The following is a 69229-nucleotide window of genomic DNA, read 5'->3' on the forward strand; positions in this document are numbered from 1 at the left end:
CAGGTTCGATCCTCAGCACCACATTAAATAAATAAATAAATAAAGGCATTGTGTTGTGTCCATCTACACCTAAAAAATAAATATTAAAAAAAAAAGGATAAAAAGGGCTGGAGTCTTAGCTCAGTGTACATTACACCTGGGTTCAATCCCCAGTACCAAAAAATAAAAATAAAAGAATTGTACAGGAGGATCCCCTCTCTTTAAACCAAAGCTGCCCTGGGGAGGGGGGAGCAAGGTCTTGTGGGGTGCCGGGTGGGTGCAATAGGCAGGACTGGGGGTCTTTCCTCCTCTATCTGTTGGGCCAAGGCCTTCTCCATCCCACTCATCCTGCTTTGGTGAGAAAAGAACACTGGGCGCCCCCTTCATTCCACAGCAGGGGATCAGGAGGTAGCCCGGGCCCAGCCCTTTGCACCACCAGCATCCCAGGAACCTTCCAGGTGCTGCCAGGGGCCCTAGAGGGAAGCTGCCCCCCCACTCCTGCTGTCCGGGAGCCCCTGAGGAGACCAGGCCCAGCCAGTGTCCACACGACTAGTTCCAGGGTCTTAAACAGGCTTCTCTGCTCACCCAGGGGCCCTGGCAGGTAGGGTGTGGGGGGTGTCCCAGGATCTTCCCACATAGAGCTTGACCAGAGGTCCCCCAGACTCAGGCATGAGTGGGGATACAGCCACTACCAAGTGTAGAGGGGGACCAAGAGGCTGGAGGGGGAGAAGGCCCCAGCCAGCCATGCCAGCAAGAGTGGGGCTCAAGGAGCCCGGGGAGACGGAGCTGCCCAGAGCCCTCTGCAGCCCACAGCCCGCCCTGGGTCTCTCGGTGACCTCTGCACTTCACCTCCAATGGCACAGGCAGGAGGCCCACAGGAGAGAAAAGTCAATTCTTTGGGGCAACAGGGTAGAAGGGCCCCTTTTTTCCCCCCTAATATTTATTTTTTAGTTTTACATGGACACAATATGTTTACTTTACTTTTATGTGGTGCTGAGGATTGAACCCAGTGCCTCATGCATGCTAGACAAGCGCTCTACCTCTGAGCCACCACCCCAGCCCCTGGTGGGTCTTTGAGATGAACTCAGGCACCATGAGTCTGAACTCCACAGCCAGCTCTGGGCAGTGCAGTGAGCCCAGCCCCCATGGGTCAGGGACTGTGACCCTGGTTAGGAGATCCTGGGAGGAGGAGTAGAGGCTGTCCCTGGGTTGGGCAGCATGCAACAGGCCCTGGGCAAGGAGGCTGGGCTGCTCAATTTTCGGTCTTAGAGGTGTCAATATGGCTGTGTCCCTTAGAGTGCAAATGCCTGACCTCCCCCAGGTGCTGGTCCCAGCAGGAAGTAGTCAACAGCTATGTGCACAGATGAGTGGGTTCCAGGCTCCTTGCCTGGGGCCACCTGGGCCACCTGGGCCGTGTGCCTCTCAGACTTGGGGATGCAGCAGAATCACATGGAAGCCAGGGATATGCAGGTCCCCAGGACCCTGTGGGTCAGGTAAAGCCCAGGAATCTGGGATACATCAGCCTGCAGGGTACTGACCACATTTGGGGATCCCTGCCCTGTGTCCAGCCCATGTGACTTGGTCGCCGTCCTTTCTGGCTCACGGTCTCCCCTGTCCCCTCTGCAGGCACACACTCAGCTCTCCCCAGGCTGAGATCCCCACGGTTCCTAGATCTGGCTCCCTCACTCTCAGGGCGGCCACACTGCCCTCCCAGACTCATCTGCCCAGAGCTCTGGATCTCCTCCCAGTGGAGAGTCTTGCCATATTGGTCCCTACCTGGGCCATCTCAAGCCTGGGCAGGGGGGCCCTCTTGGGCAGTGTCGTCCTCATCAGCTATGTTCATGAGGACTGTCCCTTCAGCAGGGTCCATGGTGGCCAGGGGAGTTCAGGAGCAGCTGTGAGTGACTACATGCTGTGAGTGGCCCAGCGTCCAGAAAGCTATCCATTCAGCGACTCTGGGTGGGTCCTCCAGTCCCCTGCTCCTGTTCCCAAGGCCCTATATCCCTCCCACTAGATGGTCCACTGGTGTAGGGGTCCGGATTTGCCCTGCCAGGGGGCATGAGCATCCCCTGTCATTCAGCACTTTGCAGGGAGCAGCCTGGGCCTGCTTCACCCCACAAGGCTGGGAATCTGGCAGCGCTCAAAGGCACCCGGGGAGTCAGTCACACACACACTCCACCTCAGTTTCCTCGTCTGTAAAGCTAAGGATTCTCAGGCAATCATGGCCTAGAACCCCGCAGGCACTCAAAAGCCCTGTTCATCACAAAACAATGGTTTATCTTTTTCCTTCCAAAATTGGTAGGTCATGAAGTTGCATGGGAAGGTGACAGAGTTCTGCGTCTCACACAGGTGCAAGTCTGCGTGCCCTCACCACCGGGATCAGGACGGGAGACCAGTGGGACCCAGCTTCCCTCTGCCTTCTGATGCCAGACCCTCCCCTCCCAGCCCAGGCAGGGATCTGCCCTGCACCTGGCCCAGGCCATCTTTTTCTGGTTGACATGTGAGTGGAGTTAGCACGCAAGCCTTGAGGTTCCCCAGCGCTGTGGCGAGTCTCAGAGAGAGTTTGTTCACTGCTGGGTCGAGTTCCACTGCATGGAGACCACACAGGGCCTGACCCTTTTACTCCTTCTGGGTGATGGTGAATAGGCATGCTGCACACATTTCCAAAGAGGTGTTTTGTTTTTTCATCCCCGGCTCTTGCCTTTGGTGTTGGGGATCAAACCTGGGGACCCAGGGAGGGATGGGAGAGGAGGGGGCATGGGGCAGGAAAGATGGTGGAAGGAGATGGACATCATTACCCTAGGTCCATGTATGACTACTCATATGGTGCAATGCTACATCGTGTACAACGAGAGAATTGAAAAGTTGTGCTGCAATCGTGTACCAGGGATATATCGAAATGCATTCTGCTCTCATATATACCTAATTAGAACAAATTAAAAAAAAAAAAACCTAGGGACCCTTTACCACTGAGCCATATCCCCAGCCCTTTTTATTCTTTTTTTTTTTTTTTTTTTTTTTGAGTGGGGAACGAGGATTAATAGAGACAGGGTCTCACTGAATTGCTTAGCTCCTCACTGTTGCTGAAGCTGGCTTTGAACTCACAATCCTCCTGCCTCAGCCTCCCAAGTAACTGGGATTGAGGCATGACCAACAATTTTTATTGTGGTAAAATACATAAAGTCTGCCTCAGTTTTAACCATGTCCAAGTGTGTAATTTTGTAATATCACCAAATTGGGTGACATAAGCACATTCAAACCTTCCTACAGCCATTGCCATCACCCACCTCCAGAACTTTCCATCATCTCAAACAAACTGTCCCTTTAAGCAGTAGCCACCTGTTGTCCCCACCCCTAGGGCCCTGGATCTCTGTTGTATGTTCTCTCTATGCATTTGCCCGTCCTGGGCACTTTATATAAGTGGGCTCACACATGCGTGTCCTCTCTGTACCTGCCTTGTTTCGCACAGCGGACATCACGGAGGGCTGACGTCTGTCCGAGAACAGCGTGGATCACATTCTCATGGCTTTTTGTGGTTGAATGACATCACATTGTACTCATGGGACCCTTCATTTTTTGGTCCATTCCTCTACAGATGGACAGACAGTCGTTCCTGCCTTTGGTCACTGGGATGCAAGTGCAGGTTAATGGTGCCTGGTGGAGCCCTGTTCCCAGTTCTCTGGGGCATCTCACAGTGACTTGAAATTGCGTTTCTCTACTGATGGATGATGTTCTCCTGTTTCCAGTTCTGTTTCCTCGTTGGTAAAGTGTCTGCTTAATTTTTTTTTTAAATTTAAATTTGATTTTTTTTTTTTTTTTTTAGTGCTGGGGATTGAACCCAGGGCTTCAGGCATGCAAGGTGAGCTCTACCCCTGAGCCACATCCCCAGTCCTTAATTTTTCAATGGATACATTGAAAACATAAAAATCATACATGTCAATTTGGGTGCCGCGTGATGTTTCGATACATGCAAGTGCTGCATGATGTTTGAGTGGGGTTAATATACCTGTTTCCTCAAACTTCCGCTGTTTCTTTATGGCGAAACATTCAGATTTCTTTCTTCCAGTTTTTAAATGCACAGTGCATCATGCTGACCCAGGGTCGCCCCTGTGCAAACGGCTCACGGGGCTTCTTCCTGCTGCCTGACTGCAGCTCAGGCCCATGGCCTCCAGTACCGGCTCCGACTCTCAGCCTCTGTGGACTCAGCGCTCCACACACAGTGAGATCACGCGACACCCATCCTGTGTGCTGTGGTGACCCTGCCCTGGAGCTCTCCACCCTCACCCCACCCACAGGGGTCTGCGTCTGTTGCTCCTCCTCTCCTTCTGCCTTGGTTTTACCCTGCGCTCCCTTTCCCAGCTTCTTTAGAGGAACCAGGACAACTGAACTTGGACCATCCTTCAGCTCCCACGGAAGCCCCTTGAAGCCAGGCATTAGCTGCACTACACAAAGCTTGACGTGCTGAGTCTTCATTTTTTGAATTGCTTTGGTTCTGTTACATTTAGGGTGTCCTGAGTTCCTCTGCGACTTCCCCTTCGATTCACAGTTCAAGGGTGTGTTTGTCTTCCAAGATTTGGGGGTCCCCTGGTTCGGATGAGCAGCCCCGAGGACCTGTGTAGTACAGCTGGTTCCCTAGGGGGTGCTCTTGGGAAGTGCTGGAAGCTTTGACAGGTGGGGCCTGTGGCTTCAAAGGGGTGGGGGACCCCAGCCCTGTCCTCTGTTCCTGGTTTGAAATGTAAGCAGGCTATTCCTCCACGCACTCCTGCCACCGCCACCAGAGCCCCACAGTGAAGGGGCCACCTGGTCTTGGACGGAGGGAGGCCTGCAGCATTGTGAGTGGAACAGACCTCTCTTTACTTATACGTTTTGTTATACCAACACAGAGCTGGCTGGTGCAGGGCTTTGGCCCTTCTGCTGTGTGTGTGTTCAGCGCTGGGCATGTCCCTGACCTGTAATTCCATATTGCTGTGGTCAGAGAACATGCGTTGTGTGATTTCAAGTTTTAATAATGTTTCAAGGTCTGGTTATTGCAGGGTATAATCTACACTAGGGGATGTTCTGTGAGCACTTAGAAGAATGTGTCTCCAGCTCTCGGATGGAATGTTCTAGAAACGCCAACCGGGTCAGATTGAACAAGTTACTTTGAGTTTGCCTCTTTCTCTTCTCATGTAAATAGGGCTGTTGAAGAAGCCAGCTCTGATTAGGTTTTCACGTTTTCCCTCTGGTGCACGATGCTTTGCTTTGTGTGGTCCAAAGCTCAGTCATTAAGTGCGCAGACACTCGAGACTGCTGTGTCCTCTGGTTGAATCTCATCACTGTGCGGTGTCCTGCGGCCCCTGGGCCTTTTCTGAAGTCTGCTCGTCCCTTAACAACTTACCACTCCAGAGTCCCCTTGATAAGCTCTATGCTTGGGATCTGAAATGTTCCTCAGAGGCCACATGTTGAAGACTTGGTCCCCAGTCCCTGCCCCTTCTGCTACTGGGAGGTAGGTGAGCCTACAGGAGTTGGGGCCCAGTGAGAGGAAGTGAAGTCACTGGGGGTGCCCTTGCAGGGGATGCTGGGACCCGCCCCTCCCCTCCTGGCTGGCTTCCAGGCCTCCTCTGCCCCATGACAAACTGTGCCACCACAGGCCCAGAGCAATAAGGCCAAGTGGCCATGACTGCACCCTCTGAAGCCATGAGACAGATTAATCTTTTCTCTTTTTAAGTTGATTATCTCAGGTCTTTTGTCACAGTAAGGGAAGCCAGCTATCACATATAGTGTATCATTTTCTATCCTTTTCCTTTTCCTCCCCCTCCCCATCCTTTTAATCTACCTTGTTATCATCAGGTTATAGACTTTACTCCATTTTGACAATATATCTTTGTTGTGTGTGTGTGGGGGGGCAATGGGGATTAAACTGGGGACATTTGCCACTCAGCTGCATCTCCAATCTTTTTATTTTTTTTATTTTGAGAGAGGGTCTCACTAACTTGCCCAGGCTAGGCACTAACTTGCACCCCTCCTGCCTCAGCCTCCCAGTACAGCTGGGATTACACTGTGTATCTTTTTTTTTTTTTTTTTTTTTTTTTGGTGTATTTAGGCTTACCTTTGAAAGGCTGCACAATTTCAAAGAGTGCCCTGCCTCCAGGGAACAACCCCTTACCTCATGGCCTTTGGGGGACACTTACCCAAAGCACAGCAATCCTCAAATACTCAGAATATAAGCACCTCGTGTGTGTGGTGCTGGGGAAGGACCCAGGCAAGTACTCTGAACTGCACCCCAGCCCCCAAATGAACACACCTCTAAACTTATGGATCAAAGAAAGTCTCAAAGGAAATCAGGACATATTTAAAATGTAACAAAATTAAAATAAAACATCAAACTTTGTGAGATGCAGCAAAAGCATGGCTCAGAGGGAATGTTGTGGCACAGAGGGTCTCTTTTTCCCTAATATCTGTTTTTTAGTTTTCAGTGGACACAGCATCTTTGTTTTATTTTTATGTGGTGCTGAGAATCGAACCCCGTGCCTCCCGCATGCCAGGCGAGCACGCTACCACTTGAGCCACATCCCCAGGCCGCAGAGTGTTCCTAATAGGTGTGCAGAATGGTCTCCATCAACAATATGAGTTCCTCCCGAAGGAGGCAGAAAAAGAGGGTAGGGCAACACCAAAGCACACAGGCCAAGCACAGCGGCTCCCACCCGCCTTCCCAGCTCTCCTGAGGCTGGGGCAGGAGGATCTCAAGCTCAGCCCCAGCAACTCAGTGAGACCGGTGTCAAAATGAAAATCGTAAAAAGGGCTGAGGATGTGGTCAGTGCTTGCCCAGCACGCATGGGCCCTGGGTTCAAAACCTATAAGGCAGGAAGGAAGGAAAAGAAAGAGAGAAAGAGAGACATGACTGTGTCAAAGTGACAGTGAGAACACAGCTCATTGACATGGGGATGAAGGAGACAGCACTGCAGACCACAGGCGGGCGACGACGGGAGGGAGCACCCAACAACGTGGAGGGAATGAGTGATTTTCTTAAAAAGCACACATTTTGGGCTGGGGTTGTGGCTCAGCAGTAGGGCAGGCGCTAGCCTAGCACGGGCGAAGTGCTGGGTCCGATCCTCAGCACCACATAAAAATAAATAAATAAAACAAAGGTATTGTGTTCAACTACAACTAAAAAATAAGTATGTTTTTTTAAAAAAGCACACACATTGCCCAAATTAACCTGAGAGGAAAGAGAACCTAGAAGTTCTTGTATTTATTAAATCAGTTGAATTTTTAGTTTGAAAAATGATGAAAAAGAAGAATTTAGGCCAGAAAGAGTCATGGAAACATTGAGGAGCAGGTGCGCCAGAGAGAAAGCCGCTACCTCAGAAGCTGTCCTTTGTCGACAGCAACACTTGTCTCTTCTTGCCTCAAGTTGGAAAGTGAGCACGGACCACCTTACCTTATTCCTGACCTCCAGGGAGAAGCCTCCGGGCTTTGTCCATGCAGTGTTGACTCATCCACGTGTTACAGAAGTGTGACATCCACAAAAAAAAAAAAGGCACTTTAAAATGGTATCGTGATATAGGGGCTGGGGATGTGGCTCAAGCGGTAGCGCGCTCGCCTGGCATGCGTGCGGCCCGGGTTCGATCCTCAGCACCACATACCAACAGAGATGTTGTATCCACCGAGAACTAAAAAATAAATATTAAAAATTCTCTCTCTCTCTCCACCTCTCTCACTCTCTCTTAAAAAAAAAAAAAAACATTTAAAAAAATAAAATAAAATGGGTGATATAAAGAGAGAAACTTTTCGGGACGCAGCAACACACACCCATGATCCCAGAGGCTCGGGAGGCTGAGGCAGGAGGATCCTGAGTTCAAAGCTAGTCTCAGCAAAATGCAAGGTGCTGAGCAACTCAGCAAGACCTTGTCTCTAAATAAAATACAAAATAGGACTGGGGATGTGGCTCAGAGGTTAAACGCCCCTGAGCTCAATCCCCAATACCTCCCCCCGCAAAAAAGAAAGAAACTTCCTTGATGTTGAAGCCAGATTTAAAGTTAGGTTGACAGTGTAGTTAGGTAAATCGGGTCTAATATCATATTGAGTGAAATCTAAAATGGAGGCCATGCTGAGAATGATTCCGGAAGGCAGGACGACTCATGGAATGTTAATGAAGTCCCAAAAGGCCCTAGGCCAAAGTCCACCCCAAAGAAATGTTAATGGACCCCAGGAAACAGCCCCCAACAGATTTGGAGGTAGCCCATCCCAAGAAGTGATAATGAAGTCCTTCCTGCCCAGATTACTTCTTTGGCCCACCTGTGTCCCACCCCTCGGGCCTGCCCACCTACATTCCATCCCCAAAACTACAAAAAGGGGAGGCAACCGCACTTCCACGGATTCCACCTCTTGGGTCCCCTTCTTCCTCCGGGAGAAGTCTTTTCTGCTGTCCTTTAGTAAACTTCTAATTTCTCCTCTGACCTTGCCTCGGCGCGCTTCTCTGGTGTTATTCTTCAACATTGGGGAAGCAAGGACTCGTCACCGGTCAACAGCGGTAACAATGTCACATTCCTCGCGATAAAAACACTCAGGGTCACTCCAGAGGAACTGGGCTGTGCGAAATAACCACACAAGAGACAGACCTTTTTTGGGGGGGGGTCCTGTGACAGCTCCTCTGACCTTAAGGGTTTGCAAAAAGAACGAGCGAGAGAGAGCACACGCGCTGACCCCTTTTTTTGAGGAGAAGCTATTCAAATGAGGCCAGGGGTCAGGTTCAGGGGGCTGAGTCTACCTCATGATGTCCACTGTCAGCAGGTTGACTGACACCTGGGTAGGCCACACCCAAGGGCACAGTAAGAGAAGGGGACACACACAAGGCACTTCCATGGAAGATTCTGTCCTAAACAGGGCAAGGGGTTATATCACAAAGGAACAGGTTAGTGTAGCTTGACCCATTGGTTGCAGGAAGGCGCACCTACGCGTGAAGACACATTCTGCTACTTCGAGGATTAGGGCAGCCATCTAGGGCCACTGCGAAAGTGACCAACAGAGTCTCTACCAATCCCAGGAAGGAGAACGCTGGTCACTCAGCACAAAGACCCCCATTCCTTGACTTAATTAGGGGCCTTATAAGGAGCCTGTAGCCGGGGCGGGGTGTAGCTCAGTGGCAGAGGCCCTGTCTAGCGTGGCAAGGCCCTGTGCTGGATGCCAACACTGCCAAAGAAGAGAGGGCCCGTGGCTGCTTCATAGTGCATGAAATCCAAACACTAATAAAACTGGATTATAGCTGGCCGTGGTGCGTGCCCGTAATCCCAGAGGCACAGGTGCCTGAGACAGGAGGATCTCGAGTTCAAAGCCAGCCTCAGCAAAAGTGAGGTGCTAAGCAACTCAGTGAGACCCTGTCTCTAAATAAAATATAAAATAGGGCTGGGGTGTGGCTCAGTGGCTGAGTGCCCCTGACTTCAATGCCTGATACCCTCCCCACAAAACTGGATTATTAATGCCTTAAGTGGCTGGTGGGTAGATGGAAGCAGGTAGCTAGTGGATGGGTGGGCAGATGAGTGGATGTGGGTGGATGGAGCAGCAGGGGACTGACCCCAGACCTGCAGTGGCTGTGACACAGGCAGCAGCTACTGAGCCCTTCCCGTCTGCAGACGCTGGGGCAATATTCCACCACAAGATCAGGGTCAACCCTCCAACAAGGCATCATTCCCCAGGGGAGGAGGAAGCTGAGGGACAGAGAGACACACTGCCCAGGGGATCCAAGCCCAGAGCCCTCGGAGTGGACCAAAGGTGGCCTCACAGCTCTCTGTCACTCAGCCACCCGGTAGTGCGGTGGAAGCTGGGAGCCAGTGGCCAAAGGAGAGCACCCTGGGCACTCGTCCAACGAGCACACGCTGGATCAATGCACCCGACAAGTGCTACTCGAGGGCTTGCTTTTTGCAGAGCCTCATGCCAGGTGCCAGGGGTCAGTCTTGAGCAGCAGGACAGACAGACACCAAGGGGCGTGAATCTCCCTCCCTACCCTGGCCTCAGGGAGGACACAGAGTCGGCTTCTGTTGTCCTCCTGATGTTCCACCCTACAACCCACCCTACACTCAGCCCTTGGTCCTCAAGATTCAGTCAGTAGTGACAGATAGCAGAGTGGACACTGGCCACAGGAGGGGAGGAAGTGGGGGAGACGCCCAGGGTCTGGGGGTGTCAGCTCTGGTCACAGTCTCAGGCCAGCAGGGAGGAAGGGCCCTCCCACGTGGCCCGCCTGCCTATGTGCTTGCAGGGTACACTCATGTCCCCAGCAGGCTCAGCTGCCACCAGGCCGGCATTCAGCTCTTCTGCGGGTCCTCAGGCTGCCTGAGTCCCCAGCTCTCAGTAAAGATGTATGCTCACTCCTTCGCATTCCCCACCTCCCCCGCCCCCTGGCATGGTGCAGACGAAGGCCACATTGCTTCTGTGGCCTGAGGCCCCAGAGTCCTCCATCTGTTGGGGTGGGGAGACGGGCGAACCTGTCCTGCCCCATGTGACCCAGACTCCCCATGCGTGGACACCGGGAGCCCAGGCACTGCACTGCCTGGCACAGATACTAGCCTCCCTCATTGCTGGCTCTGCTGACCTGTCCCTGCTGCCACTCAGGCGCTGGAGGTTGGGCCACTCGCAGCCCAGGGCTGTCGAGGATGCTGGTTGCCATGGTTACACCCATCTGGCTGCCGAGCCAGCCTGTGCCTGGGAAGTTGACTGCAGCAGATGCACACACAGGCTCTCTCTACCTCAGTGTGCATGGGGCCACACAGAGAGCACCCACTGAGCGCCTACTGTGTGCCAGAGCCCAGGGCGCCCTGCACCAAGCCCACCATCTATCTGGCCGGTCTCCAAGTCAGCCTGAGAGTCTGACTGCACTGGCTCAGGGACGCTGGCCAGCTCATGTCAACTGGAGGTGTGTCTGGGGTCGGGAATGACACCTGCTCTGACCCCCATGGTCATCGCCATTCCCTGCGCCAGGGCTGCTGACCCCACTGCCTTTCTGCCTGGAAACCTGGACCCAGGCCCCCCCAGAAGACGGCCAAGGGCACTGAGGTCCTGGACACAGCCTCTGTGTCCCCAGGGGTGTGATGTGGGGAGAGATGCCCTGCTCCCACCCTGGCCGCTGCAGAATGAGAGAACTTTCTGGGCAGGTGGTCTGCACACCATCAAGAGCCTTGCAGCCACCCAGAAGACGCCAACAGCAGCTCCCTCCAAAGGTCCAGGCACAGCTGAAGTTTCCTGGCTCTGTCTACCTCAAAAGGCTCAGAGCCCCTGACTCCCTCCTGGTAGGCCTCCTCGGGACACTGATCACACAGCTCTTCAGTTCAGGTCTTCTGGTTCGGCTCCCTTGGGCGTGCCTTATGTGGAGGCCAGTGATTGTCCTTCACGTTCTCAGAATTCCAAGCCTGGTATGATCCTGGGGACACAGGAGCACTTAGGGAACTGTTGGGGGTTTTGTTTCTGTTTTTTTTGTTTTTGAAGAGATGGCTCTCACTATGCTGCCCAGGATGGGCAATCCTGGGTTCCAGCAATCCTCCTGCCTCAGCCTCCTGAGGAGCTGGGACCACAGCTGTGCACTGCACCCCCCACCCCCGGCCTTGGCTGGACGGAGAACGGTGGCGGCTTGCCTGAGAATCGCTGGCTGTGTGCCCAGTGGCATTACGGGACGGAGCTCGCTGCTGTGGCCGGGTGTGGCTCGTCCCCTCTGCAGCTCTGTTGAAATCTGGTCCTTAGTGTACTTGTGCTGAAAGGCAGTGGGACCTTGAAGGGAACAGGTATTAAGAGGGATTCATGCCGCTTGCACGCAGCTGAGCAGTTGCTGCCTGTCAGAGCAGGTTGCTAGGAGGCAGGGCTGCCCCTGGTGTTCCTCCTGCATGCCGCCTCTTGCCCTCTCTCTTTCCACTGAGAGCTGAAGTGGCAGGAGCCCCCGGCCAGGTGTGACCACCTGACCCTGGACGTCCAGCCTCCAGAACCATGAGCCAGATGAACTTCAGTCCTCTCCACCTCTGTAACTAGGTGGGCACAATGCCTTTATTTTTATTTATTTATTTTTCTGTGGTGCTGAGGATCGAACCCAGTGCCTCACCCATGCTAGGTAAGTGCTCCACCACTGAGCCACAGCCCTAGCCCCTAATTTTTTTTAACTGGGGATTGAACCCAGGGGTACTCTCTCACTGGGCTACACACTCAGCCCTTTATATTTTTCTTTATTTTGAGACAGGGTCTCAGTTGCTGAAACTGGCCTGGAACTTGTGACCCCCTGCCTCAGCCCCCAGGGTCGCTGGGGTCACAGGCTTATGCCCAGTGCCCAGATTTACATTTCCTTTTATAGATACAGCAAACTGACTAGTACGCCGCCCCACGGGGATGCTCGGCAGAGATCACCACAGAACAACGTGAATTGGCAGGGGAGTTGGTGTGACAGCGATCGATGCAGCCTGGAGCATCACGTAGTGAAGCAGGGAATCCTCGGAATCCACGGAGGAGAGCAAGTCGCAGGGACCCCGGAGCCAGCCTCAAGAGCACCCAGCAGCCAAGGCTGGACCCGTCTAAGCAAAGATGAAATAAATAACAGAATTGGGTTACGACCCTAAGTAACAAAGAGATTAGTCCCTACTGAAGGAAACAGAAATGTTTCAACATGTGAGGGAGGAAGGACAAATCTCCCTCGGAGAGGGTCCCAGAGAGCGTGTGTGGTCACTGTCCCCCCTCCAGGAGGTGGCCCAAGCCCTCTCCCCTGGGGTGGAGTGGGAAGAGTTCTGCCAACCCCGGTCTCCAGAATGCCTCGGCAGCACCTCTCAAAGCTGACAGTCTGGATGACAAGACGGGCGAGCAGCACTGATGGGGTTGTGACCAGGGAGGCCGCCCAGGGACAGTGGTGCAGTCCTGATGCACTTCAAGCTTAGTTAGTGGCAACGTACCGATGCCAGTCTCTTTTTAAAAATGATTGAACACATGCTGTATAATATATACCTAATACCTACTATTTAAGGTGTATAACTCTATTTTTAGAAATATTTTTTAGAACGTTAAATGATGCATAGTAATTGTACATATCAATGAGACATGGTGTGACATTTCAATACAAGTACACAGTGACCAGAACAGGGGACTGGGGTGTCCGCCACCTCAAGCATGGATTATCTCTAAGCCTTGGGAGCCTTCAAACCCCCTGCACTGCCTGTTTGAAGTGTAGATAAACTGCTGCGGACCCTGGCTGCTCCACCAGGCTACAAACGTTACAAGTAGCCCCTCTGGCCCGCTGGGCAGTGCACACCTGTGATCCCCGGCTGGGGAGGTGGAGGCCGAAGGATTGCAAGTTCAGCAATTTAGGAAAACTGGGGACATGGCTCAGTGGTTAAGCGCCCCTGGGTTCAATCCCTGGTACAAGAAAAAAAGGAGTTGCCCCTGCTGTCCAGCTGCGTCCGTGCCTGCAGCCATTGCCCCTCGGCTGCCACGTGCGATGTTCGGGGCCAGTGAGATGGACGCTAGCCAAGCACACTGGCCATCATCACGCAGCTGCCCCCTTCCTCACGTGGCAGGGCCTCAAGTGGTTCCTGGTGGTTTCCAGCAGGTGACATGCCCTTGTTAGCTGCGGTCCTCATGCTGCTCCTAGCCCTAGACTCCCTCAGCTGCTCACCTACAGCTCTGTCCCCTGGGCCTGCATCCCCCCCGTGTCCCTGCCCCTGGCCATGTGGTCCTACATCTGCTCCTGGGTGTGCTTCTGATTTTTCTTTTTAGGATGCCACACACAAGTGGCCATCCAGTGTCTTTCTGTGCCTCTCAAAGCTGACAGTCTGGATGACAAGACGGGTGATACTCCCCCAGGCTCACCCATGCTGTCACAAGAGGCGGGATTGAGTGATACTCCAGGACCTACTCACACACTCCTGAGTCTCATCACCGCAGGTGGACGCCGGGGACTCCAGGAGTAGCCGTGCCCTAGCGGGAGTGCAGGTGTCTCTCCAGGAGCTGGCCCCAGTCCACCTGGATGTGTCCCAAGAGGTGGCTGCTGGATGGTAGTGCACGTCTATTTCTTTCTTTTTTCCTTTTTTAGTTGTTGATGGACCTTGATTTATTTGTTTATATGTGGTGCCGAGAACTGAACCCAGTGCCTCCCACAAACTAAGCAAGCTCTCCACCACGGAGCCCCAGCCCCAGCCCCACTCCGGGCAGGTCTATTTCTAGGTGGGCTTTTTTTTTAATATTTATTTTTCAGTTGGACACAATATCTTTATTTATTTATTTTTATGTGGTGCTGAGGATCGAACCCAGGGCCTCGAATGTGCTAGGCGAGAGCTCTACCGCTGAGCCACAACCCCAGCCCTCACTCTAGGTGGGTATTTTTGGTTTGTTTGTTTCACTTTTTGTGCTGGGGACGGAACCAGGGTGCTCTACCACTGAGCCTCACCCCAGCTCTTTTTATTTTATTTTTAGATAGGGCCTCCTAAGTAACCTAGGCTGGCCTCAGACTTGCTATCCTCCTTCCTCAGCCTCCCAAGCCTCTGGGGTCACAGGCTTGGCCCCAGTGACAGATTCCCTCAAACCTGTACATGGCCACAAATCTCTCTGGGGAGAATGGCTCTCACGACTTAATCAACCCCATTTCTGGCAACCCCATTTCTAATTCTGTCACCCAGGGCACCAGGTTAGTGATGGGGTCACCTCTCAACACCTGTTGGCCATTTTTTTTTTAAAGAGAGAGAGAGAGAGAGAATTTTTTAATATTTATTTTTCAGTTTTTGGCGGACACAACATGGTTGTTTGTATGTGGTGCTGAGGATCGAACCCGGGCCGCACGCATGCCAGGCGAGCGCGCTACCGCTTAAGCCACATCCCCAGCCCCTGTTGGCCATTTTGTAAAAAATATTTTTTGGTTGTAGTTGGACACACCACATTCATTTATTTATTTATTTATTTATTTATTTATTTATTTATTTATTTATTTATTTATTTTTGTGGTGCTGAGGATGGATCCCAGTGCCTCACCCGTGCTAGGTGAGTGCTCTACCGCTGAGCCCCAGCCCCAGCCCCTGTTGGCCATTCTTACATCTTCTCTGGAGAAATGTCCATTCAGGTCTTTTGCTCACTTTTTAATTCGATTTTTTTTTGTAAGTTTGTACTTATTTTTTATTTTTTGTGGTGCTGGGGAAGATTCTTTGGTTTTATTTGATATCGAGTTAGGTGAGTTCTTTCTGTATTTTGGGTATCACTCTTTTGCCAACTATGGTGTTTTCGAATATTCCCTCCAGTCTGCAGGTGGCTCTCGGTCTTGTTGACGGTCTTCTCTGGTGGGCAGCAGCCTTTGAGTCTGACCTCTCGCTTGCTTACTTTTGTCTTTGTGGGCTGAGCATTTTGTCCTTGCTGGGACTGAACCTGGCCTCAGCCAGGCAGCAGCCCTGCCACCACCACCACCTTGGCTCTTGGGGCCTGAGCTCTTGGGGTAACATCCACAAGATCATTGCCAAGGCCAATGTCAGGAGGTTTTCTTCCTTTCTAGGATTTTAATAGTTTCAAGTCTTACATTTGAGTCGAGTTTGTGTATGTGTTAGATGACAGTCCAATTTCATTCATCGGGATGTAGAAACTACCTTTCCCATCATTTGTTGATACCCCTGTTGAAAATCAGTGGACTGTACAGGTTTGGGCTTATTTCTCAGTTTGCTATTCTGTTCCCTTGGTCTGTGTGTCTCTTATTATGCCAGGACCACACTGCTCTGATTACAATAGTTTTATAATATATTTTGAAATCAGGTCACACATCATGGCCAAGGGAGATTTATCCCTGAGATGCAAGGTTGGTCCAAATATCTACAGACCAATCACTGTTATATATGACACTAACGTGATGAAAGATAAAACCACATGATTACCCCATAAGTGCAGAAGAAGTGTTTGACAGAGTTTAACCATTCTTTCTTGTTAAAAAGTGTCAACAACTCAGGTATAGAACACAGTCTCCTAAACATGATAAAGCCCATAGTCAGCAAGGAGAAAAACAGAAAGCTTTTTCACTAAAACAGGAATAAGAAAAGGATGTCCTCTCTCATCACTTCCATCCACTATAGTCAGCTCTAGAAGGGTTAGCAAAAGCAATCATCTAAGAAAAAGAAACAGAGAGCATTTAATTGAAAATAAAATTTTTCTGGGCTGGGGTTGTGGCTCAGCGGTAGAGCACTTGCCTAGCACATGTGAGGCCCTGGGTTCGATCCTCAGCACCACATTTTTTTTTTTTTGAGAGAGTGAGAGAGGAGAGAGAGAGAGAGAGAGAGAGAGAGAGAGAGAGAGAGAGAGAGAATTTTTTAATATTTATTTTTTAGTTCTCGGCCGACACAACATCTTTGTTGGTATGTGGTGCTGAGGATCGAACCCGGGCCGCACGCATGCCAGGCGAGCGCACTACCACTTGAGCCACATCCCCAGCCCATCAGCACCACATTAAAATAAAGATATTGTATCCAACTACAACTAAAAAGTAAATTTAAAAAAAAAGAAAGAAAATAAAATTTTTCTTTCATTGTGTGTGTGTGTGTGTGTGTGTGTGTGTGTAGTGCACACACACCAGACAAATGCACTACCACCGAGCCACATCCCCAGCCCAAGCCATCCAAATTGGAAAGGAAGACGTCAAGTTATTCTGTTGCATATAATATGATCCTATATGTAGAAAACCTTAACTCCAGAAAAAAAAAAAAAAACTATTAGAACCGGTAAGTGAATTCAATAAGTTTGCAGGATACAAAATAAACATACAAAAAATCAGTTGCATTTCTTTACAATAATGAAAAACCAAAAAAGGAATAAAGAAAATCTCATTTACAAAAAAGCATCAAAACCAATAAAATTCTTAGGAGTAAATTTAACTGAGGACATGAAAGACCTATACACTGAGGGGCTGGGGATGTGGCTCAAGCGGTAGCGCGCTCGCCTGGCATGCGTGCAGCCCGGGTTCGATCCTCAGCACCACATGCAAACAAAGATGTTGTGCCCGCCGATAACCAAAAAATAAATATTAAAAAATTCTCTCTCTCTCTCTCTCACTCTCTCTTAAAAAAAAAAAGACCTATACACTGAAAACTAGAAAACATGGAAGAAAAAGAAAAGATGTACAAATAAATAAAAAGTATTCCTTGTTCATGGACTAAAAGATTTAATATTGTTTAAATGCCTGTCCTACCCAGGGTGATCTACCGATTGAACACCATCCCTATCAAATGGCATTTTCCACAGAAACAAAAAAGCTCTAAAATTCATACGAAGCACAAAGGACTCAGACTAGGCAGAGCCGTCCTGTGAAGGCAGAGCAGGTGGAGACCCCACCCACCCCGGGTCCAGCACAGGGGCTCGTTGGGCCCAGGTCTGAGCTGTCACTAGGGAGGAGGCTGGGTGAAGAGGGTCTACGGGAACTTCCCTAATACCTTTGTAACTTTCCTGTAAATATAAAATCATTTCTAAATAAAAAAAGAATTGGGAGCATGACCCGTGTGTGGCCAGGAGAGATCTTGAAGGACTTTTGCTCATCGAAAGACAGAGGCACATCCACCCTCCGTCCTCTGTCACAGCTGACATCACTGCCTGGCTGGCTCTGGGCACAGGTGGGGACTGAGGGGGCCAGGCTCCCAGGAAGACCAGCAGGGCTGCAGCCCCCTCTGCTACGTGGCCCGGCCTGTGAAGTTATAGGATCCCCATGGCTATGCCTGGTCTCCACTGTGATCTGTTCCTGAACCCAGGGGTCTAAGCACCTTCCTGCCGTGTGGGCCCAAAGCAGGGGAACCTAACGGCAACCCCACAGATGTTGGTGTCAGCCTGCGGTCGATCCCGGCTCTGACGCTGACTGCCATAAGTCTCCTCTCAGCTCCCTTCCTCGTGTAAGGGTGGGACTGTGACACTGCCACCATGTTGAAGGCACACGTCCAGGTGGCCAGGCCAGCAGGCCAGGGCATGGTGCTCTGGGCCTGTGTGCAAGGTGGGAATAGGAATGAGGGCCCTGGGAAGGGGAGCCAGATATGAGGCCTCACCCCTTCACCCTCCCTCCCCGCACGTCTGCACTGTGTTCTATCCCAGGGCTGCAAGAAGCAGCACCCGGGCGCATCTCTCTCTCTTTGCACACACAATCTCATCTTCCTGATAATTTCAGAGACTCGTCAATTCATTGTCATTCCCTCCATCCCGAAAATACAGACACACTGACGGGGTATAAAGCAATGTGAGCAATGATGTCTTTTCCCACTAAGGAAAGGTATGGATAACTGTTTGACCAACACTTAAGGCATCAATTCCAAGTATTGGAAGTCTCCTAAAATTGGCAGTTAAAGTGAAAGACCCGTGCCTTCACACCACCCTGGACTCCATCTGCTCCCGGACCAGCCTGGCCTGGCACTCCCACGGGCAGGTGGAAAGCCCTGTTTGTTGCCTCTGAACCTGGAGGGTTGGCTCCTCGCCTGTGCTGAGCACGGGGAGGGAGAGGCCGACTCAGCGCAGAGCCAGCCACAGCCCGCGGAGCTGAGCACGGGGCAGTGTAGACTCCTGCCCAGGTACAGGTGTGCAGCGGGCCATCCTGCGAGGGGTGGTGCAGCTGTGCCGTGGAGCTGCAGTGGGAGGGACTGGGCCTCCCCTAATCCCCAGGGGATGTGAGCAGCAAGAGCCAGCAAGAGCAGGGCGTTTTCTGTGTCCTTTAATGACTTCAAAGTCACCCATTCTGCTACTGTATTCTTTAAAACTTTAAAGGCATACTTCCTTAAAGATGAAAGTGACTCTCCCATTTCCCTGAGCGTAGAGAGAATTTAGAATGTGAAACTGTCACCTCTTCCCTACCCCCTCGTACTTGTTAGACCAGTCGGGGTTAATGTCAGCTTCAGCAGAAAGCCATAATAACAAAATGAATCTTCATCTCGCCCATGGAAACAAAGTCCTAGGGAAGGAGCTGGCCAGTGGGTCCTTCTGTCCAGGTGATGAGCATTGTTCCAAGATGGTGGCCCTCTGGCCCACTCAGCAGCACAAGGAGAAAATGAAGAACCCTGCCCAGAAGGCACCGGGCCTTCTTCCACCCTTTTGGACACTTCTAGTTGCAAGGGAGGCTGAGAAATGTGATCATCATCTGGGGAGGCCTCATGCCCAGTGCAGATAAATCAGGGGTTCAATGACCAAGGGACCATGAGTATTTGGGGTTGTGTTAGTCAGTTCTTCAATACTGTAATGAAATGCCTGAGATCATTGGTTCATAGATAGGAAAGGTTTATTTTGGCTCATGGTTTTGGAGTTGCAGTCCATGGTTTGCTGGTGCATAGTTTTGGGGGCCCTGGTAAGGCAGCACATCACAGCAGGAAGCAGATGGTGGAGCAGGCCGCTTGCCTCACAGAGGCCTGGAAGCAGAAGCGGGAAGAGAAGGGGCCAGGGTTCCAGCGTCCCTTCAAGGCATGTGCTAGAGACCCAACTCCTGCCCACCAGGCCCCACCTACCTCATGAAGGTTCCTGCCACCCAACAGCACCAAGCCAGACAAAGCCTTTAGCGTGGGCCTCTGAGGACATTCAGACCAGACCCATGTCACTGAAGGGTCGACCTGCAGTGCACCTGGCACAGGCAGATGGGCCACTCACCTGCAGAAGCCTTGGGGTTTCTGATTCCCCGGCTCATCACACCTTCTCGTTCTATGTTTTTTTTTTTTTCTTTTTGGTTCTGGGGATTGAGCCCAGGTGCACTAAACCCTGAGCCATGTCCCCAGCCCTTTTTATTTTGAGGCAGGGTCTTGCTAAGTTGCTGAAGCTGGCCTTGAATTTGTGCCCCTCTGCCTCAGCTTCTTATATATCTTATACTCTGGGATCACTCTGAGGGCACCATGCCTGACTGCCATGCACATCCATGTGCCAGTGTTTGAAGGCCTGCCTCGGCCCTCTTACGTGTCCACCCGGACGGGGCTGCTGGGTCAGGCAGTACCTCACTGCTGGACTCTTCAGAATTGCCCCCTTCCATTCCTCAGCAGCTGTCCTGCTACTGACGTGCAGGTTCCCTGTTCTTCCCCAATCTTGCCAAAACTTGCTCTTTTCCCTTCCTTTAAATTACAGCCACTCTGCAGAGGTGAAGTGGTGCCCCTGTGTGGCTCCTCTGCCCATGGTGTGCCATGACACTGAACCTCCCTGTCTACCCAAGTCCTTCCCGTTCTTAAATTAGCTTGCTCCTCTCGTTTGCCACTGAGTTGTGTGAGGTTTTTATATGTTCTGGATACTACATCTTTACTTATCCACTTATTTACTTTTCCATGCTGGGGTTGAACCAGGGCCCCCACACATGCCTGGCCAGGGCTCTGCCTTCCTGGTCCAAGTTTCTCGATACTGTCCTTTGATGTACAAAGGTATTAATTTTGATGAAGTTGAATTTCAGCCCCTTTTCCTTACGATTTAAGGATCCACTGCTAAAACCAAAGTCTTATAGGTTTATCCCTATGTTTTCTTATCTTTAGGATCCAATCCATTTTGTATATGGTATGAGGTTGGGGTGCACTGTTTTGGGGTTGAATCCAGGGCCTGGTGCATGCTAAGAGTGAGCACTCTCCTACTGAACTCTCCTACCCTCCTGAGGACAGCCCCTACCCCCAGGACATTCTTTTGCACGGGGATATCCTTTTGCCCCAGTACCACCTGTTGAAATGACCCCCTTCCCCCTTGCTGGAGTCGACCCATAACTGCTGATTCAAGGTTTCTTAGGAATCCCCACTTCTATCCTGTCGATCTTCATGCCTGTACCTGCACCCGAACCTCACTGTTCTGCTCACAGTAACTGCAATTTTGAGACCAGGAAGAGTGATGGGTCTGGTCATTTCCCTACGAACTTTAGGATCAGTTTGTCTGTGTCTTTAGAAAAGCACCTGGAGTTTTTATAGAAATTGCATCAAATCTGTGGGTGAGGCTGGGTGGTGTTGCCACATCAATCACATTGAGACTTCCAATCCAGGAACACAGAATGCCTTTCCATTTATTTAGCTCATTTCTGATTCTCATTACTATGTTTTGTAATCTTCAGTGTTCAAATCTTGCACTTTCTTGGTTAAATTTATTCCTAAGTATTTTATTCTCTTGTAAAATGGAGTTGCTTTCTTATTTTCAATTTTGGAGTCTCAACTGCTAGCGTACCAATTACAGCCTTTGTTTTTCTTTTGTGGTACTGGTCTTGAACCTAGGGACTCACACATGCTAGGTAAGTGCTCTACCATAGAGCTATACCCCAGCCCCTGCCCCCAACCCTTTTTAAACTTAATTTTGAGACAGGTTCTCACTAAGTTGCCCAGGCTGGTCTTGAACTTGAGATCCTCCTGTCTTGGCCTCCCAGGATGCTAGGATCACAGGTGCACCATGTCGCCTAGTTTTTTTTTGGCTTCTGCAAACCACTGACTACTTTTCAGAGTTTCCGCTATAGAAAAAATGGAAAATACTCATAATCAAAAAAGAAACATAAATGAAAATGGATCACAGTTCTATTGCCCATGTTTGGCTGCCCTGACTCACCAGCCACACCTGGCTGCCCCCCTGCTTGATTCCCACTATAAGATATTCTGTCTTGCTGATTTATGAATGTCGGGCTGTCCCTGGGAGTGTGTGGGCTCTGTGGCGGCTGAGGGTCAAGTTCATAGCAGGTCCCCCAGCATCAGGAGGGTGGTACATGTGTGCTGCAGGGGGTGATTAGAGGGAAGGCTGCCTGAGGGCCTCCAACTACTCAGGCCTCACAAGTGTCCTTTGAGGCAGGGCCTTACTGTTCTAGTCCCACTGTTGGACACTGAGACACCTGTCTTCCAGCGACCAGCTTCTCCCAGCTGTGGCATGGCTCACTCTGTGTTCACCTGAGCCCTAGGCTGAGCCAGAGGCCTTCCCACTCAGGGCTTTTAGGGGCTTCTGCACAAACAGGCTTCCACTGGGGGGCAGAGAGAACTGGGGTGTGAGACAGCTCATCAAGTTCTGTCCCTAGCTCCATGGCTCCCACCCTGCTGTTTTGTTTTGCCATGCTGAGGCTGCAACCCAGGGCCCTGCATGTGCTAGGAAAGTGCTCTGCCATGGAACCACGCCACACCGCCTCTTCTAAGAGAACCAAGTTATATGTTCTGGATACTATAACGTGTCTCCCCCAGGAGAAAGGTGAGCCCACATCTGGCTCAAGTCTCAGCCCAGGTTTGCAAGGCCACCTTCATTTTCACCTGGACAGTGGGTGTAACAGTCCCTACCTTGGAGGACTGCTCAGGGATTCAGCAAACTGACAGTGTCTGGCACCCAGAAGCTAGTCCTTAATTATATACATAGAAACCTCTGCTCCCTGAGCCCTCCAGTTTTCCATAGCCTAGGCTTTGCTTGATGGATAGAAATTTATTACTAATTACTATTATGAGTGATCAGTTTCCTGGGGCAAGGCTCATGATAACTGAACTTTCAAGAAACTGAGGTATAAACTGTAATGTCACTGCTGTGTGTCTCCAGAGGCACTGTATATGAAGCTGGGGGAGTCAGGTGAGGGCCTGGGCCTTGTACTGGCCAAAGCATGGCTATGTGGCCTCTAGGAGGGTCTCAACAGCAGGAGGACAGGGTGGTGTCTTAGCTGGTGGAGGTCTGGCTGCAGTGAAGTCTACAGATGGAGGCCTGAGGCACAACCATCAACCCAGGAGCCGTCACGGAGGTGGAGGGGAGACAGTATATACTCCCAGGGGAGGGGTGAGTGACATAGAAGGAGGGGATGTCACAAGCCTGGCTTGGGCGCATGGCCCAATCCCTTCCCAGAGCTGTCCTTTGACAGAGGAAGAAACCAGGCTGCGGAGGTTAAGTGGCTTCACTTGCGGCATTTGTCCCTTTAAAGTGGCCCTGGAGGCCTGACTTCAAGCCTGTGGTGGTGGAACTCCAAGAACTGGAGCCTGGGAAGGAAGGAGGGTCATGGCTGCAGAGGCCACCACACTAGTCCAGGTATCAGCACTGGGCCTAGATGCTCAGATGAATTTCTGAACCACCCCCTTACAGATGTGGCCTCCTGGAGACTGCTGGCCTCAGGAAAGGACCTGAGCCACCCAGGTCACGCGTGAATGGGAGGCATCGGAAGGGAGAGCCAGGCCCTGTGGAGGAGAGGGGTCCTGCCCTACTGCTGGGGGTTTCTGTCAGTGGGCGGCCTAGGATGGCATCAGGGCTGTTGGTGTTTGGACAGCAGCCTTGACATCCTGGCTGGTCAGAGTGGCCTACCCTGTGCCCTTTGCCCTTTACCCAAGACCTAGGAGGGTAAGACCAGGTTCAGGACCTATTTGTTTTAGCTTTGGGGGAATGGCACTGGCATCTCTTAAAGTGCTATGACAGCCTGTCCTAGTGACTAAAGAGCCCTGAGAGTCCCTTCTACAGCAGGAAGAGGGTAGCGGCCAAGTAGGTTGGGATAGAGGCATGTACTTCTGCAAGGCATTACATCAGGCTGGGGCACCAGGGATGATGATTCTAAGTGACTTGCCTAGGGTCCCTTTCTCCCAACTCTCCTGCTTCCAGGATGTTCTCCCTCCACTCTGCAAACTAAAAAGACAAAGCCCCCCTCACTGGCCTCCCCCTTGCACACAGTGCTTCCCACCTCGCTGAGAAGCTCCAGAGCTCCCAGCACAGGGAGGAAGGGCTGGGAGTTTTCTCCACAGAAGGGTTTTCAAGGCCTGAGGCTTTAGAGTCTCAGCTCTCCTGCACACTGGCTCTGTGATCTGGGGTAAGTCCCTTCACCAGCTTGAGCCTCTGTTTCCTTACCTGCAAGCCTGGGACAGAAGGCCTCGCCTGCCTCTGGATGCGTGGGAGAGCACGGCTCAGTGCGCTAGCGCGCTTCAGTATTGTGAAGATCTATTTCCTCGGCCAAACTCCTGCTCCACCTGAACCAAACTCAGTGACCCCAAGGGCGTGGGGTGGGTCCTGCCCACACCAGGAAACGCGAACCCTGCAGGTGGCAGGCAGAGGGCCTCGAGGGAAAGCTTTTGTTTTTGACGTTTTGTATTAGGGTCTGACATAGGTAACGTGTACCTTCAGGTACAGCTGGATAAAAACTGACTTACATATATGCCCGAGTAATCTTCACCCAGAATAAGTTTCGAAACATATCGGTGAACTGAGCCTTTCAAAACTCGGAGAAGGAGTCCTTGTTTTCATCTCGGTGGCCCTGTCCCGGAATCTTAGGCTGAGACTTCTCTCGCACCTGTCTCTCGGTGGAGAGATGGGGAAACTGAGGCTCAAGAAAGAGAAGGTCCCCGGACAAAGCCAGACCCTCCCGTGCTCCTCCCCAGCCCAGGACTTGGCGCCCTTTCCGCCGCCAGCGAACTCGGGTCGGGGCCCCCGCCCCGCCGCCGGGACTTTGCCCGCGCAGCGCGCGGGGTGGAGGCGAGGGCGCGGCCGAGTGCGGCTCCTCCCCCGAAGGCCCGCCCGCCCGCGCGCCCCCGCCGGGCTAATTAGGCGCGCGGTTTGTTTACAAACACGGGCTGCCGGCAGGTGCGCGCCGGCAGCCTGAGCGCGGCTGGGGTTCGAGGGCAGCCCTTGCGGGCCCTAGGGCGAGGCGGGGCCCGCGGGGCTGCTGCGCTCCCGCCTTTTCCACGCCTCCCTGGGGCGCCTGGAAATCCGCCCACGGGCACACGTCCTCTGCGCGCGGACTGGAGGGCGGCGCGGGCCCGCGCGGGGGAAGCCGCAGAGGGTCCCCGTGCCGCCGCCAGGTCGGGGCGGGCGGGCGCCGAGCCCCGCCCCGCGCGCCCCCCGGGCCGGGCCCGCTCGCGGCCGGGTCGGCGGGGCGGGCGGGGGCGCGCGGGGCGGGGCGGCGCCGGCGGGGCCGGGACATGTAGTCCGCGCGCCTCGGCCTCCCCTGGGCGGCCCCGGCGCGGGCCCGGGCGCGGACTACGACTCCCGCCAGGCGCCGCGGCGCAGCGCATGAGCCCTGCTCGGCTCCGGCGCGTCTATTATGCTGCCGGGGCCGGCGAGCCAAAGAGGAGCCGGCCGCGCGGGCCGGGAGGGGACGGCTCTGGAGCCGCTGAGGCCAAGTACGCCTTTTTCTTGATTCCTTGCGCGCGCGGGGCGGCGGGCGGCGCGGGCGGCGGCGGCGGCGGACCAGGCTACGCAGCGCGGCCCCGAGCGCCCCGCTCAGGCCGTTGGCGCGTCCGGGGAGCCGGGCGCCCGGAGCCGCTGCCGCCGCCGCCTTTGTGCGCGGCCACGAAGCAACAAAGCGCGGCGGCCGCCCGGGGTCGCGGCGGAGGCGCGGGTCCCGCTCCCCTCCGCCCTGCGCCGCGCCTCCGGCCGGCCGCCTCTGCCCGGGGCTCGGGGGCGTCGCCGCGGCCGAGGCGCGCATCCCGGACTTGGCACGGCCCGCGCGCCCCGCGCCAGCCCGGCCTCCGCGCGCCCTCCCTCGCGGAAGGGATTTTTTTCCCTTTCCTCTGCCCGCCATCTTCGTAAGGGGGGAACCCGGGCGGACGCGGCGGGGGAAGGTGTGTGCGGCTGCTCTGGCCGCAGCAGTGCGCTCCGGCACCAGTTCGTCCGTGCCCGACTGGGGACCTTAGTGGCCAGGGCGGGGGGCCGGGCCTGGTCTCTGCGCGGCCGCCCAGAGGAGCGGCGGCCAGGCCTTGGGGGCGACCTCCTCTCAGAGTTGTGGGCCCGGAGTCGACTTCGCTCCCCTACCAGTTGCTGGATTACTTTAGCCAGGCCAGGAGAAGACCGAGTTCCCGTTTTGAAATCAGCCTGAAGAGCTCTTAATCCGGCCCAGGTCGAGTTGGATCGGAGGGGTGGGGGCGCTTCCCTCCTTCCTACTTGGGGTGGGCACCGGCGTGGCAATACGGTGCAAGCCCATCTGCGGAGTAGTGCGCACCAAACCTTCTCCTACGTGGGCTTTGGAGGCTCCCTGTGAATAAAGCTGGGGGCCTGGGGACGTCCTTTCTCCACCGCTTGCGGTGTCCGGGGCAGGGCCGCAGTGAGGGCCAGGGGCAGCGCGCTTGGTTCGCCAGGACCCACTTGAAGCGGACCAGTGGTCCACCGTGAGTTCCCGCTGTTGTACCCAATCCCGAAGTGTGTGCGGTCCAGAATTTTGGTTGAGATTCTGCTCAGAAATGCACAGTTGGTGTCCCCCGCCCCTCTAAGTTAAACTTATTGTCTGCAGAAGTTAATGGTAATGGGGGGGGGCATGCATTTCTAGACCCGCCAACAGGGCTGGACGCCTGGAGAAACCTAAGCTAGGGAGTCTCCCGGGTTCTCTTTGTGCCCTGCTCTCCTCCCAGGAGGAGGTAAGTTTTCTTCCCCTGCTGTTTCAGACCTTTTCTTACTCTTTCCTTTACTATAGAAATTCTTCCTGAGTCTTTGCCGCGTTAGCGTTTTGAGTGAGTTTTTTTTTTTTTTTTTTTACTGGCATTGGAGGGGGTCTAGGAAAGGGCGGACCTCAGGTTAGGGACCTTCTAGGTGTGGGGGGCAGGCTGCCTTTCTTCCCCAGGGGCCCCAGTGAGGCTTTTCATTTGCAAATAAAGGTCTGTTTGCCTTATGTCGGGCCTTGATGTGTGCTGGTGGTTACAGATCAGGAGAGATAAGGCACAGCCCTGACGGTGTCCGGAGGTGGGGGCATATTTGACCTTCCTGGTAATGGCAGGGCACTGAGTGTCTGCAGAGACAGTCCAAGCAGCTGCAGAGATCTGGTCTTGCCCTGTCACTGAGAAGTTCAGGGAGGAGGGATTTGAAAAGCTTTCTTAGGGTGGACAGTAAGCACCATTTTGACTTTTGGTTTTAGAAAGTAGAGCGATTGCTTTGGAAGTGAGATTTGAATAGAGGACAGATTTGTAAAACTTCTCCCTTGCTAGACTCCAGGCAGTCTTCCACAGAAAGTGAAAGTGGGGGAGTGTCTCAAGGGAAGGCCAAGGCCCCTTGGCAGGGGCTCCTGCCTGCCTGAAGCCCTGTGTCCTGGGCCTCCCAGGGTTGCCTTGTCTTTCTCCTGGTTTACTGTGGCAGAGCTCTCCTTGAGAGCTGGGGGCCCAGACCCTTCCAAGCGGAGTGATTGGTACAGGATGGTCAGCCCATCAGGTACGTTTGCCCTGGGGATATGTCAGAAACCAGTCGCCCTCCCCAAGTCCCTGCAGCTGGTGGAGCTTGCCTTGACTGCTCTGCAAGTCTTGATTTTGGAAACCATGAAGGTATTTGGCTCAGTGGTGAGGCTGGTCAGCAGTGGAGCCCTCTTGCCCTCTGGACTGGTCATTGGTATAGGCAGACTTCTCATACCTGCAGAGGAAGCCAGTATCCAGTTGTGTCTGATCCTTGCTTAAAATGAGAAACTGTGGCAGCCAGCAGCATTCCATCCCCTAAGAAAGTCTCTGGGTTTTGTGGGGTTCTGCTGACCTGGGTGAGCCTGGGGCTCTGCCCCTTGCTGGAGCACAGGAGATCAGGCCACTGCTGCCACACGTAGGTCCCCATGGCTGGAGCATATATCCTCAGCATCCTCTTTTCTGTGAAACCCGAGCAGCCGAGGAGTCCTTGTGCTCTGCTGCCTGGGGTGGTGGGGCTCTTATCAAAGGAAGCATCCCATTTTGGATCATGTATGTGTTGGTGGCTTTGAGTGTGAGTCTTTCAGCCAGTTCAGGTCTGAATTCACAGTGGAGCTGGGAGGCCCCCCCCCCCCCGTGTGTGTGTGTGTGTGTGTGTGTGTGTGTGTGTAGCTGTTGGCTGTCACTGGCCAGTGTCTGTCTCATGAGGGATTCAGTTCTTAGGTACTTCCTCTGCAGGACCCTGTAGCCTGGAATTGGAGGTGCATTTTGGAGAAGGTTCTCCTTTCCTTAGAAGCCTCAAAGTCCTGCAGAATCCGCAGAAGCTAATGAGCTGTTGGGAGGGCACTTCAGCTTCTTGGGATGTGTCATATGAGTGCAGTAACATCTAGGTGTCCCTGGTCAGGTGTCTCCTAGTGTGTTTGGAAGTTGGGCATGACAGTGAATGTCTCAGGCATCTCCATATCCATTAGATTCCCAGCGTGATCTGCAGAGGAGGGACCTGTGGAATTGGAATCTGGGGCAGAGGGGACCTCCATGTCACAAGGAGCTTGGAGTCTGTCGCTGGGAGCTCTGGGTCCTGGGGGCAGAATGTCCTCAGCTTTTTCACAAGGACTGAGAGAGGTCTGGTGTGTACGTTTCTACCTGCAACGCCCACCTGCACATGAAGGCTGCTGCCCTCGTGGTGGTCACTGTGTGTCTCTGGTGGCACGGCAGAAGGAAGAGGAGTGAGCTGGACAGTGCAGTGGGTTCCCTTCCTGGACAGTGCTGCCTGACCATCTGGGGCAGACCTAGGGGATATAGTGTGGCATGCAAAGGGTCCAGGCCTGGTTGTCTTCCAGACAGGTGCCGGGTGCTGCCTGGCCCCGGGATGCTCACCACCTACTTGCACCACATGACGGGGCCCTTGATTGTGCCCGCCCCACACTAGGGTGGGTGTGGACCACTGTGACTTCAGGAGCTGCGCACTTGAAATGAGGCATGTACCTTTGCTGGGCTCCGAGTTCCTAGCTCCGCCTCAGTTTGGCCTGCACCCTGTCTTGAGGGGTGGCTAGACTGAGGGCAGGGCAGGCCGGCTGCCCCTGAGTATCAGCAGGGCAAGGTGGCAGTCCTGAGCTCCTGGCCCTCCTACCACTGCTATTCTTCTTGTTCCCAAGTCCTCCCAGCCTGTGACTTCAGTCTGCCTCACTTCCTGTCTGTTAAATGGGATGGTGGAGCTGGCTCCTTCTTAGGGCCATTGCCCAGGGCCAGCAGGTGGGGAGGGTTGGGGTGGGGGTTGCTCTTGAGCAAACAGCTGGTGTGCATGGCACCTCCCCCTGCTCTGGCCAGCACCTGCATCAGGTGCTGGTGGGAAGGTGTTCAGGTCAGTGGTTCTGAGCCGAGGGCGGGCAGCATGGGATCTCCAAGTAGTCCTGGTGGCTGATCTTGCTGGAGTCGGTTGAGGGGCAGGTTAGAGAGGCAGGGCCTGCACCCAGCCAGGCAGGGTCCTTTCCTAGCTTTCTTTTACTGTATGAGTGGGGCTCTTCAGGCCACCCTAGAGGGGAGTGATTGTAGTGATTATTCTTTGATCCCACAGACCAGGGTGCTGGGTAGACTCCAGCCTTGCTCCAGAAAGTGCTGAGTGAGGGGAGTGTTGGTCCATCTGAGCCTCAGTGCTCACCACGCCACTGCAGTGTTGCTGGGCCACCTGACTGGGGACAGTACCCCCTTCCCTCTCCAGGGCGAGTGTCTTCCTCTGTGTCCTTCTGGGGAGAATATCCTTCTGGGCTGTGGCTCTGTGGTCACCCCCACCCATGCAGGGGCCCCTGAGTGCAGCAGGTGGCCGGGTGCATGGCCACTGAGCTCTCCAGAGGGACGGTGCTGGGCCCCTGGCCAGGAGTCCTGGTTTCTCAGCACGAGTGTGAAGGGACTCAAGTGTAAGGTGTCCGCCTGTTCTTGATGTTGTGGCTATGGTGGGGGGTCAGGGTCTGTGTTGAGATGGACGTCCCTGCAGCAAAGGAACCTTCAAAGGCTGGCTCCCAGGTGGGCTGCTGTGGCCTGAGGAAAAAACCTGGATTCAGAAACTGTGGGGGGGGGGTTGGAGGAGAAGCAGGGACCGCAGCTGCTGCCTGGGGAGTGCCTGCATGCCTGGCCGTGGGACAGCCCCGTGGGTCCAGTAGAGCAGGGCACATAGGATGGGGCCAGGGCTGCCAGACAGGGCTGGTCAGCTGTTGCAGGGCAGGTGTGATATCGACCCGACAAGCATGGGGCGCTGGCCAGGGGCGCCTAGACAGCAAGGGCCCTGTGCCTCTTACATGGGAGAGTCTGTCCTGGACAGGGAGGCCCCGCCCATGCTGACTGCCCGCCCTGGGGCCGCCTGGAGGCCCCTGGCCCTGGTTCCTGCCCTGGCTTGTGGAAGCAGTTGGCTCCGTCTGTCACTGAAGCTGGCCCTCCCTTATGGATCCAGTTTCCCGCAGCCTGAGGGCTGGCCCCAGGGTGGCCACTCCAGGGCACTCATTCTGTCTTCCAGGGCAGAAGGCAGCAGTGCCTGTAGCATGGCTGTGGAATTCCCCGGAGATGGCATGGGCCTGGCGTCCTGGCTGGGTCAGCCTCACCCTTTGGCTCTCCCCACCCTGGGCCCCCCTTCCTCACCTGGAACCCCATGGGTGCCACACTAGGATGGAGCAGCAAGGACACTGGGCTGTGTACAGCTGCACCGGCCACTCGGGGTACAGGAAGCCATCAGTATGGGGTCCCCAGGGCTGCCCCAGGGGTGTGAGAGAGACTGTGACAGGAGTCCTCAGGGGAATGATGACCCCAGGTAGATGGAGAGAGCGGGCCACCCTCCCACTGGAGGAGCTGGCCTCCTTGAAGGCTGTTTTGTGGCCAGTGGGGACAGTGGATCTGAGCAATAGGGGAGACTAGGGCCACTGAGATCCAGAGGAACCACCCTGCCCAGCTTCCTTCCCACTCTGCTGCCCATGCAGCCTGCCCTTCTGGAGCTCTGACTGCTGCCCTCTGGGATGTGTGCACCCCTGGAGTGACTGGGGACACATGCCCCTCCTCTGCACCTATTGTCGCATCCACCCGTTCCTGAACACGCCCAGAGCTGTGTCTCTGCAGATCCTCCAGTGCTCCAGGTGGGAGCCCCATGAGCATGCCCCCTGCCTGGCCCTGTAGGGTCCCTGCTCCCCAACCCCCACATGGCTCCTGCAGCCTTCCCATCTGTCTGCTGAAACACCCCAAAAGGGTCCCTGCTCTGGGGCCAGGTGAGGCTAGAGATGCCACCTGCTGTCCTCCAGCTGGCCCAACCAGGGCCAGGGAGGTGCCCTCCATGTTGGGTGAGTGGACATTGTCCTTGCCTTGAAGCTGGGCTGTGGTGCTGGCCCTCAGTACCTGCTGCCCAGCAGTGTCCAGCTCCAAGAGGGGATCCTGAGCTTACGGCAGGCAGCGTGGCAGGACGAGGCCAGTGGGACTACTACTGAGTTTTCGAGGGGTCTTCCATGGGGTGATCCCTGCTCCCGCTCCATCTGTCCAGGCCCTGAAACAGCACTGGCCTCATAGCTTTGCCGCTGGCCCTCTGCGAGCTCAGGGGGGCTGAATTTCTGCTAGAGGTTCAGTCTTCAGCTCCTTTGGAGGAGAAAGGCAGAGCCTGGGTGTGGGGGCCCCACCCTTGCTGCTGGCTCCTGTGGCGTCCTGGCCCTGGGCCTCCCTGGTGCCCTCTGACCTGGGCTTTCTCTTGTGTTGGAGGACTTGCGGTCTGTCTGTTTCCGCTCTGTGGTTTCAGATCCTCTGTCAAGACTCTGCCTCTTGCGGACTTTCACCCACACTTGTGCAGTCCCCGTCGGCCCTGGCTGGAGCACCTGGGGGCCCTTACTATAGACTGCAGAGGAGGCCTGGGACAGATGGGCCTCAGGAAGGGCCCCAGAGCCTCAGTTTCCCACTCTGAGATGGGGTCCACCCCTGCTTCACCATGCCTGGCCAGAGCGGGCATACCTCATCTGCTTCTAGGCCCTGGCCTGGGAGGACCGCGGAGGATGGGAGGGCCGCTGCTCCTGCTGGTACTGTTGGCAGGTACAAAGCCAGGGCTGCATGGAGGGCACGGCGCACCCAGCCCCTCTACGGGGTAGGTTTAGGCCATGTCAGGAAGGCTGGCATCCAGCCCTGCCACCACAGTTCCAGCTGGACCCTCTGCTCCCCCAGGAAAAGGGGCGTTTACCTAGAAGACTAGATCTCCCCCTGCTGCCCATTCCCCAGTGGGCAGGTGGAATACAGGGGTTAGTGGGCCTTAAGTGTGCCACTTGTGTCTGGGGTTCCTTTGGCGCCCTCTCCAGCACACCCCTGGCCATGCCACATAAGTCCCTCCCATTGGCTCCAGCTGCTTGCAGGGAGCAAGGTTGTGGTCCCCAGGTCTCCCAGGTCACCTAGTGGGTGCAGGAGGCTGAGCACATGTGCCAGGCAGGGGCAAGCAGAAGGCACATCATCTTCCACAGGGTGCAGACCAGGATGTAGAGGGTGCTCAGCCTCCAGAGCAGGGGAGCTCACGGCCTGTCCCTCTTTGTCCAGATCCCGCTTGTTTTTAGCCCCCACTATGCAGCAAATCCCAGACACATCCCACTCACACACCTTCCACCATGAGTCTCTGAAAGAGCCTTTGAAAAACCAAAACCTTACAGGTGGCCGTGGCCTGTGTCTGTAATCCCAACAACTCGGGAACTGAGGCAAGAGGATCGCAAGTTCTAGGCCAGCCTCGCAAGTAAGTTAGGCCCTAAGCAACGGGGTGAGACTCTTGTCTCAAAATAAAAAAATAAAAAGCATTAGGGATGTGGCTCTGTGGTCAAGGCCCCCTGGGTTCAATCCCTGGTATTAAAGAAAATCATAACCTCAATACCTTCACCCGAATCTATCAGCACCAGTTCCAAAACATGGTCAAGTACTTGGTCAGCATTGGGGTCACTTCCTTGGCTCGCTCTCCAACAAGCATTTCTAGCAAATTAGCGCCAGACTCAGGCTCCAGAAGCCCACATGCTTCCCTGCATCACCCCTTGGCCCTGGGCTCCAGGCCTCCTCTTGGTCACACTGGCCTGGTTTCTGGACTATACAATGGAGCCTGCCAGCCACCTGCCCTCACTCCCTCCCAGGGATTCCCGGCTCTTCATAGAAGCCAGCCCCATTCACGGTGGCCTTCCTTGCCACTAGGTCACTCTCTTGTAGGTCCCAAAGCTCTGGGATGAAGTTTTCCCCCCTAATTGTTCTGCAGTAAAACTTGTCCCCTCAGCAGAGGGAAGGCTGACCTTAGAGTGCTTGTTTTCCTGCTGAGGACTGTCTGGGATGGGAGGTGACCTCGGGCCTGGGGGAGGTGTGCGTACAGGAGGGACACCCCTGCCCCATGGAATGCAGAACTGGCTGGTGAGGCTGAGGCGAGGCAGGCCAGCCAGGGCATGGGCTGGGGAGGGGGCAAGGGGCGAGGGCTGTCCTGGTCCACTGAGTGCAATTCTGACCTTCCTGTTTCCAGAGCTGGCTTGGGACCAGCATGCCGAAAGTCTGTGGGTGTTAGATAGGACCCCAGATGTCACTTTGGTAGGCTTCATGGAACCCCTGGGGTAACTGGGGACACATTTCCTGTACCCATGGGCACATCCAGCTGAAGCATTTGCCAGGTGGCTCCTTGCCCCCCAAACGTCACTTCCTCGTAGGTGGGGAGCTGTGGCCCTGGGGCTCCCTGCCTGCCTGGAGAGCTCTTGGGGTGACGGCCAGGAGCTGAGAGCTTTTAGGGTTAGGGGGCCTGACTCTGGATCCCAAATGGTGAGCTACTCTGTTGGAGATGTGCTGCTCACTCGGCCAGCAGCCCACCCTCTGTCCACCCAATCTGGGGCTTGGCATGGCCTGGTGACCACACCTTCCTGGACTGCCTGGTGTCCCGCTCGTCACCTTGCCGTGGTTCTCTAGCTCTGCAGTGACCTCATTCCAGGAGCACAGGATGGAGAGAGACAGAGCCTGGGCCTGATGCCCATCCTGCGTGCTCCACGGTCTGTCTGGTGGGTCACAGTTGTGACATGCAGCTCCGTTGTGAACATGTGCGTATGGTCTGGGCGAGGGGGCACGTCCCTGGTGTTTCCATCAGTCCTCCCACTGGGCCCTGCCTGCAGGCCCAGCCAACGGGGCACTGGTGACTGAGAGCCAAGGAGGCGCCCCAGCAGGGCTGAAGGTCCTGCCTGGGTGCCCTGTGCCCACCTTACCACTGCCCAGCCTGGCCTCGCAATGTGCCGTCCCAGGGTCTGTCTCAGGTCATTTCTCTTTGGAAGCCTCCTGGCCCCGGGTCTGCTGGGCAGTGGCTTGGGCCACTGGGTGATGGCACCCCTCAAGGCTTTGCTGCCCCCAGGTTGTCCTGGCAGTTTCTGGGCCTCCCTCATTCTTGTGGGTTCAGCGCTGGTGTGGCATGGCACGGCATGGTATGGCATAGCACAGCGTGTACCGATGCCTGGTTCACGCAGCTCTGGTCTGGTGGAGGGTGGTGAGGTGGCATAATGGCAGAGTAGAGCCAGGACTCTACTGGCTGTTGGTGGCTTTCCCCAGACCTGCCACTCTTCCAGGCTCAGCTTGAGGTGTGCCTGGAAGAGCAGGTGCTGCCTGGGGCTTTTGGGAACCACCAGGACGCCGTCTCAGAGCCCCTCCCACCTCCCCTTCCCCTGGAGGCTGGGCTCCCTGAGCTCTCTGGGTGGGTATGTCCCCATGCCCACGTCCTGCTGTCCCTCGCCCATCTCTACCAGGCGCCTTGGAGTGAAGGACGCCTTGGACCCCTTCGAGGCACATGTGTCCCCTGTGTCTCGGGTCCTGGGGTCCACACACTGGGTGCACAGGGAGCAGGCTTCCTGTCGCTGGGAGGCAGCTGGGGTGCAGCGCAGCCTCCTGTCCTGGGGCTGGGCCTCCTGTGGCAGTCCGAGCTGCCCGAATGCCACAGCCTCGGCTCTACATCCAGGGGATTCCAGAAGGTTCCGAGAGGCCTGGGAAAAGTGAGGACTAGCATGGCTGCAGCAGCTACATATCCCAAAGCCCTGTCACTTTGGGCCCTGCTGGCCAGTGTGGTGTCAGGGGAGGCCTAGAGAGTTTTGAACCAGTGAGTGCCTGGACCTGGCTTCTGGTGAGCAGGGTCTTGACCAGAGTACTGCTGCTAAGCAGAAATGTCCTGGTAGGCTGGGGGCAGGAGGAGCCCCCGAGGGTGACCCAGGCTAGTGCCTAGCCGCTGACTCAGGTCATTTCTTTCTGGAAGCTTCCTGGAGGTGAGGACACAGCCTTGTGGTGATTGGCCCATACAAGTGGGGCCTTCCCCACTGAGCCACCGCGAGGGGCGGTGCCCAGTTGGCCAGATGTAGGACCTTGAGGCACCCCAGAATGGCGCCCTGGGAGCTGCTGTGCAGCACAGCTCCTGATGGCCAGGGGCCCTTCTCTGAAGAGGGACAAGCAGGGTGGGGGCCTGGTGGGCAAGGAGTGGCTGGGCTGGGAGGGAGCAGACGTTCTGTTAATGACCAGTGTTCTGGGGGCAGAGCCCTGGGTTGTGGCCCTTGGCAACTGTGGTGCCAGTACGCCCGCTGTGGCATTGGATGGGGCCAGCAGGGCATCAGCCGGCTCCCAGCCCACCTTCACTCTGGAGAGACTTGCCAGTGGCTGTCTGGCATCCAGTAGAATCTGGCTCCTCTCCAACATGGGCATTACCTGGAAAACCTAGAGGGCAGGGGTGCAGCGCCAGCCCTGGCCTGGAGTGAAGGGCACACAGTGAAGCTGCCCAGCTTCCTGCTCCGGAGAGTGAGGGTGGATGCGGGTGCCCAGCACATGCTGCCAGGGCTCTTGCTTTCCCCATGGTTCCCGCTGTCCCAGCCATTGGTAGGGCTGCCAGGGCCTCGGCTCTAGTAGGACCAGTGTTCCCAGCAGCTCCAGCCCCTTGTTTGCCCTGAGGAGCAGAGGAGGCGGACTGCAGGGTCGGAGCCGCCTCCCTCGCTGTCCTGATTGGCCGAGGGCCAGGCCGTGTCACAGCCAGCTGCCATCATAAACCCCAGAGCAGTTCTCCTGGTTACGTTAGAACTCGCACCGCACCACGCTTGTAGTAGACACATGTCGGTCACTGCTGATCCCGCTGGCCCTGGCTCTCCTGGGGCTGCGATGTAGTTCTCTGCGCTTTCTCTGCTTGTGGATTGTCCTTAAAATCTTGCCACAGCCAAGAAAAGTGCAAGGTTTGGGGAAAGCAAATCAGCCCTGGCAAGTGGTGGTTTGGTGGGCGGTGAGCCAAGTGGCTTTGTCCTCGGCACACCCGTCTTTAGCCGTGTTCCCACCTGCAAGCAGGTGGCCTGTGCTGTCTTACCCCACCATCCGGCACTCCTCCTCCCCCAGGTTGACAGACAGTGGCTGGAGAGGCCCTGTGTACAGGTGACAGCTACATATCAGGGCAGGTGGGAAGGCCAGTGGCCTTGCTGGGACCAGGTGGTGTCTTCATTGAGGTGGCAGAGGTGGGGACTCTGGGGTGATGGGTTTCTGTCCTTGGTCGCCTGCAGGTGTCGCCTGGTTGGGCCCAGAAATGGGATGCCAAGCCTCTTTGGGGAGCACAGAAGGCGCAGGGGCCTTTTGGAGCTGCAGCCGTGACGGCAAGTGAGCCAGCTGCTGGAGGATGTCCACAACCACCACGGCCGCCCCCGCGGGGATCCCGGCGGCTCCGGGCCCTGTGAACCCACCCCCGCCCGAGGTCTCCAACCCCAGCAAGCCTGGCCGCAAGACCAACCAGCTGCAGTACATGCAGAACGTGGTGGTGAAGACGCTCTGGAAGCATCAGTTTGCCTGGCCCTTCTACCAGCCCGTGGATGCAATCAAACTCAATCTGCCTGTGAGTAGCCCTGCACCCGAAGGCCCTCTGCCCACCCTGGGCTCCCAGCCTTGCCCCTGTGACTTGGCCAGGTGGTGCTGGAGATGTGGCAGGTGCTATTAAGCCGAGGACAACCTGTAGCCCACAGCACCAGGGTAATGGCCTGTGATCCCCAGTAGGAAGGAGCAGCAGGGCTACGGGCTTATGGGAGAGTGGGCGGCCAGTCTTGGGTGCAGGAGTTGGGGAACAGGCAGGAGGTGCCGACATTGTTGGGGCTCAGGAGCAGATCTGTGTAACTGAGGCCTCACCTGGGGCCGTGTGCATGTCCGCCTGTCACACCCACTTGTCTTCCGATGTCAGCTGCACACCAAGACCTGAGTTCTAGGCGATGGTGCCCCCAGCACCTGTTCAGTATTGATCTGGACCCAAATAGAGAAACCCTGAGAATTGCGAGGAGAATTCCCTGCCCTGTACTTGGTGGTCTGGATTTTTGGCCCAGCTTGGCCCCTGGCCACTGGTGGGTTTAGAATGCCTAGGATGGGCCAGGCACAGTGGTGCTTGCCTGTAATCCCAGCAGCTCAGGAGGCTAAGGCAGAAGGATCCCAAGTTCAAAGCCAGCCTCAGCAGCTCAGTGAGGCCTTGTCTCTAAATAAAATATAAAAAAGGTCTGGGATGTGGCTCAATGGTTAAGCAATCCTGGGTTCAATCCCTGATACAAAAAAAAAAAGTTACCTGGATGGGGCTTGGCCCCTTCTGTAGCACGTAGATCAACTCAGGGTCTGCAATAGCTCCAGGTAGGAGTTTTGGACTGGCTGTAGATGGCCTCAGACCCAGTGCTCACCTGCCCTCAGGTGGCCCAGCTCTAGCACCCAGCCTGAGGACCTCATTATGACCCCTTGCTACACTTGGGAAGTGAGAAAATAGTCATGCAGAATTTCTTGTGATACCTCTGAAAATCTCTTTTCTAGGATTATCATAAAATAATAAAAAACCCGATGGATATGGGGACTATTAAGAAGAGACTAGAAAATAATTATTATTGGAGCGCAAGTGAATGTATGCAGGACTTCAACACCATGTTTACAAATTGTTATATTTACAACAAGGTAAGAAGACACCGAGTGTGGCTCCAGATGCTGGTTTGGGCCCAGAATGGCCTAGTCCCTGGGTGGCCTTGGCTGGGTTGGCCCCAAGGGCTGGTTCCCCATAAGTCAGGGGGCTGTGGAGACGCTCAGGCTCAGAGCACAGCCAGCCCTGACCACCCACAGCCTTGACCTCCTTACCTGGGCCTAGACATCTTACCCCAGCAACCTCGGAGCAGTGCAGACTGAGCTTGACCCCACCTGGCGGCTGCCTGGACAGCAGAGAGTACTTCTGCTGAGCAGAGCTGCCTGCAGAGTGGTTTCAGGGAGGGGGCAGTTTAGGGAAGTTGCCTGGGGTCCTGGTTTTGTGGGTTTTTTATTTTTTTTATTTTTTGGGGTACCAGGGATTGAATAGAGGGGCACTTGATCACTGAGCCACATCCCCAGCCCTGTTTTATATTTTATTTAGAGACAAGGTCTCACTGTGTTGCTTAGTATCTTGCTTTTGCCGAGGCTGGCTTTGAACTCACGATCCTCCTGCTTTAGCCTCCCGAGCTGTTGGGATTATAGGCGTGGGTGGCTTGTTTTAAAAGTAGAGATGAAGGGTACTGGGCTACTGGGCTGTTTGCGGCTCTTTGTCCCCGTGGGATGGGATGAAGGCTACGGTTTTCTTATTTTTCTTTTTGGTTGTGTTGGGGATGGAATCCGGGCCTCGGGCATGCTAGGCATGCTGGGCAAGCACTCTGCCCCATGATACCCCCATGGCGGCTGTTTCTTATTTATTTTTTTGAGATACTGGGGATTGAACTCAGGGCTGCTCTACCACTGGGTCACAACCCCAGCCTTTTACAATTTTTTATCCCGAGGCAGGGTCTGCCTGAGGCTGACCTAAAGCTTGCCACTTTCCTGCCTTAGCCTCCCTGAGCCACTGGGGTTGTGGGTGCATGCCACCGCACCTGGGTGGCTCTAGGAGTTTCCGCACTGAAATATGTTTGTCTAGTGTCCTCTCCACCAGATCTCTTAACAGATTCTACATAAAGGCTTCCTTGAGCCACAACCCACGGTGTGATTTGCAGGATCATGCTCCTTTCCCAGCAAGTGACCCGGGCTCTCTGTCTTTAGCCCACAGATGACATAGTGCTAATGGCCCAAGCCTTAGAGAAAATTTTTCTGCAGAAAGTGGCCCAGATGCCCCAGGAGGAAGTTGAGTTATTACCCCCTGCTCCAAAGGGCAAAGGCCGGAAGCCGGCTGCGGGGACCCAGAGTGCAGGTAAAGGGGAGGGGGATGGGGGATGTTCTGTCCATGGCCCACAGGTAGATGGGCTGGGGTGCCAGGCCTGTGGCCCTTGGGGCCATTTCCCTGTGCACTGGGTGGGATGGGTGGGATGAGCCTGCAGGAGCCAGTTTGTGCTGGAGAGGTGGCTAGCCTGGGGGCAAGGGGGACATTGACATTGTTGCTGGCACGAGTCCCTGTTCTCCCCTTCCACATCTTTCTCTGCTGTCTAATTGGTAACCTGAGCGTCACTGTCATCTGTCTCGCTCCTTGTTGGGGAGTCTGGTGGTAGAGTAGCACAAGCGCTGGGGTCGGGCTGACCAGGCGGGTTATGGAGGAGAGGAGCCAGGTAGAGGAAGATGGCCATGCAGCCGCCTGCTCGGCTGGTTACCGATGATGGCCAAGTTCTGTCCCAGGTCCCCTGACCCCACAGCTGGTTCTTGGTGCCAGGCCGCGGGGCTTCTCTTGGTCTCCTCCCTCAGCCTCCTCTGGTTTCTGGCCAGGGTGCTGCTGTCACAGTGAGCACTCAGCCAAGGTGAGCCAGCCCAGCTTCTGCCCCAAGGTGCAGAGCTGGGCTCTTGGCCAGGTCAGGCTCTGCTCTCACAGCCGGCCCCTGATGCACTCTGGCTAGAAGGCATGGTCCTGGGTGCTTCTGGAGATAAGCAGAAGCCTCCTGTGCTGAGTTTCTGTCCTTGTCTTGAAGGTACGCAGCAAGTGGCGGCTGTGTCCTCAGTCTCCCCAGGGACCCCCTTCCAGAATGTGCCCCCCACTGTCTCCCAGACGCCTGTCATTGCTGCCACCCCCGTACCAACCATCACTGCGAATGTCACATCAGTCCCTGTTCCCCCTGCTGCTGCACCGCCTCCTCCCACAACGCCCATCGTCCCTGTGGTCCCTCCCACGCCGCCTGTTGTCAAGGTGAGCATCTGGGGCCTGAGGTGGTCGTCATGAGGTGGCTGGGGCCAACCTATTGGGCTCCTGCAGTGGGCAGGTCCAGGGTGGGAGGGGAGCTCTGCGCCTCCCGGGGCTATTGGCTGTTTGGAGATGTTCTCTCTGCACAGACGAGGAGACCGAGGCTCAGGGGCTGGAGGTCACACGGCTGGTGAGGGCCGGGCTGGACTTGAACCCCAGCTTCTCTGGCCAGGCAGCCCTGGCCTTACAGCCCATTGGTCAAGGTGGGAAGGTGTGGGAGAGCAGCATGGGGGGCAGCCCTCTCCTGCTCATGCCTGGGGAGAGAGGTGGCCAGTGAGTGGCACTGCTGGGTGTTGAGGGCCTCCGTCCACCCTGCTTGTTGGGAGCTCTTCACCATGGGCACCGCCCCGTCCTGGCTAGGCCTGGCTCTCCCGCAGGACGCGGCTCACGAGGCCCATGCAGCCACTGACACGTGTTGTCTTCTTCGATTTGATCCTCACAGCTACCCTCTGGGGCAGACAGTAGTCCCCCCTCTTACAGATGAGGAAGCGGGCGTCAGGGTTTAATGGCTCTCCCAAGGTAAAACGCCACCCCCGTCGCTTTCCCCTCCCCGTGGCCTTCACTGCCTGCACTTCTGGGTGGCGCCTGGCCAGGCCACTTCCCATGGCGCGGGGCTGTTTTGGAGCATGTCCCGTTTGCCAGAGCCAGACGAGCCTGTCCCCCTCCCCGGGGCCCTCGGGGCACGCGCTTTGTGCTTGGCATCCTGTGGGTGCCTGTTAACTGTCTGTGGAAGCTGGCTCATGCCCCCGTCAGCCGGAGGGCAGCAGCTTAGCTGGGCATCGATGTGGGCCACTCTGACAGCAGACCCCTGGGCAGCTGGCAGCCCGCTGGGGAGCTGTGGCTCCCTTTGGCTTCTCCTCCCACCTTATCTGAGCTGACGGCTCCACCAAGCTGGTCTCGGAGCACGTCAAGCCCTGCCCCGACTCACCGGTGATGCCCGGGGCCCTCTGCCCCTGCAGGCTGCGGGAGAGACCCTCACACCTGGGCTGCCTGAGTGTCAGAGCTGCTCGTGATGGTGGCCCTGTGTGCTGCCACCGGCTCTGCTTTAGGCCCAGCCACACAGCACTCTGCTGCATCAGGCTCCTGGCCTAGAACAGCCAGTGGTGGCTGCCCATGCCTCTGGACAGTCCAGACGTGCCAACCCCACAGTTCCTGGAGTCCCTTGGCCTCAAACCTGCTGTGGCTGCTTCATGTCCCCTGGTCGGGCTGCCCCCACCTGTCTAGCCCAGAATGCTCCTGCTGCCCCCCTCATCCTGCACCAACCACTGTGTCTTCTTGAAGCCCAGCTCGGGGTCCCCTTCTGGCGCTCTCTGTTGGTCTTTAAAAGCAAGGAGACCCCCATTGTGCAGCCCCTGGTGCTGGGCCTGGGCTGAGGTGGGCCTCAGGTGTTGGGTGGGTGGCGTGTGGCTCCTCATGCCACCCAGGGTGGTATTGAGCGAGCCCACCTGGCTGGCGGGGCCCTCAGGGCCCAGGGAGAGAGGTGAGGCCCTCAGGTCCGGCAAGGGCAGGCTTCAGAGTCCTAGCCTCACCACTGCCAGCTGTGTGACCATGGCCAGCAGCTGGCCACTCTGAGCCTCGGTGTCCTCGGTAGGGAGGACGCAGCGAGACTGCGTGAGGTCTGCGCTCCAGAAGTGTGTGCCTCGAGACACGTGCCCACGCCAGGGCCTTACCTTGGGTGCTCACTGGTCCCTTTGCTCTCACAGAAAAAGGGCGTGAAGCGGAAAGCAGACACAACCACGCCCACCACAGCGGCTATCACTGCCAGCCGCAGTGAGTCGCCCCCGCCGCTGGCAGACCCCAAGCAGGCCAAGGTGGTGGCCCGGCGCGAGAGCGGGGGTCGCCCCATCAAGCCACCCAAGAAGGACCTGGAGGATGGTGAGGTGCCTCAGCACGCGGGCAAGAAGGGCAAGCTGTCCGAACACTTGCGGCACTGCGACAGCATCCTCAGAGAGATGCTGTCCAAGAAGCACGCGGCCTACGCCTGGCCCTTCTACAAGCCGGTGGACGCCGAGGCGCTGGAGCTGCATGACTACCACGACATCATCAAGCACCCCATGGACCTTAGCACCGTCAAGGTGGGCGGGGTGCCCCACCAGCTGGCCCACGCCTGTGGCTGCCTATCCCTCGGGCAGGGAGGCCTTCAGATGGCCCACCTTGTGGCAGGCATGACTTAGAGCTGCCGGTGCTGCCCTCAAGCCTCAGGTGTAGGTCCTTAGCAGGGACCAGAGCTGGGTGGCCACCGCTGGAGGTGAACCCAAGCTCCCGTCCCCAGACAGGATCTCTCCAGATCCTGCCTTTTGCTGGGCTGTGTGTCTTCTGCCAGGTGGAGCCAGGCGGGTCTCAGCCGAGTGGGCCTCAGTGGGCCATGACGTAGAGAGAGGGTGCAGCCTGGGCTGGGTCGAGGTCCCCACAGTGCTCTGCCCTCCTGGGCAGGGCAGCTCTGGCAGGCGTGGCCCACCTCTTGGGCCCTGGAACGATTTCCACGTGTGGGTCGTGGTCCTGTCCATTGTTGGCATTTGGTCTGTGAAGGCTGATTCAGCCCTCAGCCTCCGTTTGCAGTAATGACAGCCCAGGGCAGTCCGGTAAGGACATCCTGCCCAGTGGTCAGTGGATGTCTGGAAGGCCTGTGCTCACTTGGATAAAGTGCCCTGGGTGTGACACTGAGGGCAGAGCCTCAGCCCAGAGGTGCCAGGAGCCTCCGCTCGCTGTGGCTGGGCTCCTGTGTCTGAACAGGCTGCAGTGGCAGCTTCCGGAGTGAGGCTGGGGGTCTGGCATGTGGGCTGCATCAAGACCTGACCTGCCGTGCTGGTTCAGAGGGGCTGGTTTGCTCTCCTCCAGAGTAAAGCCATTTTGCAAGCTTGGTCCACTTTGAAGTCACAGCATGCTTTGGGCCTCCCGGGCCCCTCATACTGGGCAGAGCAGGGTTGCCTAGATCCACAGCTGAGCCCGGCTTCACCACCACTGCCATGTCCTTCTCGAGCAGGTTGTAGTAGAAAAGAGCACAAGGCAGCCACAGCTCTTAACATCACCTGACAGTAACAGGCTGTGCCCCACACCACAGGAGCGTGTCCGACCACAGGGGTTGTACCCTCTGCACCACGGGAACCGTGGCCCCCACCACAGGTTCCAAAAGTAGAGCTAAGTAGAGCTCTGGGCGTGTCTCATCCTGGCACTGTTGAAATTGGACGTGAGGTTTTTCCCCTGATATCAGAAGGTTTTCTGGTTCCCTCATGACCCCAGACACTCCTCTGCAGAGGGTGCGTGACCAGGGGCACGGGGTGGCTCCTGGAGATGGCTGCTCTGACCCCTGGGAGTTGGTGCCCAGCCATTCCATCTCACTGGCACCTGGACTCATGGCCTCCTGGGCCACCCCTTGTCTGCTCTCCCCTCAAGGCCCCGAGTCCTGGCCTTCACAGTCAGTTTGTCCTCCATGGCGACCTTGAGATGTCCCTTTGTGGGTGGTCCCATTCCTGTCTTCCCCTGCCCAGCTGCCCCTCCCTAGCTTTGTGCCTCCAGCCCCACCCACGGGGTCCTTCAGGCCTAGACCTCAGGGGCTCTGTGGCTCCCTGCTGGCTCCAGGCTCCCTGGAGGGGGCATGAGCTGCCTTTGGGCTCTGAGATGCTGCTTCTGTAAGCCACAACCTGGGTGACAGTGACCAAATCCCCATGAAAAAGATGCGATGTTTTGTTCTGTAGCTGAGCAGGCTTCCTGTGGTCGGCAGGGTGGGACCTCACAGGGGAGCCTTCTGTGTGGGGTGCTGACTGCTGCATGGAATCAGGAACTCTGGACAAGGGAGGGGTGGGTGGTGGTGAGGACCACGACTCCTGGCAGAGTGCCTCTTCCAGCCAGGGACTCTGTCTCCACATTCCACTTGCCCTTCTAAGCCATGAGTCCCTTCCCCTCCCTCCCTGTAGGCGCCCACACCTGAAGTTCCAGAGAGCTGGGGTGTCTGGCTGGTGCTGTGTTGGGCTTGTGGTGACCCTGAGTCCATCCTGCAGGGTCTTCTTGGGAGCGTGTGGTCGCCAGACCCTGCTCACTCATGCCCACTGCTTGTGTGTTGCAGAGGAAGATGGACAGCCGCGAGTACCCAGATGCACAGGGCTTCGCCGCCGACGTCCGGTTAATGTTCTCAAATTGTTATAAGTACAACCCTCCAGACCATGAGGTGGTGGCCATGGCCAGGAAGCTCCAGGTAACCTGAGGCTGGGCATAGGAGCAGTTAGAGCTGACTTGGCACTGGGGGCACCCGGACCCTAGATACAGGATGGGCACCCAGGAGGGACACAAGTGTCTCAGATACCGAGCTGGGAAGTCTTGGGGGAGTATCATTCAAAACCCATTTTCCATGGGTGTGGCTTGAGGCAGGCTTGGAGCCTGGTGTTCAGATGCGCCTCCACCTCCAGGAGCCGCGGGCTGCTGGGGACATGGCCAGCGAGCAAGCAGTGCCTTCATGGCTGCAGGATCTTGTGCCCACCTGCAGGCCTCGCAGGGTGTTGCTGCCCGAGGGCTTGTCCCTCCAGGGCTGACTGGGGTGCAGCTGTCTTGCTCCTGAGGCTCAACCGTCAGGCCAGGGCCACCTTACTGTACCTCCCCTGGCGACAGCCACAGCTCTGGAGCGAGCATGGGAGCTGCAGACCGCCTGCGGGGGTGGTGGGGGTGGGGGGGTGGGGGGCTCAGCCTCTGCCAGGAGCATGTGCCTGGGCCTCGCCCTGAGGCCTGTACCTGGGCCGGACCTGCCCTGTTTACCTCTCAGGCTCGGCTGCAGGTTGTTTGCCTTTTTAAAGAACAGTCCCAGTTGTGTGCACATATGGACCTGTGACAGTGAATCCCATTGTACATGATCATAATGCAGCAGTAAAAATATGGAAAAAAATAAAGAAGAGTCTCAGTTTCAAGTTTATATGATCAACAGCCCTTTTGGTGGGGAAAACAAATCATGGCTGATATTTGTACAGAACGTCCTGAGAGCCGTTCTGACTCTCTGGCTTAGGCCCATCCTGGCGCCCCGTGGGGGAGCTCCAGGTGGCGTCCTGGGTTATGCTGCCGGCAAGCTGTCTGGGCCCTCTGTGCAGTGGCCCGGTGAGGCCCTTCCCCACAGGGCTGTGCCTGCTGGAGCACAGGGCAGAGCCACCCAGAGGTCCCTGTAGACCCCAGAACAATGCCGAGACCCTGCTCACTCTTTTGGACCCCGAGGCTCTGCCAGACACTGTCCTCCTTACCAGGGACGCTTCTGGGCTCCAGCCAGCTGTGCTTGTGCTCAGCAGAGGCTGCAGCTCTGCCGCTGTGCCCCGAATCTGGCTGTCAGCAGCACAGCCCCGGAGGCTGAGGGTCTTCCCGGCTGCACCTGCTTAGTGCTTGCTGGAGGGAGCTGTTCAGTCAGGCCATGGGTTGGAGCCCAGCACCTTTAACAAGCTGCCCGCCTGGAATGGCCTCTGAGGCTGGTTGTCTCCCCAGGTCAGGGCTCTGAGGGCAGCCTACTCTGGGGACGGCTCCCCCTGAAGAGAAGGTCTGGGAGGCAGAATTCAGAATGGGCTGCTGAGGAAGCTAGACCCAGCTCCGTGGGGCCATCTTATGTGAGCCAGCCTGGGGCAGTGTGCACTCGGCAGGGGGCTCTCACTTCACTGTGGGACACCAGTCTGGGTGGCGCCCTTCACCACAAGGGGCTTGCAAAGGCCTAGGTCCTCCTGTAGGAGCTACTGAGGAGCTTTCCAAAGCTTCCCCCGCCTTTTTCTTCTGCAGCGCTGGGCCTAGCATGTGCTAGGCAAGTGCTCTACCACACTCTCCGGCCTGCCCTCAAAGCCAAGTTTGAAAGGACAAGGTTCTTGCTCTTGAGTCAGTTTTTGGAGCTAATTGTTAGGAGACAAGGCCCTGCACTGACACCAGGGGAAGGGGCAGGAGGCCCTAGATCCCTGTGACTAGAGGGCCTCAGTCAGGGTTCAAGGAAGGCACTCTCCCTGGTCCACAGTGGGTCGGCTTGGTGGTTCCGGGACCTGACCACAGAGCCTTGCAGATTTATTTAACCAGGAGAGCTGTGTGCCCTACTCTGGAAGGCTGGCTCTGGCTCTGCTCCCAGTCCTGCATTCAGAAACCACCTGGGAAGGAGGGCGGTGAGCTGGGAGCTAACGCAGCACTCCAGGCAAGCAGACCCTGACCCTCGTCCCAAGCCGCCAGACAGCTGTGTGTGTACGGGGGCCTCCAGAATGGTGGCCATGGCGAGGTGCTGCCTCTGGGTGCCAGATACTCAAGGTGGCCCCTGTTCTTTCCCAGGACGTGTTTGAGATGAGGTTTGCCAAGATGCCAGATGAGCCGGTGGAGGCACCAGCACTGCCCACACCCACGGCCCCCGTGGTCAGCAAGGGCACAGAGAGCAGCCGCAGCAGCGAGGAGAGCTCTTCCGACTCGGGCAGTTCTGACTCGGAGGAGGAGCGAGCCACGAGGCTGGCAGAGCTGCAGGAGCAGGTGAGGCTGTCCTGCGCTCACCGTGGGCTCAGGCCTGTCTGCCCAGGGTCTGCTGCGGTCATAGCTTCCCCTCCCACACACTGGGCGTCCATCAGTGCAGCCCAGTGGTCCTTCAGTGGGCTTTGCTGGAAGACTTGGTTGGGGGGCCAGGCGCCTTCCACGTGTGTGCAGCTAGAGCCTGGCCACAAGAGCACGTGGCACTGCATGGGCACATGTGCCCTGGACGTTCTCGGAGACCTGATGGGCCTTGGGGTGGGGTCTCTGACTCTGAGCAGAAAGGTTGCTGCCCCTGAGTGTCTGACCAGCTCTGCCCTCCTTCCCCTCCCAGCCCTGCCTCCCCTGCCCTGCACAGCCAGCCCTGTGGGCGGGGGGCATCGCGTCAGAGGGAACACTGGCTGTGAGCACAGGGCTGCTCCCCAGAACTGGGCTGGACATTTGATTTGGCATGAAGAGAGGCCATGGGACAGGCCATCTGCTCACCTGCAGGGCGTGGACCTGGTGCCCCTCTTCCCTGGCTTAGAGGAGGCTGCTGACATGAGGGTGCAGCTCCCAGCTCTGCGGGCTGCAGGGTGGCTACAGGGAATGTAAGCTGCAGGCCCTGGATCTCGCCCCTCCTGCATGCCTCCTGCACCAGTGGTCTTGCTCAGGCACTTACACCTCCAGCATCATTCTCACCTGAAGGCAGTAATAGTCTTTGGGTGTGCTGGCACACACCAGTGATCCCAGCCACTTGGGAGCCTGAGGCAGGAGGACGGCAAGTTCCAGGCCAGCCTGGGAAACTCAGACCCTGCCTTAAAATAAGAATAGCAAGGTGGGCTTGGGTGTCGCCCAGTGGCAGAGCACCCTGGGGTTCGATCCCTAGTACCACACTCACCCACACAAAATGAAAACTGGTAGCAATAACACCAGCTGCTGTTGCTGAGGACTCTTGCATCCCGCCTGCTCTGGGCAATGGTGCCCCATGCTCTGTAGGTGAAGAAATGGCCTCAGAGGGGTAGTGACTGCCAGCAGCCTCCTGGAGCCAGGAAGAGGGTCCGAACAGCTTCCTGCCCTGCCTGGCTATCCCCGCTGCACAGCCAGCCTGTGCCCAGGGCCTGCAGAGAGCCCTACTCAGCCGCCCACTCTCTTCCAGCTGAAGGCCGTGCATGAGCAGCTGGCCGCCCTCTCTCAGGCCCCCGTGAACAAACCAAAGAAGAAAAAGGAGAAGAAGGAAAAGGAGAAAAAGAAGAAGGACAAGGACAGGGAGAAAGAGAAGCACAAGGCCAAGCCTGAGGAGGAGAAGAAGGCCAAGGGCATCCCGCCGACCAAGCAGGCTCCACAGAAGAAGGCCCCGGCCAAGAAGGCCAGCAGCACCACGGCCGGCAGGTGGGCCCTGCGGCCCAAGGGGCGGTGGGGGGGGGGGCAAGGCAGGGGCTGGTGCTTGGGCTCGGCTGCCTGGGAATGCACGCAGGGCTCCTGGACACGCAGCTCCGGGCTGCGTCCACCTCCACCTGTCAAGAACCTGGGGCCTTTTCCTGATCTGGGCTAGGGGTCTTTTCTGGCCCACCCAGTAGGGCAGGGGTCAGTGTGATGGGTGGTGCCTCAGCACCCAGCCTTCTGATGAGCTCTTGCGGTGGCCGCCCTGAGGAGCTGCAGGATGCTCGCCCTGTGGTGGGGGTGGGGGGTGGGCAACCCCTGCTGGGCAGCACCTGGAGGCCAGCAGGTGTGTTCCTTTGGGAGTGAGGGCAGAATTGTCCTGCTGAGGAAGCTGAGAAGGGGGTTGGGCCGAGAGCAAGGACTGAAGTGGCCAGACCCTGGCACCTTACTGGAGCTGGTTGTGGGTGAGGCAGCAGCTGGTGTAGCAGCTGCCAGGTGTTGGGAGTCCGAGCGACAGGCCTTGGTGTGGATGCAGGGCTGTGGATCCCGGGGTCAGGCTTTGGTGGCTGGGGTAGATGGAGCTGGTGAGTGGGAGAGTCTGGGGTATGCTTTCCTGTCTCCAACTTCCCCTCCTGCCGCAGTCTGGCTGGGCACAGATCACCAAGCTGCCACAAAGCACTTGTATGTTCAAACAGGAAACTTTATTGCCTGAACTCCAACAGCACTCCACGCACACTCCCCAGGAACTCTCCCGAACGCCACCCACCCGGCCCCCTCCCGCACACCACACCAACCGGAACTCCCTCCACCGGAACTTCACCCACCAACACAAACTCCCCAGGAAATCCCCGGGAGAACTCCAAAGTATCGGGCTCCAGAGTCGGTCAGCAGGGGTCTATGTACAGTTGAATCAATCCAGCAGCATCTTAATGGCTCGCCTCTCACCATTACTTCTGGCAAAATGCCAGGGGCCATTCCGACTTGGCTGTGGCTCTCAACACCCTCCCTCCCTCCCTCCCTCCTTCCCTTCCTCTCTTCAGGAGGGGGTTGTAGATTCTGGCTTTCTTTGCTTTCTGGGTTTGGTGCCAGTATTATGCCAGCTGTAAAAATGGTGACATAGAAAAGCCAGGCGTGGTGCTGCGCACCTAGAATCCCAGCACCTCCAGAGGATCCCAAGTTCAAGGCCAGCCTTAGCAACTGAGTAAGGCCCTGTCTCAAAATTAAAAAGAAAAAACAAAAAACAAACAAAAAAAACCGGTTGGGGATGTGGCTCAGTGGTTAAGTACCTGTGGATTACATCCCCAGTATCCAAGGAAAAAAGTGGACTGTAACACTCAGAGTGGTCAAGGACTACGAAAATGAGAGCAACCCCCTCTTCTCTTTTCTGGGGTAGATTTGTAGGATTGGTATAAATTCTTAAACGTTTGGTAGAATTCACCAGCAAAACCATCTGGACCTAAAGGTTTTGATTGTTGAAAAGTCTGTGAGCACAAATTCAAGTGTTTTCATGATCTGGGATATGAATCGTGTGAGCTCACTAGGCCCATGTGTGTCTTCCCATGTTCCCTTTGGGACGTGTCTGCACGCAGGCTGTGTGTCATGTTCCCCTGGCACCTGCAGACCAGGCGTGATGCGCCTCTCTGTCCCTGAATTGGAGTCTGCATGGACACTATGGTGTCACTACTCGTGCCGAGGTTCCTTCAGCTGTTCTCCTGCCCTCACCTCTGGCCTTTGCTCTTGCTCTGCCTTTTAGACTTGGTCCGCTCTCCTTGCAGGCTCTTAGGACACGGTCACAGAGTGCTCCCCTGGGCCTTGCTGATGGGCGCTCCTGGCAGTCTGACCTCGCATGAGCGCCATCCGCTTGGCTGCAGGCTACAGAAGGACTCTGGTTGCATCATTCGGTCAAAGACACCGTCTTTGACCACTGGGTCATTTGGAGTTGGGTCATCTAACTTCTGAACGTTTGGGGATTTTTCCTGCTGCGATTGGGTCCCGGGACCTGCTCTGTGACTCCGACACTTTTTGAGTTTGCTAGGGTCTATTTCACATGGCGTGTCTCTGAGGGCAGATGTCCTCCTGGGGTGGGTAGTCTCCGAGCTCCAGGCGGGCACAGTGTGCCCATCTGGGTGGCTGGCGGCTGGCTCCCATGTCACTCCTGGCCTGGGGGAACTGTGCAAGTCTGATGTCGTGTGGGGCTTGCCTCCCTTGTTGCCCAGCTTGGCTTCACGTCTTGACGCCTGGCTCCTGGACACCCCTCGGTCAGCAGACCCCTGGTCACGACCCTTTCCCTGAGGCTCTCCCTCATTCTGAAGCCCACTTCTGAAGCAGGTGTGGCTGTGGGCTTCCTCGGAGCCTGCTCCTGTGGCACTCAGGACAGGCCTGCTCTTGTCCTCCTCCCCGCTGCAGGCCGTGCCTGGGCCATGCGTGGTCCTGCAGTTGATGGCAGGTCTGGATGCCCCCAACACTCTTGTCCCCCTCCCTGCCTTCTTTTGGATGGTTTGGCTGTGGACACCTGCTTTGGGTGTTGGTTGAGAGTGCTGTGGGGTGCTGAGGGGAGCGGGCTGTAGGCCAGGCCAGCTGTCTTGACCCTGACCATGACCGAGACCCCGAAGCAGGGTCTGCCCAGCAGCTCTGCCCCCAGGGGTCATCCAGCCTGTGGTGGCTGGGAACTGGAGGCCATGCTCTCTGTCTTGTGCCTTAGACAGCTGAAGAAGGGCAGCAAGCAGGCGTCTGCGTCCTACGACTCCGAAGAGGAGGAGGAGGGCCTGCCCATGAGCTACGATGAGAAGCGCCAGCTCAGCCTGGACATCAACCGGCTGCCGGGGGAGAAGCTGGGCCGCGTGGTGCACATCATCCAGTCACGGGAGCCCTCCCTCAGGGACTCCAACCCCGACGAGATCGAGATCGACTTCGAGACTCTGAAACCCACCACCTTAAGGGAACTGGAGAGATATGTCAAGTCTTGCTTACAGAAGAAGCAGAGAAAGCCCTTCTGTAAGTCACCTGGAGGGTCACAGCTCCTTCCCTCTTCCCTCCTCTGTCCTCACGGCCCCCCACGCTGTGCCCTGAGAGCATCTGGCAGGGGCTGAGCCTCTGCAGCCCTCTTGCCTTGCTCTGAGGCCTCAGCCTTGCCTAGGGAAGGCAGAATCCCAGGTGGCCCGCCACCACCCACTCAGCGTCTGGCTGGGGTCATCCACACCTTCCCGAGGCTCTCTTTGGGGCTGTGTAGCAGCTGCAGGAGCGGATTTCCCTCCTTGGACTGGGGCCCAGTGTCCACAGGGTGGACTCCAGCCCTCCTCCCAGACACCCCTAGAAAGTCAGTGATTTTACTGGGTCTGCAGGTGCTGGAGTCAGGTTGGGGACAGACCCTAGTGGTCCCACAGTAGCCCTACAGGCTGTGCAGGATAGCAGCTCACGTGACCTGTGTGCAGTTGCACAGGCAGCCTCCTCCCTTGGATGGCCTGTCCATGTGGCCTGTGTGGCCATAGCACATTAGACCAGGTAAGTCACCTGTCCACTTGGAGGCAGTGACATGTCAGGTGTGGAGCCCAGAGTTCAGAACACAATAGCCTTGCTGCACAGGCAGGGGATAGGCAGGTGTCTCCATGAGGGAGGGCTGCCTGGGGCTCCGCCTCAGGACTGCCCTGTCCTTCCCACAAGCGAGTGGCACGCCTCTTCTGTGCACCCAGTAGTGGGTGGGAAGGGCCCATTCCCCTTCAGAATCCTTGAAAAAAGCCTTAAAAACAAGGCTTTGCACATGGCGAGGGCTCAGGGTGTGGTTCCATGTCATCTGGTCCTTTCTGTGGCTCGGGGTCTGGGCGCAGCTTTGTGCAGGGGCTGCACTGGCCTGGGGTCAGGCCGTGGTGCACAGCAGGTGAGGGCTGGCTGCGGCCCCTGGTTGGCTCTCAGTGCTCATCTGTCCCTGCACAGCAACAAGCGGGAAGAAGCAGGCAGCCAAGTCGAAGGAGGAGCTGGCCCAGGAGAAGAAGAAGGAGCTGGAGAAGCGGCTGCAGGATGTCAGTGGGCAGCTAAACAGCAAGAAGCCCACCAAGAAAGGTACCCACGGGGTGGCCCCGGGCCCTCTGATGGAGGGCAGTGGTCATCAGGGGTGCGAGCGTGCAGTTGGGTTCGCCAGTGAGCTCTGCTCTGAGATGGGCACTCAGCCCCTGAAGCCTCAGCTGGTCCTTGTGGCTTGTGTGGCCCCAGCCCAGGCCACGGGAGGTTCCACGTGTGAGGTATACGTACAAGCCCCACGTTCCCAGAGGCAGAGGCAGATGGCCCTGCTGGCAGGGAGAGCCTGGAGTCTGTTGGGCAGCCTCCCAGCCTCTCTGCAGCAAGCTTCCTGACCACCACAGCTAGGCACCCGCCCTCCACGGGGCGTTAACACTGGGAGGGCAGGGGGCTGTCCCAGCTGGGCCCTCTGCTTGGTGCACACCCAAGACTTGTGGCTAGGCGAGCGGGTATTTGAGTCCTTGCCTCCCTTTTCTGGGGCCTTGAAGAAAGAGCAACTGTCTTTTTCCCTGAACACCCCAGGAGCAGGCCGCTGAGACACACCTGGGGGATGGTATGGGCTGGGGGCTGATGGCAGGAGCCCAGTCCCTGGCTAGTCTGGCCTGCTTGGACGCCCATCGAGAGCCACAGCCTTGCAGAGGCCCCTCTGCCTCGTGTTGGGACGGCCAGTGCCTCTGCCAGCACTGTGGAAGGCAGCAAGGGTGCTCCAGGAGGGCCTGCACCGCTGTTCCTCAGCTGGTGGGTGCGCCCTGACGGGAGGCTTCTTGAGGCGCCCTCCCCAGGCGCACTTGTCCTGTCTGGAGCGTGCTGAAGTGGTCTCACTGCCCTCGTGAATTCATCTCAACGGGTGTTTATTGACCGCTAGGCCAAGAAGGGGGTGAACTGTGACACAACATGGTGTGCAGTGCCTGTCCCCAGCTCCCCGCCCTGTGTCTCCTGCAGAGAAATCTGGCTCCGCGCCCTCTGGGGGACCATCGCGGCTCAGCAGCAGCAGCTCCTCGGAGTCGGGCAGCAGCAGCTCCAGCGGGTCCAGCTCCGACAGCAGCGACTCCGAGTGACGGGACTGGAAGCAGCAGGCGGAGGATGCCCACAGCGAGCCCTGCGGTGCCCGTGGTTAATACACTGCTTTGTTCCATGGTGTGCAGGTCTTCTTTGATTCAGTGTTATGGTATCTTCCAGTTCTGCTCCAGTAGGTCAGAGGTCCTCCCTGTGCGTGCATCGGACTCCGAGAAGGTGTGGCCCCGCTAGTCTTTTCAGTTGCTTGGAGACGACGGCCTCAGATGCTAACCTGACAGCGACCCCTGGACCCCTGCGAGGCAGGATCTGAAGGACCTTGAAGAGTCCCTGTTCCCAGCCCAACCTGGGCTGTCCTTGGAGGGAGACTGACGTGGGTACTATATTGAAAGCTTTGCCAGCGTGTGGTATCTTTGCCATTTGGGCTCCAGCCCTCGTGCCACTGCGGTCACCCCTGCCGGGGCCAAGGACAGGTGTGCCTGCCAGTGAGGCCTCGCTGGGCCTAGCGAGGCGCTGTGCAGCTCCACAGCCGAGTGTGCTGTGGGGCGGGTGTGCGGGCGGGCGTCTGGTCTCCGGCCACAGCGGCAGCAGCAGGAGCTTCCGGGACGGAACACAGCTACTGCATGTGCGGCGTCCGGGTTTCCAACACTGAAACTTTTACCTCAACTTAAAAAAAAAAAAAATTAAAAAAAAAGAGAGACTTTTTTGTAAGGTTCAGCGGTTTTCTAAAAAAGTCCAGCCCGTGTGTCCCCATCTGGTCAGTGCTGCCCTGGCTGCTGCCGCACACTCTGGAACCACTTCCCTAGTTTATGTATATATAAATACTTTATTTATTAACATCATTGGTCATTTTTAAAAAAAAAGAAAAAAGAAAAGAAAAACAAAACCGTGAAAGAAGTGCATTAGGAGAAGTCACAGAGACGCTGGCCTCCGGGCCCCGGTCTCCCCGCCTGCCGGGCTGGTGCTCATCCATCTATGTGCTCCTCCTGAGTCCGGTGGCTTTTTTGGTTCTTCTCGTGGGTTACTTTGTTTCTGCTTTTGTTTTTGTAACATTGGAGACTTACTAAGGGGGACACCTCAGCTACAGCACACTTAGGTATTTACGTTGGTTCAGTTCTCTCATATTCACTTACGGTCTCTTTAAGACTTAAAATCAACTTAGGGAACCCCAGTTCTATAACATAAGCTTTGTAATCTGAGAGAAAAGAAATGTATAGTAAATCAAAGGCTCGACTTTTAACTTTCTATTGTAAAAAGTAATAATATACAGAGTTTAATGGAAAGTTCTGTTTGGTTCTGTTTTTTTGGAGGCTGCCGTCTGGCCCAGCCGAGCTCTGCCCAGCTGAGCTCTGCGTACCGTGGCTTTGGCCGGCCGGCCCCCTGCTCACCCAAGCCTCCAGGGGCCTGGCCGGTCTGCCCAGGCATGGAGGCCACCCTGGGTCCACACAGTGCTGCCTGCTGGAGAAACGCCTGCCCTAGGTGTCCTCACAGACCCCTAGATGAGGGCCCCAGGGGCTATGGGGTCCATGCCTTGGCGGCTTGGTCTGGTGGCCCGTGGTCCCCACAGGCACGCCTGGGTGAATATAGGACTGGTCGTGGGCATCCCTGGGCAGGTGACGTTTCAGTCCCTGGCCCTCCGCGGGTGTGGGAGTGCCTGGTGGGCTGCCGGCAATTCTGCCACTTGGCTTGTTAAACTTTTAAGTCAATTTTGTTTATAGTAAAAATATAAATGGATTTTAAAGTTCCATTTTTAAAAGTTACCCTTGTTTTTCAAAGGTATTTTCTAAATAGATCTTTAATAGAATATTTAAACTGTGATTTTAAGGAATTAACACGAGATCGACAGGTCTTCGCACAGGATCTGAGTGGTGAAGTTCCAGGAGTGCACTCTTGGGCGAGGCACAGGCCCCGGCCAGGGTCCCTGGGGGAGCTGCAGGTAGTGAGGTGTGGCCCGTGGGAGCTGGCCCGGGAGAAGCAGCTGGAGTCGTGCAGTGGCCCGCTGTCCACCATGCTTGATGCAACCGCCACCCGCCCTTCTCGCAGGGTCCCTGGCTTGGCGGCTCCCGGGCTGTGGCCTCATTGAGCGCACAGCTCTTGGTGCTGTAACTTCAGGCCTTCTGTCCAGACTCAACACTGTTTCTCTTCAGTTTTGGAGGGTCAGCGACTCCCTTGAGACCCTTGGTGTGAGCTGTGGGCGCCTGGCGCCCCACTCACCTATGTGGGGAGGACTGCAGTGGCTCCATTAGATTGTCCCTTGCGGAGAGCCTTAGGGCAGCTCTCCGCAGGCTTCCTTGGGAAGGGCGCAGGAAGGGCAGGAGGAGCCTTGGAGGCCAGGCCAGGCCTGGGTGGCCCCGGGCCCAGGCCCTCCTGCTGGCCCGCCCCAGGCTTGCTCACAGACCGAGATGCGCGTTTTCTTGTTCGTTTGGTTTTGTTCTTTTCAGTGTCCCGCCTTTTACTGTCACTGGGAAAAGCAATGCCGCCTCAAGGCTGTCACACCCACTGTGTACCGCTGTTCCCTGATGACACTAACACAGGACATTTTCCTTTTTATATCTAAAATGTTACTTTTCTGTATGATGTGCATGCAAGTTTACCGTAACTTTTCTTAACTTTTTAGTGCCGTTTCTAGTATATTCCTGTAAATGTCAGTTACTGAAAAAGAGTCCGGTGTAAGTAGTTTAGCTTGTTTATTGCAATGCTGGCCTCAACACCACAGAATAAAAATGGTAGAGAGTACTCTGATGTTTCTGGTAATCTTGGGCCCTTCTCCTGGGGCATTTGTTTTGTTTTCATAATAAAAAGAAGAAAAAGGCCAACTGTGTGCTGTCCTGTGCTTTCTGCGGCGGCTCCCCGACTTGGGCTGCATGGTGAAGCTCTTGGCAGAGGCACCCAGACCATCCCACAGCTCCCGCCCTCCCCCTGGCCGAGGCACTGGGGTTTGGGGTGCCACCTGGCCTCCCTGAGAGCTCCACCCTCCTTCCTAGTACCGTCTTCTGGGACAGGCTGCTGTGTGGGAGGGGGAGAACCTGGGACCTCGGGTGTGCCAGGCTCCTGTCTCCTGCGCCCCTGTCCCCACCCCAGGCTGCCTTCAGAGATGCGGGCACTCCCCCTGCTGGGCCTCCCCTAGCACTTGCCCCTCAGGCCTCAGCTACACTGAGGCCATTGCCTGTGGTGCAGGCATCCAGCCCTCTTTCTGGGTCCAGCGGGCCAGGCATGATCGGAGTGCACCAAGAACAGGTCTGGACAAGGTCCCAACACTGCTCAAGATGGCCATGGAGAGTGGTCCCCAGATCTTCCTGGAGAGGAGGTACTCAAGTGACTGGTCCCAGCACAGGTCAGGGAGCATGTCCACCCCCACCCCAGCTGAGTCAGGCCGATTGTCACTCCTGACACTGATCCTTCACATTCAGACCAGCCTTCTCCAGCGTAGCACTGGCCTGTCCACCTCAGGCAGATGGCACCTTCCTGCAGCCTAAGCAGCTTAGCACCAGCTGTCCTATGTATGGGTGGAGGCCTGTTTGTCACCTGCATCCGCTGACCCCTCCAGAGACTAGCCCAATGAGTCTTATCCTCCCTGTGCTGATGTATCCTCAGACCCCAACCCATTTAAGTGTTGTCCCATGCTGACCTGACCTTGACCTGTCCTTACGTTAGTCATAGATGCAGTGAGCAGGTGGCATTCAGGTATTGCAGATAAGTGTGGGCTTGTTTTCTTCCCAAGCAGAGATTACACAAAAGAACTGAAAACCCGTTGACAGAAACTACCTAGCAGACTTGGCACAGTTCCCAAGTGCCAGGTCCCCTTGATAGGTGAGCCTTTGCTAAGTCTTCCTCTAGCAGATGGATAGTCCACCAGCCCTGAGCATCCCCTGTGGGACTGTGGCACTTCAGGAAGTCTCACTTTAAGCCTGGTTTGAGGCAGCCAGCAGGCCAGGGGCCTAGCAGAAAGGCCCAGGCTGCAGCTGACCTGTGGTGTTGGCCAGCGCACCAGCACGCTGCAGGGGGCCAGCGCAGCAAGCACGCTGTGCTCAGGACAGGCTGCGTGCAATGGGGACCAGCTGGGCGCTACCGCTGGCCACCTGCCAGGTGTCACAGGCAGAAACAGGCCCTGTCTGAACAGCTGAGTGGAGGGAATGCATGGGCGGAGGACGCCCTCAAAGTAGGAGCATGGAGACGTGCACCCCGCTGCGACAGCGATGCTCTCTGGGGCACTAGGGCTCTAGCAGTCCTCAGGTAGCACCAAGAAACCAAAAGCCAAGTAAGATCAAGAACACATTAAAAAAATGAGAGGGAAGGAGAATCCTAAAGGATGTTTATTTAGATGAGAGAATCCACCGACAAAGCACACCTGACATCTGCACCGCCATGGGGATGGTCATGACAGCAGGGGGCAAGTTCTTTCAAAATGACTTGAGGAAACTGCCCACAGAGGTGGGCACTGTGGCCCGTGTGCAGAGATGACAAGTCAAATGTCGGGCAGCTGCAGCTCAGAGTACAAAGACCAAAATACTCCATCCAGGGAGGGACCTGCCTTTCTCAACCCCGGAACTATGTTTGAAAGCACTGTAGGCAACTCCTGTGGAGCTTAAAATTTGGGAGTTTCCTTAAGGGGTTCAGGATGTACTTGCCTGTGGGCCAGTGAGGATTGTGCTGGACTATGGCTACTGAGCTGCCACCTCTGCTGGGCTGGCCACTGGCCACTACATGCACGCTGATGGATCTCACCTGTTCTTCACCAAGCAGAAGTTACTACTCAAACAACCTGTAAGACCTTGAGGGCTGAGGACATAACTCCGTGGCAGAGCACTTGCTTATCACATGAGGCCTGGTTCCATCCCAGCAAAGCAAACCAGCAAACGAAACCTTGAAGGGGGGGTTGCAAGGTGGGAGCCACTCTTGTTGGTCTTGTCTGGAAACAGAAACACAGCGACCAGCAGTGCCCAGGCCCTCCATTCCCTGCAGCGCCTGGTGCAGCGGCATGTCATGATGTTGGGCTACAAAGGTCCCCAGCAATCTCTGGGTACCAGTTGCACTGATCTGTGCTAAAGGGCTCGGAGCTGGGCTTCTTGGGTTCTTACACAGGAGCTCAATCTTTGTGGTCTTTAAGATATCCGACAAGAAATGAACAGGACCACGGAACAGATTAGTCTCCTTTTCCTCAAGGCTTGGCACTTGAGTGCAGCTTTCCACACTGGAATTACATAATTGTGCAAAACTTGGATTGTCCTGTGTCTCGGGAGACCTCAAGCTTGTTTCTGTCTCTGACTAAAATGGCCTCATTTCCATACTGTGAGTACCACATGCTTCGGCTCCTGCTCAGGTATGTCCCAGGTGGCACAAATTCCAACTTCTGCTGCTGCTGTTGCCAGATGAGCAAGGAAGTGTCCCTGTACCTTAGGCGGGCGTAGCCTTCCGACAGGGCCTTCTCTGCCAGCGGGACTCGGCCGCTCATCCCAGCGCGGGCTCCTGCACGGGCCGCCCTCGCGTGCGGAGGGCTGCGGGCTGCTCCACTCTGGACTAACGAACAATTCTCGCAGCAGCCAGGTTTGAGGATGCCTTGTCCAACGCACTGGGGTAGGTTAGGGGTTCGGACTGTTTGCAGGACACATCCTTAGCAGGGCGGCGTGGCGAAGAAAGGAGATGTGCCTCTGGGAGTTGGTGAGCCACCTGCAGCGCCATTCGGGATGGCCCACGGGTCACGGCTGCCGGGCACGGTGGTGTGCCCACACGGACAGGCCTAGGCACCACTCTGGGGCCTGTCGAGCGTCGTGCCTCCGCGCCACGGCCTGGACAGCTGGGCGGGAGACACCTCCAGGCCCGGGCACAAGCGCGAGGTGCAGCCAGACCCGCGGGGAGAGGCGGCGTGTGCAGGCCGCGCACTGACCAGTCCTCCCGGCCCGGGATGAGCCGCCGCGCGCCCATACGCTGGAGTTCGGGCCCCGCGCCGCGCCGCTCCCCGCGCGGCCAGGCTAGAGGCCAGAGGCTGTGGGCGCCGCCCACCCGAGGCTGCAGGGGCAGGCTCCACGGCCGCGCATCGGGGCCGCCCTGGCCGGGGGCCGAACCCGCCGGCCACGCTCCGCACCGCCTCGCGCTCCCCGGAGGTGCGGCGGCCGAGCCCGGGTCGCGGGACTGGGCGGGCGGCCGGGCGGGACCCCCACGCTGCCCGGCGGGCGCGCGCCCGGCTGGCCCCCCACGCCTCGGCGCCTCGCCTGCGCTGGGACAGCGGCCGGGGGCGGGGCCGCGACCGCGTCGCCACGGCAACGCGCAGGCTCGGCTAACCGAGCGCCGAGGGCGAGCCGGCGCGCACGAACTCGGACCACCGATCCCTCCGCGGGGCGGGGCCCAGCCAGGAGACCGTGCGTGCGCTTCTGGGTGCGGAGGAGGGGGCAGGGCTAGAGGAGGGGCTGGGGAGGACGGCTGGACAGGGAGCAGGAGGAGCCGGGGAGGAGCCCGGGAGGATCCAGGGACGAGGAGGGGACGGACAGGAGGGAGAAGGACTTGGGTCGGATGCGGGGGAGGAGAAACCAGGGAAGGGGAGGAGCCGGGGAGGAGCAGATGGGGAGGGGAGGAGGAGCCGGGGAAGGAGGAGTAATGGAGGAGAAAGAAGAGGAGCTGGGGAGAACCGCAGACGGGGAGGGAAAGGCAGAGAGGAGCGGCTGGGGAGGGGAGGAGAAGCCCGGGAGGAGGAGCCGGGGAAGGAGGAGCAGCTGGGGAGGGGAGGAGGAGCCCGGGAGGAGGAGTAATGGAGGAGAAAGAAGACGACCTGGGGAGAACCGCAGACTGGGGGCGGGGGCAAGGCAGAGGAGGAGCGGCTGGGGAGGGGAGGAGGAGAAGACTAGAAGATGACAAGCCGCTGGCGGGGAGGAGGAGAGAGCAAGAGGAGGAGCTGGGAGGGAGCAGAAAGTCGAGCTGGGGAGGAGCCCAGAGCCACCGCCACCCTAGGTCCTGTCATTTCTGGTAGTGTTTTTGTATCGCTGCTCGTGTAGTTACTTTTGTCAGAAATATTGTATTTCTCTTTTTAAAATTTTTATTTATTTTTTTAGTCATGCATGACAGTAGAATGCATTTTGACATATAGAAATATTGTATTTCTATTATCCTCTCGCCTCTAGTAACGGTCCAGGCATTTTTGATTTATTAAATGTGTGAGGCATACTGTTTCAGAAAAGGGTGTCAGCCGGACGCGGAGGCACAGGCCTGTAATCTCAGCCGTTTGGGAGCTGAGGCAGGAGGATCAGAAGTTCAAAGCCAGCCTCAGCAATTTAGGCCGTAAGCGACTTAGAGAGACCCTGTGTTTAAATAAATAAAAAAGACTGGAGATGCGGCTCAGTGGTTAAGCTCCTCTGGATTCAATACGCAGTACCAAAACCCACAAAAAAGTGGCGAACCCATCCATCACCCAGCCAGCCTGCCTGCATGCTGCTTGTTGGAAGTGCTGCTGAAAATCAGCTTGTTCCTTCTGCACGAGCCTCCAGTTGGACCCTGGTGAGGCTCTCCTTTCCTTCTTGAAGATCAATTGATTCATTGGTACCGGAGGTTGAACTCAGGGGCACTCGACCACTGAGCCACATCCCCAGTCCTATTTTGTATTTTATTTAGAGACAGGGTCTCACTGAGTTGCTTAGTGCCTCGCTTTTGGTGAGGCTGCTTTGAACTCGCGATCCTCCTGCCTCAGCCTCCTGAGCCGCTGAGATTACAGGCGTCGCCACCTTGGCCAGCTTATTAGGATTTCCAACACCAATTAAGAAAACGCAGGGGACGCCCACAGAACATCAAGCCTGCAACTGTAAATGCGCGTTCTTCACAACTACCCAAGACCTTGACCAAAACTGACCATGCACTGCACCACACAGAAGCTTGAACAAGCAAGAGAGCAGGTGCTGGGAGGCTTGGCCGGAGGACTGGCACCTTCAGCTCTGAGTAAGCACTGAAGAAGAACCGGCGGAAGCAGGGTAACAGCACACCCTAGGCTTGCAATGGACTGAGAGGAGGTCTGCGTGGGGGGCTCTCTCTCTCTCTCTCTCTCTCTCTCTCTCTCTCTCTCTCTCCACACACACACACACACACACACACGGAGGCTGTGGGGCAGGGGTATGGGGGTCAGCGTGAGTGTGGAACACTATTCATACGTATATGGAAACATTGCATTATACTCTTTTGACAGTGAAACCTCAATAACCTCAGAGGAAAAAAAATATATTTCCAATCTCTCATGGGTCAAAGACTCAATAGAAAATGTTTAGTGGTTTTTAAATTTTCACTTACTTTTGTTCATATTTTACATTTTTTAAATCTGAAGGAAAATAGATTGTTTCTTGAGTCTTGAATCCAGAATACATCTGGGTAATTTTTTCTTTTATTTTCTGTGTCTGGAGCAAAGGTTTCTGAGAATCACATTTCCAGTGTTTCCATGTTCCTGGAGGGCTGGGGAGGTAGCTGAGAGGTAGAGTGCTTGCTTACCTGCCTGAGGTCCTGGATGAATTCCCAGCAGGTGCAGAGGTTCAGGCCACAGCTGGGGGACACCATGGCTCTGGGCCCAAGGAGAGGCAGAGGATCATGGAGGAAGGGCCTCCAGAGGGAAGCGGCTCAGGATGTGATGCCAAGGAGGAAGTGACTGTTGGTTGGTTTTTTTTTTTGTACTGGGAATTGAACCCAGGGGCACTTAACCACTGAGCCACATCCCCGGCCCTTTTTAGAAATTTTTTTTAGGGCTGGGGCTGTGGCTCACTGGTAGAGCACTTGCCTAGCACCTGTGAGACACTGGGTTAGATCCCCAGCACCACATTAAAAAAAAAAAAAAAAAACTAAACAAAATAAAGGTATTTAGAGACAGGGTCTGGCTAAGTTGCTGAGGCTGGCTTTGAACTCAGGATCCTCTTGCCTCAGCTTCTGAGCCTCTAGGATCACAGGCGTGCTCCACTCAGCCCGGCTGAGACTATTGATTTTGAGATAGGATCCCAATATGTTGCCCAGTCCAGCCTCCAACTCCTGAGCTCAAGTGGTCCTCCTGATTCAGCCTCCCCGGTAGCTGAGAATACAGGTGCACACTACCACAACCGCTAAATATTTTATTGAATTATAACAGCACATATCAAAACTTATAGGGTGTGATTAATATTGGCCCCTGATGACCATCATTCTGCTTCTTGTTGCTATGAGCTTACTTTTTTAGGTTCTGCAAACCAACAAAGTCATGCAGTGTTTGTCTTTCTGTGTCTGGTTTGATTGGCTATGCATAATGTCTTCTTTTTTTCCTGTTTATTTGTTTTGCTTTTTCAATGAGCATGTCTCAAGGTTTCTCTATGTTGTTTCAAATGCCAGGATTTTAAAATCTTTTTGAAAACAGTTGTAGATGGACAAAATGCCTTTAATTTATTTTATTTTATATTTTTATGCGGTGCTAAGGATCTAACCTGGGATTGGGCAGGGCTGACCCTAGACCTAGAAACCCCTAGACCACAGCACCCACTGGCAACCTCAAGGCTCCCCTCCAGCCACAGGAGCTTGAGGCCACTTTAATAAATTCTCATCCTGTTCTCTCACCTTCTGCTGTCTTCGAATCTCATTCTTGAATTTGCAAGACAAAAAACTCACCTGACTCCACGCCCGTCCACATGTGGCCACTTGCACATAAACTGTCTTTTGCAAAACTAATTTCAGTGCATGGCCACCTGTGCAGGGGCAGAACCAGCCTGGCCCAGCAACACCCTTACTCAACCTCCTCGAAGATGCTCCATGACAGTGTTCCCATGGGAGCCCCGTCCAGCGTGGGCTACACCGGGGTCACTCGGGTGAATTTGAGGTGACACAAAATGACCACACAGACATGGAAATACCTTTTTCTGGGTATCAGGCTGGCTTCCCCACCTCCATCTGCAAGCTCCCACAAAGGGGGGCAGGAGGAAAACACGAGATGCTGGGGTGGGGAGAGAAGAAGTGGGGGCACATTCTGAGGCTCAACTGTTGTTATTGGGGAAAGCTGTTTCATGCACCATTCTATCCAAAAAACAGCAAAAGGGTAGGATTACAACAAACAGGTGGGTGTCACATTAAACCATGAGGCAAAGAAAAGACTGCCAACTCCAATTTTAAATCAAAGCAAGCTTGTAATTCCAGCCGGTCGGGACTGTCTCTCCGCAAATCTGTGGGTTAGAGGACAATCCCCCAGCTCTCTAGGAGCATGGTTTATAGCACAAAAAGTTGCAAACAGGGGTGTCTTGAGACCTAACAGATAACAGGATTTGACAAGCATAATACAAAGGCAGAGAGTAGGTAATGATCTAAATGGTTCAACACTTCAAGGTAGGGAGTAAATTTAGATCCCACACCAGAATTTATGAGGCACCGCTGAGGTTTCAGAGAGGGTTGCTCTCTGGTCAGGGAAAGCCAGGCATTCCAAGCAAGTTTAGAAATCGTGGTCATTTATAGTAAAACAGAAATCAACTTTTCATGACTTTGTGACGAGACGGCTCCCACTCTTCAGGGGGAATTAGGCTGGGTCCATCAGTCAGTCAGCCCCACCAGGTGATGTCCACTCCCAGAGCTGCATCTTTCCTGTCCCAGCAGAGGTGAAGTCCATTTGCATTGAAGGGTGCAATGCCAGTCCAGTACCTGGCCGCCCCTGACACTCTGAGAAATCTTTCTCTGTATGTTGCTTTGGCCAATAAATTCACAACCTTTCCTCAGAAAACACCAGGTGCTGATGTGACACTAGGGAATGCCACCAAATAGTTAAGGAAGGAGTAACACAGTTTTCTGGCATTAGCAAAAGAGGGAATAACTTCTTTTATGACCTTCATACTAACCCTCACGGGACATTGTAGGGAAGGGAGATTACTGGTTGACCTCACTAAAAACGTGGTATGAAAGTCCTATACAAAATAATGCATCTAACTTAGAAATACGTTCTCCACAGAAGTATGCAGTGCCTTGGGGCTGTTGCCCTGCCCTGGCCCTAGTGGCAGAGGGGCCCAGCTGAAGTTACCCCTCCCAAGTCTTGCTTGTCTTTGAGGACAGAAGATTCCAAGTCCAAAGTTCCTCTGCAGGCAGGCTACATAACACTAGTTAGACCTAAGTTGCCACCAAAGTGACCTCTGGGGACCTCTGAGTTCATCATATTATAGACAGTGTGTCCTCCCCTTTCTGAGTCCTCCTTTCCCCTTCTTGCTCACCCACATCCATAGTCTCCCACTGCCCAAGGGGGAGCTCGACTTGCCCTCTTCTCTCCCACTTCTATTCTTCAACAAGAATGAAATGTCCATCTCCACTTGGCCAGTGCTCAGTCCTATGAGTTCCACAATTCCAACAGGGAAAAAGGACCCAGGCTTTGGGGTCAAAAATTGGTAACAGAGCCAGGTGTGGTGGTTCATGCTTGTAATCCCAGCCACTTGGAGGCTGAGACAGGAGGGTGGCAAGTTTGAGGCCAGCTTCAGGAAATTAGCAAGGACTTAAGCAATTTAGTAAGACCTTGACTCAAAAAATAAAAAGGGCTGGGGATGGGACTCAGGGGTAAAGCACTCCTGGGTTAAATCCTCAGTACCAAAAAAAAAAAAAAAAAAGGGTACCATATTTAACAACCCAAATGGGGTGTGGTCTGACCAGCACACTGGCCACTGGAAAGCCCATTCTGTGAATAAGAAAGCTAGTGATCACCAGAGAAGGAAACTCGGGGGGGTCGGCGGTCCTTCTCTGGGAGAAGGGAGAAATCTTCGACCTTCTGGAAGGTGGAGAGACGATCTCTCCTGCTGCAAACCTGCGATCTTGATGAGGACTGGGAGGTGTAGTCTGTGGGGACCTTCTGGGACACCTCTGATATGGGGACTGGGCCTGGACCGGACATTATATCCCACATTAACTGCAGTGTTTGGACACTATCAGTGAATAAGACAGGCTAGTAGGAGCACGCAGACTGTTAAGGAAATGGGCCCCCACAAAAGAGGCTTCTCTAATTGAATAGGCCACTGCATGAAACCAACCTGTAGCAACATCTCACAGCTGACTCCTGCCCCAGAGTGGAAGGAGAAGGGAAGGGCTGCAGACCCACGGGCTAAGAGGGCACAGCCAATCAGAAGGTCACAGGCTGAGCCCGCGGCCTGGGCGCTTTCCCAGGACCTGTTTAGCACAGACAGTGGTCAGTGGCCCTCCCTGTCAGCCATCCTAACCCTGACTGGGATACTTAGATGGCCGTGGCCGACAGGCCCCTCTCACCTGCCGAGAACTCTGCTTCTCTTCTCACTTGAAAAACTCTAGCGCTTCACCGTCGCCCGCAGTTGTCTGTGGGTCTCACTCTTCGAATTCACAGACAAGAGCCTGAAAGGAAGCCCCCGGCTGGCCACTGGGGTCTGCTGCGTCCCTGAGAGCCACAGCAGAGGTCCTGCCCACTGACTGGCCTGCCAGTCAGGTTCTGCCAGCTGCAGGGATGGGGCTGGGGGCTCCCAGGGCCCAGCAGGGAACCCGACTTCCCCTCTAAACCGGCTTCACAGAGCTCGCAGAGAACCTTCTTGCCGCCCATCTGATCCCCCTTCTCTGACCTGACGCAGGTACCTTCGGCAGCCTCCGCAACTGGTTCCTGGGCCGCAGGACCATCCCGCCCTCTTTACTGACCGCTGCCACCTCGCCATCCCATTCTGAGGCCACCGGTTATCGGTGACGAGTCCTGCTCCCCCACATGTTGAAGTTTGAACAGTGGAGAAGCACGCCGAGGCTAGCATATACAGCAGGTTTATTAACAAGGGGTAGCGGACTTTTCCCGCCTGGGGGAGAAGGGGCCATAGCTGGTATCTGGTATCCCGCCAAGCGAGGGGTCTGCTCTTTTTATGTGTCCTAGGCTTCCTTTGTTCTCTTGCTCTCTTCCCCTATTTCTCTCCTTCCTGCTGGGATGAGGCCCGGGAGTGCTGGTGGGGTGGCCAAGAGGTGGGAAACAGGTGGGCTGGGGTGTTGAGAGCCACAGCCAGTTGGGATGGTGCCTAGCATTTTGCCAGAAGGAGTGGTTGAGAGGTGATGCCAGCAAGCCATCAAAATGATGATAATTAAGTTAGGCTGTGTATAATTGCTGTGACTGGATGATGCTGCATTGAAACAGGCTGTGTGTTCAGTTGTAGATAGACCCCAGCTGTCCCGCAATGGGGTGGCTCAGGCAATAGGGGGGGCTCCTGCTGCCTCAGGCACCCACTAGTTCTTGCAGAGTTCCCCATTGAGTTCGGTGGAGGGAGAGAGAGTTCCCGGGAAGCACGCGTGGAGTGCGGGTGAGAGTTTGGGCAATAAAGTAGTTCCTGTTTGAACCTACAAGTGCCTCCTGGCGGCTGGGTTATTTTGTGCCCGCCAGACTGCGGCATTTGGTGGCCCGTGCGGGGGACGCCTGAAGCTTGGGGGTAAGTGAAATTGCTTGCCCCTGAGGGAGGGTGAGAGAATGGGTGACCATTTAAAAAAAATGTGTTCTTGTTTTGATTGGTTTTGTTTTTGTTTCAAGCTGCCTGTCCCTAGAACTTTATCGGGCAAACTGGGGAAAATGGTTGGCTCAAGGTTTGAAGTTGTTCGCCCCTGAGGAAGATATAGAGATAGACCACAAATACACATGTCAAGAAAATAGAAAAACTGATACAACAATTTTTGGTTCCGTTTATTGTTTTGTTTTGCTTCGGTTTTGTTTTGTGTTATCTTGTTGTGTTGTGTTATTTTTATAGCAGAAATAAGGAATTAAAAATTAGTAAAAAACAAACCGAAAGAGTGTTAAGTAAATTGTTAGAGGAAGGAGGCACCCCAGTAAAATCAAGAACAGTTAGGGCATACGTTAAGACGATACAAAGGTGTAGCCCATGGTTCATTAAAAAGGGTTTATTAAATATATCACAATGGAGCCATCATGGTGAAGATTTAAAAAGGATAGAAAAGGAAAGGCCAGGAACTCTGCCAGTTGGCACATTACCGTTATGGAGGTTGGTACAATCTTGTTTGCTTAGTCAAGGAGAAGACATTTAGATCAAGTAAAAGAGAAGGTCTCTCGAGCTAGTCAGACAGGGGAAGAAAATTTAAAGGAGGAAAATTTAAAGGGCTATCAGGGGAAAAGTTACAAAAGGAGGTTGCTACTAACACCTTTCTATCACCAGGGGGCGTAAGTGTCCAACCAACAGCTCCACCTATGGAGACAATATATGCTGGGGGGCCCCAACCCCCGTATTTGATAGATGGGATCCTGAGACAGGAACTCAAAGATTAGCATGCTCTGTATTTGAGCAGGCAGGAGGGCAGCAAATTCACCATGCTTTAGATTTCAAACAGTGAAGCAGTTAAAGGAGGCTGTAACAACCTATGATCCTCAAGCACCCTTCACTGTAAGCATGGCCAAATCCATTACCAACTTGGACATTATGCCAGCAGACTGGGCTAGCATGTGTAAATCTGTGCTAAATGGAGGACAATATTTGTTATGGAAGGTTGCCAATGAGGAATTTTGCATGGAGATGGCTAGGCGAAATGCAGCAGCCGGTTATCCTCAGAGAAATCTAGATAAGTTGTTAGGAAAGGGACCTTATGAGGATCAGCAGCAACAAATTGGATATGATCCTGCCATATACTCACAAATTGCTGCAGATGCGGTTAGGGCATGGAAGGCTTTACAAGGACATGGAGATTTACAAGGTCAATTATCTAAGGTAATACAAGGAGCTAATGAGCCTTACACTGAATTTGTAGATAGGCTTATTCAAACAGCTACCAGAGATTTTGGGGATACAGAAAAAGAAATGCCATTAATTAAACAGCTAGCCTATGAATAAGCAAACAGATGGTGCAAGGAGACCATGAGACCATGGAAACATGGAGATTTAAACACATATATTAAATTATGTAGAGACATTAATGAACAAGGGCAAGTCTTGACAGCTACAGTACAATAGGTTTAGGTGCCAGGCCAAAAACATGCTATAATTGTGGACAAATAGGACATTTTAGAAGGAATTGCCCCAAAGAGGAGGGTTTAACAAAACTGGATATGATCAAAGGGGTAGAATACAGGGTATTTGCCCACGATGCCATAGAGGGAGACATTGGGCTAATGAATGCTGTTCTCAAACCACCATAGAGAGTACTCTGTTATCAAAAAACAGACAAGGACCAGGAGTTTACCCACAATATCGTGGAGAAAAGCATCGGGCTCCATTGCCAAAAAACGGAAAGGGGGGCCAATGCTCCAGGGTCCACAACCACAAATATACGGGGCAATGGAGGAACCCAGCAACACCATCAGGGTAGTGCCCAGGACACATTATCCATTAGATCCCTCATCAGACAAACCAGAGGGAGCGCAGGGTTGGACATCTGCGCCTCCGCCAGAGCAGTACTAACTCCAGAGATGGGAGTTCAAATAATTCCCACAGGGGTAAAAGGGCCTCTTCCCCAAGGAACAGTAGGCTTATTATTGGGACGCAGTTCTTCTACTCTAAAAAGACTTATGATAAGTCCTGGGGTAATTGATCTTGATTATGAAGGTGAAATAAAAACTATAGCCAGTTCTCCAAGGGGTATATCAGTAATTTCACCAGGAGATAGAATAGCACAGTTATTAATAATACCCAGCCTACATAATAAATTTTCCAGCCGTACTATAGAAAGAGGTTCCAGGGGATTAGGCTCCATAGGTGTAGATTGGGCTATGCTGTCTTTAAATTTAGATTCTCGCCCAATGCTAAAACTAAATATTCAAGGACATGAATTCAATGGGCTGCTTGATACAGGTGCAGACCTTAGCATCATCTCTCGTCAAGAATGGCCAAAACATTGGCCATTACAACAAGCCACTCAAATGCTTCGAGGCCTCAGAGTGGCGACTAATCCCCATAGAAGTGCAATGGTATTAGATTGGAAGGATCCTGAAGGATGTGAAGGAACTATACAGCCATATGTACTGGATCATCTTCCTATAAATTTATGGGGACGAGACGTCCTAGATCAATTAGGACTAACATTAACAAATAACATCAATCCAAATGCGCCCACTATTATGGCTAGACAAGGTTTTAGGAAAGGAAAAAGATTAGGAGAAAAAGAACAAAGTATAGCAGCTCCAATACAATAGATCAAGAAATAGATAGACATGGATTGGGTTTTCAGGAGGGGTCACTGAGACAATAAAAATTAACTTGGAAATCAGAAAGACCAGTGTGGGTTCCTCAGTGGCCCCTGACTAAAGAAAAGATACAAGTAGCCCATGACCCGGTCAAACAACAGTTAGCAGAGGGACATATACAACCTTCCATATCTCCCTATAATACTCCCATTTTTTGTCATCAAAAAGAAATCTGGTAAATGGAGATTATTACAAGATTTAGGAGCCATTAATAATGAGATGGTTATTATGGGACCTGCTCAATCGGGGATTCCCCAATTGTCTGCTTTGCCAAAACCCTAGTATGTTTTAGTTATAGATATTAAAGATTTTTTTTTTTCAATTCCAATTCATCCTGAGGATAGTCCATGTTTTGCATTTACTATCCCTGCACTAAATCATGAAGGTCCTGATCAGAGATATGAATGGAAAGTACTCCCTCAAGGGATGGCTAACAGCCCAATTATGTGTCAAATTTATGTTAACAAAGCAATCCAGCCACTTAGAAATCAAAATCCTGAACTACAAATATTTCACTATATGGATGATGTATTGTTAGCACACAAAGATAAAAACACATTGCTAGAATGTTATGCCACACTTACAAACTTATTAAAAAAATTATAATCTAGAGATAGCAATAGATAAAGTACAATTAAATTTTCCAATTAATTATTTAGGAGTTCTATTATCCTCAAC

General features: G+C 55.1%; 2 protein-coding genes across 5 annotated transcripts; one reads left to right on the forward strand and one right to left on the reverse strand.

The window, feature by feature from the left end:
* Nucleotides 1-24710: 24710 nt before the first annotated feature.
* On the forward strand, nucleotides 24711-53314 carry BRD3 (bromodomain containing 3). 4 transcript variants are annotated; one of them, XM_081278987.1, is made up of 12 exons: nucleotides 24711-24962; nucleotides 35957-36282; nucleotides 37230-37367; nucleotides 38466-38613; nucleotides 39320-39534; nucleotides 41292-41663; nucleotides 43652-43780; nucleotides 45856-46047; nucleotides 47180-47412; nucleotides 50105-50397; nucleotides 51334-51459; nucleotides 52357-53314. In XM_081278987.1, the coding sequence occupies exons 2-12, from the start codon at nucleotides 36070-36072 to the stop codon at nucleotides 52470-52472; spliced, it is 2175 nt and encodes a 724-aa protein (XP_081135113.1). In that variant the 5' UTR covers nucleotides 24711-24962; nucleotides 35957-36069; the 3' UTR covers nucleotides 52473-53314. The 4 variants fall into 4 exon arrangements, with proteins under 4 accessions (XP_081135113.1, XP_081135116.1, XP_081135114.1 ...); XM_081278990.1 differs by having other exon boundaries at nucleotides 38520-38613; XM_081278988.1 differs by lacking the exon at nucleotides 24711-24962 and adding an exon at nucleotides 25032-25678.
* A 3380-nt stretch (nucleotides 53315-56694) lies between these two features.
* Nucleotides 56695-58977, reverse strand: BRD3OS (BRD3 opposite strand). The gene has a single exon (XM_081279748.1). The coding sequence runs from the start codon at nucleotides 57878-57880 to the stop codon at nucleotides 57626-57628; it is 255 nt and encodes an 84-aa protein (XP_081135874.1). The 5' UTR covers nucleotides 57881-58977; the 3' UTR covers nucleotides 56695-57625.
* Between the last annotated feature and the right edge of the window lie 10252 nt (nucleotides 58978-69229).

The sequence above is a fragment of the Spermophilus citellus genome (assembly GCF_964194105.1).
Source record: "Spermophilus citellus genome assembly, chromosome: 2".
Lineage (NCBI taxonomy): Eukaryota > Metazoa > Chordata > Mammalia > Rodentia > Sciuridae > Spermophilus > Spermophilus citellus.

Excerpts from the sequence above, each read along its gene's own strand:
- BRD3 (XM_081278987.1), top strand. The coding sequence starts at position 36,070 with ATGTCCACAACCACCACGGCCGCCCCCGCGGGGATCCCGGCGGCTCCG. Across the intron at positions 41,664-43,651 it reads TGGACCTTAGCACCGTCAAG|AGGAAGATGGACAGCCGCGA; the intron begins GTGGGCGGGGTG and ends TGTGTGTTGCAG. Across the intron at positions 51,460-52,356 it reads CAAGAAGCCCACCAAGAAAG|AGAAATCTGGCTCCGCGCCC; the intron begins GTACCCACGGGG and ends TGTCTCCTGCAG.
- BRD3OS (XM_081279748.1), bottom strand. The coding sequence starts at position 57,880 with ATGAGCGGCCGAGTCCCGCTGGCAGAGAAGGCCCTGTCGGAAGGCTAC.